This window comes from Solanum stenotomum, chromosome 6 (assembly GCF_019186545.1).
Source record: "Solanum stenotomum isolate F172 chromosome 6, ASM1918654v1, whole genome shotgun sequence".
Classification (NCBI taxonomy): domain Eukaryota; kingdom Viridiplantae; phylum Streptophyta; class Magnoliopsida; order Solanales; family Solanaceae; genus Solanum; species Solanum stenotomum.
This window is the reverse complement of record NC_064287.1, coordinates 3,427,960-3,488,907: the sequence shown is the minus strand read 5'-3', so window position 1 is coordinate 3,488,907 and position 60,948 is coordinate 3,427,960. Positions and strand designations below refer to the sequence as shown.

At 32.3% G+C, this 60,948-nt stretch overlaps 3 protein-coding genes across 4 annotated transcripts; all 3 read left to right on the top strand.

Moving 5' to 3' along the window:
* The first annotated feature begins 858 nt into the window (after positions 1 to 858).
* On the top strand, positions 859 to 8,362 carry LOC125867088 (ubiquitin-conjugating enzyme E2 10-like). Of its 2 annotated transcripts, none has more exons than XM_049547507.1 (5): positions 859 to 1,060; positions 1,160 to 1,251; positions 6,346 to 6,473; positions 7,485 to 7,589; positions 8,043 to 8,362. In XM_049547507.1, the coding sequence occupies exons 2-5, from the start codon at positions 1,182 to 1,184 to the stop codon at positions 8,184 to 8,186; spliced, it is 447 nt and encodes a 148-aa protein (XP_049403464.1). In that variant the 5' UTR covers positions 859 to 1,060; positions 1,160 to 1,181; the 3' UTR covers positions 8,187 to 8,362. The 2 variants fall into 2 exon arrangements, with proteins under 2 accessions (XP_049403464.1, XP_049403466.1); XM_049547509.1 differs by having other exon boundaries at positions 967 to 1,060; positions 1,166 to 1,251.
* A 185-nt stretch (positions 8,363 to 8,547) lies between these two features.
* Positions 8,548 to 11,453, top strand: LOC125867308 (uncharacterized). Its single transcript, XM_049547751.1, has 3 exons — positions 8,548 to 8,661; positions 9,945 to 10,169; positions 10,753 to 11,453. The coding sequence occupies exons 1-3, from the start codon at positions 8,548 to 8,550 to the stop codon at positions 11,182 to 11,184; spliced, it is 771 nt and encodes a 256-aa protein (XP_049403708.1). The 3' UTR covers positions 11,185 to 11,453.
* An 11,937-nt stretch (positions 11,454 to 23,390) lies between these two features.
* LOC125867307 (uncharacterized) lies at positions 23,391 to 23,873 on the top strand. The gene has a single exon (XM_049547750.1). It carries the CDS (start codon positions 23,391 to 23,393, stop codon positions 23,871 to 23,873), a length of 483 nt encoding a protein of 160 aa, XP_049403707.1.
* The last annotated feature ends 37,075 nt before the right edge of the window (positions 23,874 to 60,948 follow it).

Sequence of the window (60,948 nt, the reverse complement as noted above, 5' to 3'; positions counted from 1 at the left end):
CCCAAAATATCAAATCTCAAGTCACGATTGAGTCGAGGTCAAAAATCGAGTTTTGGATCAAGATCAGGGTTAGGTCTCGAGTCCTGCATTATGGTTAGATTGGATCTTGAGTTTGGATCGAGTCTTACAATCAATTATTTTAAAAACCTGACCTTTAATAGTTGACGATTCAACATAAAAAAGATTGAGAAAATGCAAATCGACCTCTCGAGATCCTTTTCTTTAAAAAAAATAGTTTTTTCCCCGCAAAAATCAATCTCTAGAGGTTGGTTTGCAATTTAAAAAATATTAAAAATCCAACCTCAGTAGGATTAGGTGAGATATGTCAAAATTACATTTGAAATTAAAATTATACTTTGTTTGATAAAAAATAGAAGTTTATGCACTTTGGAATGAAAGAAATCAAAGGGTGTTTGAACGAAAAGCTATAGAGCCTGATCAGATTGTAAGAAGAGTAGCTTATATTTGCAATGTTAGAGCTACCCCAAGAGTTATGCCCCTTATATAAACATGGTTATTGTAAAAAGGAGATATTGTAATGCATTGAGTTAGAGGTGTAATGTGGTTGCTGGATAGACTAAGATGACTGAGTTGGACAACTATTTTGTAATGCTTTCACAGGTGATTAATAAAAACGTTAGTTACCTAAAAAAAAACATGTGATAAACTTATACTTTCAACTAAACAGAATAAAATTTATTTTTGAATATCACACCTTATTCTTTCTAACTTGATATCATTCTATCTCACCACTGACATAAAATAAATTAATTTAACAATTATAATTTCGAAATAACTTTGTTCGCGAACCCCTAAAAATATGTAAATTATGGATAACACTGAAGTGTGGGGCCATGAGAAGCGCCCCAAAATCCCAATCACACAGTACTTCCGGTGGGGCTCAAACTAGGGGCAGCCAGAACCATTGAATATAATAAAGAAAAAAAAACGAAGTAAACAGCTGCAAATAAAAAGAAAAAAAAAGTGATATATTCCTCAACCCAATTTCATCTACTAGTTTCGTGTAAAGATTCAGCAGCTTTTCCGATTTTCTGATCAGGTAATTCATGCCTTTATCTGTATATGTTTATCAGGATTTCTTGTTGTTTTGTGTTGAATTTTGATTTTTTAATTTTTTTTTTTTTTTGGGTGAGATTAGATTCAGATTTGTTTGGATTTTGATGGCTTCGAAACGAATATTGAAGGAGCTGAAGGATCTCCAGAAAGATCCTCCTACTTCATGCAGCGCTGGTGTGTATCCTTTCTTTCCTCTTGTTCTAATTTGTCATTTGACTTTTCTTTTATGCTCATATATTTGTGTTAAGTTTTGATTTTTACCTTGTTTGGTGGTTGATCCATGGTTTAGAAACTCAAATTTCAATTTTTTTTTACTTTGGTTGAGATGATTTTTTGTTTGATTTTAGGGTTATGATTTGCTTGATTATTCTAATGGTTCATTGTGAAGTCAAAGATATATAGCTAGATTTGATGACTGGTCAAATGTGTAGCTTGATTTGTTATTTGTGAGTAATGTTTGTCCCGCCTTGCACAGCTGGATTAATTCACATACAGAGTAACTCTGGTGAAACATGGGTTTGCTATGTTTTGTTCAGTACAATTTTAACTTTGGTGGGTTCGAATGCTAGACTCTCGTGGTCCATTCCAACTTCATTGTGCAATTTTGCGTATACTGATTTGAAACTATGTTAGCTCTTTGACTAAAATGTTGTTCTTTGACAATTATCACTTCATTCATTTCCCTCTATTGTGCATAGCACAAATGGCATTTGCATTGAATATCCGCTTAAGTCTTCTGTGATGCGCAAAATAGAGGATTCAAACGTTGGAGCCTTAACTTTTTAAGTTTTAATTGATTTCCAATTGCAATGGAGATGTTTCTGACATAAAATCCTGTGGGAGTATAATGAGTCATGACTCAAGCACAAATGAGAGGGAATTTTTGTTGGGATATATATATTATTAACTATGTGTTTAGATATAATATTTATTATAAAATAATTGGTTATTTAATTTTAATAAATCATGACTGTCCTTTACTTGTATAGTATTTCCCTCAGCTCCGAGGTATTTTTCCCTCAGATAAATCAGGTCACCTTTTTAACCTGCCCACCCCGACCCACTAAATAATTAAACTCCAAAGCTTCATTGTTCATCAATGGTGGATATGATTTCACCACTCAAATCTTGTCCCATCAACTTGTTTTTCTTCAGATTCATTTCATATGTATCTTAGGAATAACCTCCAAACTAAAACCCAAATCTGTTATTGCGATAGGGTAAGAGTTGTCCCAACAATGCTTGTTTATTGCACTAGAGAACTTCAAAGGGCTAGTTTTAACCCAAGAGCCATTGAAAATTGGCTTAAAACTGAGAGTTTCAGAAATTGTGAAAGGCGAAAAGGGTAATACATCATTAAGGTCTATAAGGGCTTTTAAGTTTAAATCACAAGGAAATGTGGCCTAAAAGGCGCTAATGAAGAAAATGTAAAAGTAAAAGATATGTATGAAATGCAAGAAATAACAATAAAACACGAACAATAATTATTTGGATTAAAGTATTTATGTCAAATCAAGCATGTAGACCCAGTGTTCTTAAAGGCGAGCGCCTTTCGCCTTTGGCGACGAGGCGTGGCGTGGCGAGGGGTCTGCGCCTATTTCCGGCGAGGTGTGGCGAGGTCAAAAAGGCGAGCCAAGGCGACTCGGTGACGTGGAATGGCGATGCAATAGGCGTCGCCGTTTTGATTTTTTTTAAAAAAGTCTGAATTTTAATAATTAAAAGCCAAATTAGGGTTTTTTTGGGTATTTTTTCAAACTTGGTGTCGCGACTACTCCTTCTCATTTCGCGACTGGAAACTTGAAATCAATACCTCGACTGGAATTAGAGATCGCGACGACTGCTGCTGCTGCTAGTTCGACTGAAAACTTGAAGTCGCGAGTCGCGACTGCTGCTGCTGCGAGTTCTCTCTTCTCTTACGTGAGTCGTGACTTTTCTCTTCTCTTCTTTTCTCGAATCAATCTCTCTTCTCTTCTTTTGCTCTGTTTTTAGTACTCTCTCAGTCCCTCTGTTTTTTATTGTGAAGTCTAATTTCTGAAGAACTGAAGCCACTGCCCACTGCCTACATTTTAAAATAAAATAAAATATTTGACTTATTTATACTCATTAACCTAAATCTCTTATCTTGTTAGGGTTATGCTTTTGAATTGAAATATTTGCTAATATATGTTATTGTTATTGAGATTTTGGATATTTATATATGCAATTAAATATTTTTAATTTTTGGTATTAATTGGCGCCGCGATTCAAAAAGGCGAGTGCCTCGCTGAGTGGCGAGGAAGGCCCTTGTCGCCTTTTGTTGCCTCTTGCCGTCCAAAACACTTTTAAAATTTGAAAAAGGGACAAATATACTGTTATGTTGTGAATTGATCTAGTGGATGCCCAGTGGCCCACTTCCACTCTAGCAAGCATGACTACCCAAGTAACTACATAGTTGAGGTTTATAAATAGCCATATATAATAGATGGAATATTACATTCTATAAAGGCAAATAAAAGTTACTACTTCTTGCTTGTATTTTATAACAAATTCTTGATTTGTCAAAAATAAATGAATGTAGTAGCACATACCTTAATAAGACTTACCTTTGGCGGGGATATAATAATTGGTTAGAGCCTCATGCAATATATGAATGTGGCGCATACCTTAATAAGACTTAACTTTGGCGGAGATAAAATATTTGGTTAGAGCCTCGTGTTGGTAACATGTTATAAAATAAAAAATAAAAAATAGCAAGTGCAGGGAGAAAAATAAAAGAAGTAGTAACTTTTCTTTTCCTTTTTTTGAGTGTATTATTCTATATATTATACATGGCTATTTATAAGCCTCAGAATGTATAGTAACTTGGAGAGTCATGCTTGCTACGGTGGAGATGGGCATCCACTTAATCTATTCACAGCACTTTCAGGATGTCCATGTGGAAAAATTTCTAGTGATAGAAAAACTTTACACAGTTATTCATAATATACCTTTCTTGCTGCCTCATTAAAAATCTTACGAGGAAAATCCAATAGGATAAAAACTTTGGTTGAGGGAAAAAGAGTGCATCACGCATTTTACTCCTCCGATGAAATCATCACTTAATGTCTTGAAGACGGCACATTCCAATCTTGTGTATCAGCTTGTCAAATATTGAAGTTGACTATGCCTTAGTGAAAATATCTGCTAAATTATCACTTGTGCAAACTTGTTGAACATCTAAAAGTACAAGAGCATTTCCAGTGTTATAGTTTTGGTGTACATACAAGTGGGCTTCAATGATCAGTGAGTGACGTACTGGCTCTCGTTTTTAGAATATTTTCTGGATAAGAGCTTTTTGTTGTGCGGACTGTGGAGGAGCATAATATTGCACAATGCACTCTCTGATTTCCATAGAGAATAGAAAAGTTGTTTGAAGTGATTTCATTTTGTCTATATGTAGGTGTGTAGTTACTCTTCCAATATTCATATCTTTTTTGATAAGTAGTATTTTCTTATAGAAATATATTATAGTTATTTTTACAAACTACAACTAAATACTTGCATAAAGAGAAGAATCCTATCACAAAAAGTTTTATACATGTCTGGATTTTGTCTAATGGGTTCTCATACAGAGCTTATGCAGGTGACCGGATTAATTTTTAAAATGATTAGACTTATTGGTTATATGGCTCGTCATGTCATTCTTCACATTTTTTTGTGATGGTTTTTCTAATGTCATTATGTCCAAACCTTTGACTTCTTTTTAGAATCATGTTATTTGCACTGAATCCTTACAGAGATGTTTACTTTGTCTACATTGTCATGGTAGTCATGTGCTAATTATAATCCTTCTAGTCTGTCTGTAGTGTGATGCTTTTCAGCTTCCATGTTGTCTTCCCCATGGAAATAATTATGTGTTTTACATTCCATGACATTCATAATTTTTTTGTAGTTATCTTATGATACAATTCTATACATGCCTCAGAAATGCACGTCTTATGAGCTTAGTTATATACTTAGAGGCTGTTTATTGAAAGGAAAAAGAGATTTAATCTTCGCATTAAACTCGGTACTCTATAGACATAGTTTGGTTTCTTTTTTGTTTTTTCACTAGGAACCCAAGGGTGTGGCCTAGAGTTCATTTAAGTGGATTGAGAACCATGCGTCTCAGGTTTAATTCCTAGCCGGAGGAAAAAAGCACTAGGTGATTTTTTCAATCTGTCCAAGCTTTGGTGATAGAGTTAACTGATACCTGTGCTGGTGGGTGCCCGTGGAATTAGTCGAGGTGTGCGAAAGTTGGCCTAGACACTAGATTATGAAAGAAAATATGAATATTAGTAATATAAGATTAAAAAATGACAAATTTCCATCCCACTCTTCATATTTTTTTTCCTTTTCCTTGGAAATATCCAACAAGATAAAACCTCAACTTACTCCCTGCATATTTTGTCTTTGAACCAAACGGCGTCTTAGTGAATCAAACTCCCTTGTTGTATTATGGTGTTATAACTTATACTCCCTTCGTTCCATATTAGTTGATCATCTTACTAAAAATAATTGTCCCATATTAGTTGTCCACCTTACTAAATCAAGAAAGCATTAATTAAATTTTTTCCTATATTACCCTTGCAACTAATTCATTTTGAAAGTGTTCACATTTTTTTGTAAAATTTTCAAGAAGTTTTTTTAAGGGGTGAATTAGTAAACACTATCTTCTTATTTATGATTTCTTAACATGCGTGTAAAAAGGTAAGTGTTCAACTAACATGGGACATGGGGAGTAGTATGGTAACTATGTTACCTTTTTAAGGATAGACATAGTTTGGTTTCTTTTTTGGTTTTTTCACTAGGCACCCAAGGGTGTGGCCTAGAGTTCATTAAAGTGGATTGAGAACCATGAGTCTCAGATTTAATTCCTAGCCGGAGGAAAAAAACACTAGGTGATTTTAAGGTTGCAATGATTGGCCCTTAACAGTTTACCTGGTCATCAAAACAAAAGTTGTAGCTATCTTACCTTTAAAAAGAGGATCTCTAGCTTATTTTTACGACTGGAGGATTATATATAAACATGATAGTGAATGTGCATGCATTTCTTTTAATTAGCTTCTGTGTACAATATGATCCATGCTTGACTATCTTGATACATGATATACATCGGGATTTGACACTACTAGTTTGAATTATTGTGAGAGGGCATTTTCACTATTCTTCATCAAGATGTTGCGCACATATTCCTACATCTGTAAGATGTACATGCTATGTTATTCTTTGGCATCGACTTCCTAACAACTTTATATCATGTGTTAACAGGTCCTGTTGGAGAGGACATGTTTCACTGGCAGGCTACAATAATGGGCCCCTCTGATAGCCCTTATGCTGGGGGTGTTTTTTTGGTCACTATCCATTTTCCTCCGGATTATCCATTCAAACCTCCTAAGGTATCTTACAGTTGCAAATTACTTTGAATTAATGATGTCTCTGCTGGTGACTATTCTATTTGCAGATGCCTTCTTATTTGGTTTTGCATATTGGAACCTAGTTTTCTTGTTTTTTTGACTGTTTTCTATTAGAGTATTTTTAATGATGTTCATATAGATCTCCTAGTAATGAGCTTGTAGTTGTGGTGCATACTTTTGAGGCATTGCGATCAAGAAGAGAAGTTGATTTTTGCTGTTAACTGATCATGTGTGAGTAGTGGAGCCTTCTCTGGCTTTATTTTCTATGCTTGTTTGTTAGACTGTCACCTTGCATGAGAAACAAATTTTCAAGATTTTAGTCTAACGCAGAGATAAAAGTACGAGTATGTTTTTTGAATGGTTGGTGTTATGCTACTTATATCAGCATGTCACACAATGTTTGTCTTTGTACCTTTTGGTCCAGACAAGGTGATTATGGAGGAATTACGATTTCATCTCCCAATTTTTATTTTTAATAGTGCCTTGGACTATCCATACTTTTACATCATTTATAGAAAGAATGAATAGGATTCTCTTTGGGGGAGGGTTGAGAGTTCAGATTCTTTAGAATCAAGTTGATCAGTCTGGTTCAAAACACGGATTTCTTGCAGAAAAAAATTCTCGACTAGACTTCAAATGTGCGGATTTGCTGATCCATGATCAATATCAACTAGGCTAGGTGGATCTACATGACTCATGTATGTTTTATACACACGTACTGATACTCACACACAAGAAAGAAAAAGGAAAAAGAAATACATAGATCTATTTGGAGCAAGTGGTTATTGAGGATTCAGATAGCGACCACACTAGTCTATATAGAGGCATGGTTGTTGATAGGACTATTTGGAAACTTTTCATGTCCAACAAACTGTTTCTCTTGTAAACCTTTAGTTGGTGAACCTGAGTATGTAAATTCATGTGCATCAGTTTATAAATTGCAGTTTCCCTCTAGACTTTATTGTGTGACGTTTATTCGTTAAATCCTTGCAGGTTGCTTTTAGGACAAAAGTTTTCCATCCAAATATCAATAGTAATGGGAGTATATGCTTGGACATACTGAAGGAGCAGTGGAGCCCTGCCTTAACTATTTCCAAGGTCCTTTCTTACCGTTATCTGCTGAGAAATAATACAAGCTATGAAAACATACCTATTCCGAGGCTTGGAACCTTCATGATATAAGTGCCTTTTCAAATCAATTTTGATTCATTAGCTAATTGTGTATAATCTGAAGGATCGACGCTTTAAAAAGGGAAAGATCATTTAATTGGGCATCATAGATAATAGGTGACCTAATATTATTCCTTAATAGCTTTAGGGAGCAATGATGAAAACATTTTAACAGTGTCCTTCGTAAAACACTTTGATTTCGGTTGCATAGGATAAGATCTTGTCCCCGGTTCTCTGCTAGTAGCATCATTTGTTTTTTCTGAAATTATGAATTCTGTTAAATGGCTTTCCAAGACCGTTCAAAACTGGTTTGTGTTTCGCGAAGCATGTTGTGTTATTTATGTTTCTTAAGGTGGGAAAGGATTCTGGATTACATTTCAGGTTTTGCTTTCAATTTGCTCACTTTTGACGGACCCAAACCCTGACGACCCCTTGGTTCCTGAGATTGCTCACATGTACAAGACAGACAAGTCCAAATACGAAGGAACCGCCAGGAGTTGGACCCAGAAGTATGCCATGGGTTAAAACATTTAACTTTATGATGGCTTGAATTGATATAAACAAAAACAAATTTCAAATGTTTTATCTTCTCTATTCTCCATTAACTATGTGTAGAATAGCATTAGGCGTTGCTCCTCTACAGGAAGAACGATGATGCTTTGAATTTCTTTATGTATGAATGCTAATATTTGAATTTTGAACATGTGTGGGAAGCGTATTTATCTGGTTTTGGATTGTTTCTTTTGGTTCGACTATCTATTTATGTAAATATTTCCATACTTCAAAAGCCTTTTTTGTAAATTCTATCGTGTTTATTATTACGGATAACTATAGTTCAGCCTGGATATAATTGCTTCCCTCCATTTTTTTGAGTGTATTCGGTGATATGTCCGAGTTAGTTTGTGTGCATCTACAACCAAAGTTTCAGCAGAAATCACCTAGCTTGTCTTTGTTGGAATTCAAACCTAGGTTCTCTTATTACTATGGTCCGATTCTTCGGGTACTTAACCATCTAGCGTTGGGGTTTTATGCATTGCCCGACTTATCTCTTCTTTGTATCGTTCCAATTATTTCGGATGTCTCCGAAAGGACCATTGTTTACATGATTGAATGTCTAGGAGTATTAGTGTTGTTGATCCTTTGCTTGGATCCTGAGCTTGCTGACAGTTAAAAAGTGAGTGAAAAGAGATGAAAATCAAATTCTTTATCTGATAAGTTGTCAAAGAATCCACTTTTTTTCCTTACCAACGTGAGTCACATTTGGCAATGATTTCTATTTTCTTTTTCTCGTTGCTAATTCTGCAACTACAATCCAAACTTCTATTTATTTTCTTTTTGTAATATACTAAAGTATATAATGTGAAACTGCGATAAAGAAAAAACAGCAATCAAGCCTAGTATATCAACGTAACTTTAGTTAATTAAGACGTTAGCAAACTTGTCGATGATGAAGATTCATATAATTGGTTTCGACTCACTTGAAATTGAGACGTAGTTATTTAGTTATTTTTCTCTTATGAATTTATAATTTGTAAATATTAAATAAGTTTTTAAAATAAAGATTAGTTTGAGCCAAAACTATTGCATATGTAAATGACAAAGATAGACCCACGATTTGAAGCTTATAAATTCAAAATTTTAGTCATTTAAAATTATTTAGTTTTAAATTAATAATTTGTACATGCATATTTGATAAATTTCATAATACAAAAGTAAATTTTGGATTAAAACTACTGAGTTCAGCGGAATCCATACCCCTGTCCCTTTGCAAAATATTGAGTAGGAATACGAGAACTTGTGGGACAGTGAACAGCTAAAGGTTTCAGCAGCAGACAAAACTTGCTATGAAAGGATTACCACATGCAAAAAAAGAAGAAGAAGACAACAATGTGACTCTCTCCGTTTCAATTTGTTTGTCCTATTTTAACTTGACACAAAGTTGAATAAAATTTTAAAAACTTTTGAATTTCGTAATCTTAAATTAAAGATATGTCAAATGTATTGTACTTTAATTATATGGTTTTAATGAAAAGTTAAAATTAAGAAAGTAAGACAACCAAATTGAGACGGAGAAAATACAAAATGATTAGGCTAAAGTACACCAAATCCAGACCACTAAAGTAAGAACAGAGCTATACCTTACATTCCAAGTGATCTCTAAAATTTCCCAAACAAAAAACAAAACATGAAATAAACAGAATTTTAAAAAGCAAAGGCAAGGAAGCTTTTTCAAGTATAAAATAAATTGATTGATACTGCATTTGTACTATATGATATATAAAGATGAATAATACTTATAAAGATTTGCATAATCTTAGTGAGAGAACAGAGGTTTTATATGATGAGATTAGTGATAGAATTCGTCGCGAAGAAATTAATTTCTGTACACACTGTGCTGAACATGGTCGTTATTGCGGAATTGAAGAACTCACAATGGAAGATAAGGAGAAATTGATTGGCATTCAAGACTCATTAAAGGATCTTCAGAACATGCTCCAGTTCTACCAGGTTTTACTAATTAGTTCCTTTCGTTTTTAAATTTTTGTTTATTTATTCTAAATGAATGAGCGACATAATCAATTTCTAACGATTTATGATTTTAGCTGAGATGGTCATACACGACTCAATATATAAGTCTTCATGGGTTTGAGTCTTATAGCAATCACCAATTTATCAAAATGAATGTTCTCATGTTATGGGACGGCGCTAGAAGGTTAGGTATATGTTAAGTCGAACACAATAGTCTTAGTTTTAACTCTATATTCATATTAAGAAATCCACTTAATATATACAAAAGTTAAACTCAAAACCTAGTTATTAACACCTGATGTCACTATCCTAGAATATAGAACCTATAAAATTAAAATTTTAGCTCCATCTCTGCCTAACCATAAACAAATTTTAATTCCATGTAAAACATTATGTTAAATATGCAAGTAAAAAATGTATATTCACTATCTATTTACATGAGCTATCTTTTAGTAAGTAAATACTATCAACTTTGGGACAAATAGATAGACACTGCTTGCGTAAAATCCTGCATGCGCCACTATGGTATGGTAACCAATTAATTTTTACTTGTGCAACGCAGGCATTAGAGTCTCGGCAGCAGAGACATCGCAATGGCGCGCTTGTCCGTTTGGAAGCAAGTAGAATGGTACTGATAGACAAATTAAATAAGGATCCAACATGGGGAAATAAACTAGAAGTGATTGACGAACTAAAAGAATATTTTGGCAAAGGAATTAAAGATGCATTGTCATTTTCTGAGAATTTGGCAAAAACAGAACAGAAACAGAGTAAAGATGAGAAAGAAAAGAAGAAAAGTTCAAGTTTTTTGGTCATTTGCATAAAAAGTTTATTTAATCCATGGAATTGGTATCGTACGACAAGAATTGCTGCGATAGCATTGATCGTTAACATTTACAGGAATAGAATGCAAGATAAGAACAAGATGTCTGTTCCAAGATTGAAAATTGGTTATTCAGATAGCCAATTAGCTGTTACATATGGAAAGGGATAACCATGCGTGTAAAGTAAGAGTCAGACCATAAGGATCTATTGTACACAGTCTTATCCTGCATTCTACAATACATTATTTCCACAGTTCAAACCTGTGACCTCTTGATCACATGACAACAACTAACAACTGTAGTAGCTACGCCAACGCTTCCTTTCAAGGAAAGGGAACAATTTCAATAAAAAATTTAGATTGAATACATAGTAGTGTATTAATGTATATAGTTTCATTTGTTTAAAATTAAGGATGAAATAGCCTTGTGTTATTTGTAATGAGCATGATTCCAATTTATTTGTGTAAGGCATATATATTATAGGTATATTAGTATAAAGTATACACTATCTGCATTTTGCGTACATATTTTGTAAACTACATGACCCAAAGGTGTTGGGCGGCAATTTTCTCTAAAGGAGAACTGTTATGAATCAACCCCAACCCGATGTAGATACTTGCTAAAATGTTACACAAGCAGCTAAAGTAGCTATTGGGTCGAGAAAAGGTAATAGGACCAGAAGGTCTTCACAAAGGTTGATTTGTGATTCAGACCCAGTTAGCAACGAGTTAAAAATGAATGGGGATCAGAAAGAAAGGGTTATGCATATTGTGATTATGCTTAGGCAAAAATTATGCTTCTCATCCCCAATTCTATCTATATCCTCTCATCCATTCTTCTCCTATCGGTTACTCTTATCTTATTTTTGTCTATCAAAATAGACAAATAAGTTTTCAACTATATATAGTTTGAGATGAAACCAATAGAAATGCCCTGTTCGCTTGTAAAGATATATATATATATATATTCGTGACTTGTAACATCACATCTTGTTAATGTTACGAGAACAATTTTGAGTGTAGCAGCTCAAAATGCCAAGAATCAACTAGAGGCCGATGCAATCTATGTAAAACGGGTTTAACTAAACTTAACACTTTGGACACGAGACACAATATATATAGGCATAATACATAAACATAACATTTAACTTGACTTCAACTGATAACTATGCCCTCCAACTTTGGGAGTGCACAATTAGACACTTAAACTTGTATAAAATTGAACAAGTAGACACGTATCCTACATGACATAATACATATATATCATGAAATAAAATCTTAAACTCATAATATCAAAAGTACAACGAGTACGTTAATACTAAGAAATTAATAGGTCCAAAGAAAAGCTCCCATGGCAAACTTCCTCTTATGGTTTACATCACCATGAATTGGAAGTCCATATTGAGTAAGCAAACAATCCACCTTCCATTCTGCCATACTCTCATACTCAGCCTTTGTATATTTTGGGTAATGCAATGGCATTTGAAATCCAATCCCCCCACAATCATTTGATCGTGCCATCGACTCCATACTTCTGCATGACACTTTGTTATTTTCGATCCCAACACATCGTGCTCCAACATTTGATCGTGCCATCGACTCCACACCAACACCACTCATTTTTTTCCCTCTCTCTTTCTATAATTACAATTATAATATATGCTTTGGAAATATAAGATTAATAATGTTTTGTGTATTTATAGAGGGATTGGAGAGATAGAGTTCATTAAGCAAATTAAATTATGGCATTTTCAAGGTAGGTATGTGGTATTATTGTTATTTTAGTGGTGTATTTTGATATTAACGAAGGATTTTATGTTGTTTCTCTATGTGATTTATGTTGATGAATACAATGAATATGAAAACCAACTTGCCAAATGTTAATTCCCTCTCTTATAGTAAATAGTGTTTCTTATTACTTGTTTATTTTAAGAAATCAAAAGAGGTTTATATCATTAAGAAATCGTATTATTCTTAGCATTAAATAAATATATAAAAAATAGTCATAGTCAAACATTAAATTTTAAAATATTATTAATAAATTAAAATTAATTTAGCAAAATACACCATCATAAAAACTTTCTTATTTGTTTATTATTTTGAAAACTTTGTCAAACACCAATATCTTCTAAGATTATTTTTTGGAATTTTCCTTTAGTGAGTATCTCGAGTTTATTTTTGCACGTCATTTGTTTGCTCTTAATGTAGGTCTGAATTTAAATGGTTCAGACATTAAGACATTAAGTGCATTTGCTTTTTTTAGTTTTTACTTAAAAATCTCTTGATGGGTCTGAATGGATCAGGCATGTGACATAGTCTTATTTTCATTTAGACTTTTTTTTATAGACACTTTATTTTCGTAAAAAAATAAAAAAATTCAAGTCTCTCATTTTCCAATTTAATTGGTTATCTAAATTATTTCCCTTAAAATTTTAATTTTTGTTTTTGTTGCTTGTTTATCAAGAATTGATAAAAATTATTGGTTTTTTTAAATTTGATTAAAGTGAAAAGCAATTTCATAAATATTTATTTGATTAAAGTGCAAAGCAACTCCAAAAATTTTGAAATCAAATGATGATGCATTTATAACTTTGTTAAAATAATTTGAATGTATCATGTTCATTATTTATTCAGATGTTTAAAAACAAACAATCATAATCATTTAGTATTCAGATTTACAGATAAGATCTTAATCATTCAGATGTGTATTCAGATTTAGATGTCTTAATTTTAATAAAAACAGATGAGGTCTAAGATCTCTTACAGTTATCCACACAATGCAGTTTGATTTCCAGAAGATCCTGATTACACCTTCCTTTTTTTTCTTTTTTTCTTTTGGCTTTGTTTTTTGTGACAATTTCATATATGTACAATAAACTGATTAATTTCTAATAAAAGTAGTCATATTCTTTTTACATAAAAATAATACAAAAGAAAAAAACCGGCAAGGTTTAGCCACACAAGAACCGTGTCTAAATGGAAACAAACTGCGGGTGAAGCTGCATTTTTATAGTGAGTCTTGCTATTATATACACGGCTTTTCAAGGTATTCCTCGTATGAAAAAATGAATACAACGTAATGAAGCAAATTTCTACCTCTTTCATACATGTGACAAAAAAAATTCAATAAAAATAATTGTTGTACATGTAATATATCAATATTGTATAAATAAGGGTAAATCACATAAATATGCTATATTAAAAAAATATTTACCATTTATGTCAATATAATTTTTCTAACTAAATATAACAATTTTTTTGCAATTAAGAAAAATGTACCGCCACTTGCCTCTTTCTCAGCCCTTTTTCCTCTTCCTCTTTATTTTTTAATTCTTCTTCATCTTTCTTTTCTCTATAATTATTATCTTCCAACTCTNAATATTATATATATAGTGTATAATCATGTATATATGGTGCATATCTAAATGTATATACATCCATATGCATTGTTTATACAACACATATACATTATATAAGTAGATTATGTAATTTATCAATATCAAATAATTGTGTATATATGACATATATTGTATGTATCAATATTGTACGATAAAAAAGATCACATATACATGTAAGGTATTGGTCATGTATATATGATGTATAATTATGTATCAATGATATATATAATAATACCATCTTTAGACGATGGAAACTCTTTTCGGTCATCCTCCAATTCAGTCACAACAATTACACACTATTGATGAGGTGAAATCCCTTTGTAAGCTTTTAAATGTTCTTTATGTGTAGACTGTAGACACATTTTAATTTTTAGTTTATGATTTCAACGTAAGGATTTCGAGGTTATTTTGACATAAATAAAGTATTTAATTTATTTTTCACCCTGATTTATTTTACAGTAGGACCAATTGGAAAGATGTGTGCTTAGATCATATTGCACGTAATTTTTATGTTTCACATCCATACTCAATCGATCGATGTCAGTTGGTTATGTTGGAATTCGTGATCAACAAAGAATTAGTTATGAGACATGTAACACAAGTCATTTTGGTTCAATATTAGCATGATAAATCGAGGAGTTTGTTACGTTTTGAAGTACTTCACATTATGATATCCCATATTTTGAGCTCATAAGGTGACATACAATTTAAAAGTTATAATATACATATAAATATGCGCGCGCACACACGTGTTGTTGAAGTAGGAGATTGTTAGAACTTTTTATGATCTTACACATATATTGTATTATGAATAATTATATCTCGATTGCTTTCAGCCAAAGGTTGACCCAAATTGAAAGCGATCTTCAGAAGTTTAAAGTTAATGGGTCTAAATGACACCTCATAAACTATGAAGTCTTATGCGTAAGTACCCGTTTGTAATTTCTAGTTCAAAGAAGGGCAAAACAAAAAAAATTAATTTTATGCTATTATAATTATAGGGTTTTGGTCCAAATCAGACATAGTGTTTTCTCGATATTTTTATTTTTAGGAAAAGAGGGCGGCTCACATCTTGGTTAAGAAGATCGAAAATCACAAGACGGAGAATTGGTAACCCTCATGATTACAGGCACACTTTCCTAATTAATTTTACGTTCTTGATAATTTGACATGATAATTCTTGAGTAAAAGAAAATGGTTTTCGTCTATTAATATCTTGTGCCAACAAAAAATGATATACAAACTTATTAGGGCTAAAGTACACCAAATCTACACCACTAAAGTAGGAATAGAGGTCTACCTTAAATTCCAATTGATCTCAAAATTTCCCAACAAAAAAGAAATTAGAAGAAAACATTAAATGAAGAGAATCTGGATCATTAAAAAACAAGGCAAGAAAGCTTTACAAGTAAAAAAAAAAAAGAATTGACTGATGGAGCATTTGTGCTTTGTGGAATTGCAGACCTCACATTAGAAGATAAATATAAATTTTACAATTTACTAATTAGTTTTACTATTTACTAATTAGTTTCTTTCCTTTTTAGTGATTTCATTTTTAATTTTTTTATTTATTCTAAATGAATGAGTGGTAGCAGTGTTGATGACACAATCAATTACTAAATAAATAAAAGTGTTTGATTTTTCTATTAATTTAAGATTTTAGTTAGAAAAAAAATAGATACCTTAGCTTTTTTTATTAAAAAAATTAATATATTTTTTATGAAGTTTATTCTTCTAACTCTTTGAAATGAAGTTGTTAAAATAAAATTTAAATTTGGGATAATAATTATAAAAAAATATTTTTTTTCTTAAACTAATAAGTGATAGTTTAGAGATGAAACTCACACTCTCAATAGAATAGGTATCAAACTAAAAAATAAAATAAAATTTAAGTGTATTTTTGACACTTAGCTTATCTCAAATATATGGTAGGTTTTTTTTTTATTATTATTTCCTTTAAAAAAAACTCTCCTAATTATACGTGTAATACAATTGAGATTAGAGATCCTCCTAATTTTCATAGGAAAAGAAACCATGTTCTTGAAGTAATCAAACTCTAACATTATTGCCTCGTAACACACTTTTTTAGGTGTTTTTATATAGTTAGGGAATACTTAATACCAATCAAAATTTTAATTGATAAAAAAGGGAAAAAAAACAAATATACTTCCAAACTATTGAAAATAGTATGCAGATATCCTCCGTCATACTTTTGGGACATTGGTGCCCCTGCCGTCCAAAAACTAGAGCATATATACCCTTTATACTAACAAACATACACGCATCATAATCTTATCCATCGATCCGACATTTATTAAATATCTGATCGACAGATAAGATTGTGCCATGTGTCCCTATTTAGTGTTCTATTAGAGTGAAGTCCAATATGCTCTAGTTTTTTGACGACAGGGGCACCAAAAGTATGACGGAGGGTATCTGCATATCATTTACGATAATTCGGAGATATATTTGTCCCTTTTTCCTAAAAAAAATATATTTCAAGTATTATAAAATTATTCTGTTAACCCTACAATTTAACAAAGTGTAAGATCAGTTTTTGCACTCATGGCCTCCATTACTTTTTGCAATTTGCATAGCTACAACAACAATAGTAGTAATGCATTATTACCAGATGACATCCTTCACCTAATCCTCTCTTCTCTCAATCTCAGATACAGAGCAATTGCTTCCCGGGTTTGTAAAAATTGGCATGACATTATATCATCGTGCAACATCAACGACAACGTATTACAAGAACAATTTGTTTCTACCCGCACATTCTGTGCATACTGCTGCTCTCGAATTGTTCATCGAAGAATCTGCTCTCACAGCCTCTACCCTATAGTTGTCAAGTTTGCTTCAGACAACACCAATTTCACGGAAGTATATTTGATTGCTGCTGTTACCTCATTAGCATTGTCCCCTGCAATTTTTCAATCAAGAGTATTGTTAACAGTTTTATGTTTAAAAAACTGCAAATTTGAGGATGAAACATTTGATGATATTAAAGAGTTGCCTCTAATGAAAGAGATTTATTTTGTTTCCATTCAAATCTCTCCCACAAATTTCGTAAAACTTATCAACAATTGTCCTTCTATTACTGAGTTAACCTTGATCAATTGCTACTATGAACTTGGCGTATTTCCCATCTTATTGCCTGATGATTTGAATCAACTTAAAAAGGTTCATTTGAGTGGTAATGGAATTGGGCCAATTGAAATAAAAACTCAAAATTTACGAGAGTTTTACTTGTTAAGATCATCAATATTAACAGTGAAACTTGATTTAAGTGCTTGTACTAAGCTACATGTCCTGAAAATCGATTGTGAGTATATTCCCATCGGATTTCCCAATGATATTTCCTCAGCATTCCCCTGTCTTAAATCCTTGTTTCTTCGTTCGTGTAAAGGATTGAAAAAATTCAAAATTTCTAGTCCTGAATTGGAGAATTTGACCTTAAGTAACATGGTTGATTTGAATGATGCTGTCATTGTTACTCCCAATTTACGTTCATTCAAGTTAATAGATATTAAAAAAGTTCCAAACTCGTGTCCAATCATTGGTTCGAGCTTAATGGAAGTCGAGATTGGATTTAAGTATGTTACTTCGGTTAGTAGGTTGGTTCAGTACTTGAGAGCTTTTGCTCGAACTTTAGGTGAAAATTTGACCTTCTCTCTAACAACTGATGCAACTGAATCAAAGGTAAGTACATCAAATTGACAACTTATTAAATTCGGGCCAAGTGTTGATCTAGTTTGTACATTTTTCCATTCAATAGCCGTTTAATTTTGAAAATTCGATCAGGAGGACAGACTTTGTTCAGACAATATTCGGAGCAACATTCAACCACTTCAAATCAAGCAAATTGATTTGTTAATACTCTTATCAATGGTACCAAGTTATAAATTTCTAATTGATGAATTATTTAGTTACTTCCATCCGCGAACTTTGCTAGTGAGAGTGAAATCAGATGCACTAAAGTATAACTTTATACAGGTATTCCACAATCTTATGACTTTAATCTTTCACCTTAATATTTTCTTATTTTCACTTGTATTTCTCTGTTTTTTCCCTCTCATTGTACTGATAATGTAATGTATTTGTAGGTCTTATTAGATCAACTGAAAGGCTGGGAAAGGGAATTGAAAAGCGTTAAACGTTATAAATATAGTAATTACATGTGTTGGCGTTATTTCTTGAAAGGTTTCAAGATTGTTGAATCAACTACAAGACGACGTGTTAATCAGATTAGCTTGGAGTTCCAATGGTAATTGACTTATAATGCACATCTTGTGTTTCTGTTTAACAATGCATTATACAACTTGCTTACAATATGAATATTGTTTTCACAGTATTAGATTCTACTCTATTAACTCCTTGTTATATGTGTACTTATGAAGCCTCTTAATGCTATAATTTCAGGCGCCTCAAATAGAGAAGCCTCGTCATGCTTTATTTTTCATCGGCCCTAAGCATTGAAGCAGGCGTTTCTACGACTCTACCACTCTGTCAATTCTGTTCCACTTAATCCCTCTTTCATGGCCATATGAATCCAATTTTCATTTCATTCGGGAAAAAACTTTTTTTTATCAACAATGTCTTTGTCATTTGATCCAATGACATTCGGCTAGATAGGAACAAATTTGATAAATACTGATAAAGCCTTTTTTATGTTTATATCTTCTTCTTAGGAGCCTGTGATCTTCTTTTCTATGTTTTGTTATTTTACACTATAGTTTCATTAGGAATATTAACTTGGGAAAAAAAATACATAAATTGGTCTCCTGAACTTGTCCGACACTTTCATTTTGACACATTAACTAGGACTAGTACCGTTTGAATGTTGTTGAAAATGTACCTATTGAACACAATTTTGATAGGGAGAGAAGTTCAGGCCGGAGTGACCATTTTTCACACGCTCAAATTTGTTTGAAAGAAAAATATTTTTTCATGTTAGTGTCGGGTGTCCACAAGAGACCCTATAGACAAATTGAGGTGTCTAGATGCTATGTAGGGAATTGGGTAGATGTCGTAGATTTATTATTTCACCATGGTTAAGTAATATATATTCTCATTTAATTTCAGTAGGTATTTGCATTTTTTTCATCATGAATATTTGTTCAAGACACCTCATGAAATCTACTCCATTTCAGTATCATATTTGTTTTCCTAATGAGTTAAACGGTAAAAAACACATTTAAACTATCAACTTTTCATGACTTTTATACCTTTATATCCATTGTTCTGTTTACATAACTAATTGTCACCTTTTCAAGAGTTACATATCTCAATTATCACTTCCTCAGACCTCGATGTTGCATTTCCCTTTTCCTGTCTTTTGTTCAAGCTAATACTGGAAGTGCAAGAGGGAGTGGGGTGTGTGTGTGGGGGGGGGGGTGAAATACTCTTTTGTTTTTCTTAGTCGATTAGCTATTTCCAACAGTTGACTGTCTTAACAAACAACACAATTCAAAAGCTATTTTGAGAGTGCAAAAAATAAATATGACAAAAATGTTTTTAGGCCGCATAATACATAAATGTGCCCTTCAACTTGGTTTTAGCTGGCTTCTATGCCCTCCAACTTTGAGTGTGTATAAGTAGACACTTAAACTTGTATAAAATTAAACAAATAGACACATTCGTCTTACGTGACATCATAAATAGCAAATTTGTATCCTACGTGGCATTCTATGTGTATTATGTCACGTAGGACGCGTATGTTTTACTTTTTTTTTTCTTTCATTGTACTTATTTTGTGAATTTGTAGGTCCTATTGGATGAACTAGAAGGTCGAGATATCATATGGGTGTCGTCTTATTTAAGGATATTAGTTTTAGTAAAAAATTGCAACCTTTTAAATGTTCTTTATGTGTAGATACATTTTAATTTTCAGTTTATGATTTCAATTAAGGATTCTGAGGTTATTTAGATAGAAATAAAGTATATAATTTATTTTTTCACACTGACTTATTTTACAGTAGTACCAATTGGAAAGAGGCGTGCTTAGATCATATTGCTCATAATTTTATGTTCGCATTCATACTTTGATCGACCGTTGTCATTTGGTTATGTTGGTATTCGTGATCAACAAAGATTTCGTTATGATAAATGTAACAAAAGTCATTGTGGTCCAATATTGACATGATGAATCCAGGAGATTGTTACATTTTAAAGTACTTTATATTATGATATTTCATATTTTGAGCTCACAAGGTGACATACGGTTATAAAGTTATTTATACGTCTATATGTGTAGTTCAAGTAGGAGATTGTTAGAAGTCTTTATGAACTTGCACATTAAAAGGTTGACCCAAATTGATAGTGATCTTCTGAAGTTTAAAGTTAATGCGTCTAAAAGACACCTCATAAACTATGAAGTCTTATGTGTAAATATTCATTTGTAGTTTCTAATTTAATGATGGGCTAAATAAAAAATACAAAATTTCAAGCATCAACATTCTATTACTTGATGCTTCTCTAATCCTGTTAGATTAACAATACACTCATTTACCATTCAAGACACAAAACATCAGCTATATGGGCATAAAATTATCAGATATTTGTTGAATGTTACACATATATCATTGGTGAATAGGTTGATCAGAGAGTTTTTTTTTTGTGATGTTCTAAAAGAGGAATATCTCAAAATAGATAAGTCCAATAAACAATCACATATTGATATATATTAGATCCAATATATGAGTCACTACATACTATTGCAAATATATATTTATTTACTTTATTTAGAATTTTCAAATTTGAGTTGAAGATGGAGTTGTATTTGATTATAATTTTAGCAAATAATATTTGTTTGTTTGAATTTGTGAAATAATAACAATTTATTTTCAAATTTGAAATAAGTTACCTAAATCTACATAAAGTATTTGACCATATGGTATTAACAAGTCACGTTATACATTTTTATTTATTCCAAAATCTCTTTTTCTACCTTTATTTAAATCAACTAATTTCTGGACACGTGCGTTGCACATTTATTTCATTTCAATTAGTACAAACTATTTAAAATAAATTTGTTATAGTGAAGCATACCTGTAGAATGAGTAACACAAAATCTAAATGCAAAATCATTACTCCCTCCCTTTCATATTAGATGTACATCTAACTAAAAATATTTGTATCATATTACTTAATCACTTACTAAATCAGAATATAATTAATTAACTTTTTCCTATTTTACCCTACAATCAATATGGCCTTTGGAAGTTTAAACAAACTTTGAAGATCCCAATCATTTCTTTTTTCAAGAGGCTAATTAATATGAAAAGGGACAAAATAGTAAAATTGATTAATCTATTAATGATTTCTTAATTATCATGTAAAATAAAAAGTGTCTATCTAATATGAAACGGGGAAATAGATATATCTTTGAACATGTAAAGTTGAACATCTATATTTAGGTAAGTACAATGTGTGATGAGATTAATTTTCATGGTATTAGGTCCAAATATATGATATGATTGTAATCTCATTTATTACTTTCTAATAGATGATATTCTTAATGTATGTTTTATTTCATTATGACATTTCCCAAAAGTTTTAGTATGCGTGTAATTTCTAATACACAATATGCACGTGCATTGCACATATAATTATTGGTGAATTATTAAAAAGTTTACGTAAGCCTAGCCAATAAAATAAAATAGAGAATAAAATAAAATTCATTAAAAGGAGGATGATTGGTGGTATTTGAAATTCCAGAAGAGAACATCAATGGATCTCTATGATTCACTGATTTGGGAATTTATAAAATTGTAAAAGTGGAAATTAATTAAATTGTTGAGACAATTTTTATTTTTCCAATTAACTTGATTGTTAAATTTCAAGACTATTTTTAAAATTTTCTTCCAATTTTGTCTTTCATTAGTTAGTATTGAAATTAGTTATTAATTAATGTTTAGTTATTTTACTCATAAATTTGATAATAATTAATAAAGGTAAAAATTGAAAGTTATGTCTAATATATGTCTTAATCCTCTTTACTTAAAGAATGTGAAACACCTCAACAATTCAATTAATATGAAATGAAGGGAGTATAAGAAGATGAATAGTCTTCTAGAGTGTTGAATATGTTGCAATGGCTAGAAAATTAATTCACCGTTTGTTAATACATGATTAATTGTTGTAAAACTTCAATTTTTCCAAACATAAGATCAGGGGAAAAATTGATAGGATAATTTTCTTAATTAATGATATTATATTTAAATATATTTTTTTAATATTTTGATTTAGTGTAGGGGTAAAATGGTAATTCAACTTTGCACTTTGGAGCTTCCAACTTTATATATAACCAATCAATTTATAACCAAAATGGGACCAAATTATCTAGATTTACTTGACATAATTTCACTATATGGTATTAATAATCCAATTTTGCACTTTGGAGCTTCTCACTTTTAATAATATATATGATTAACTATGGCATGTAAATATTGACTAGGCGTAAATATCTTGTGCAGGTAAACTTTTACCCCTTTATTTAAAGCAGTTAACTATGACGTGTATTTAAAGAAAATATGTAAAAATCTTTCCTAGACCAAATTGTTTTAATAAATTTATTAACAAAAATGGACCAAATTATCCAGATTTACTTCACATAATTTTATATATGGTATTAATAATTTAAATTTGCACTTTGGAGCTTTCCAATTTTAATAATATATAAGTAACTATGGCATGTACATATTGACTAGGCGTAAATATTTTGTGCATGTATTCTTTATCCCTTTATTTAAAGCAGTATGGCATGTACATATTGACTAAGTGTATTTTAAGAAAATATGTAAAAATCTTTCCTAGACCAAATTGTTTTAATAGATTTATAACCAAAATCGGACCAAATTATCTAGATTTACTTGACTTAATTTTACTATATAGTATTAATAAATGTCATTATGTCTCTATAAATACATTTCAATGTCCCACTTCTATTTTCACAATTAGTTCTTCTCTAAACCAAACATGGCCATACGTTTAAGTGAAAAGTTAGCTACTTTATCCAATGAAGCACAAGAGTTGTTTATCATGTATGGTATAGCTGTGTTGTTGATTTTTTTTAGTAGACGAACCATTCCTAGAGTTTTGTCAAACGAAACAACGGTTGATACATTGGAGGATCTAGCAAAAGAGATTAGAAAACTTGAGAAAGAACTTGTGGAGAAGAAAATGGAACTCACGTTCAACCAATTTATCAAGGGAAAGGTTAAATTAAATGAACTTGATGCTACGAAAAAAAAAAGTTTATTGGAAATGTCTTCTCGTATACGAGCTAAACTTAATGAAAGAAAAAAACAACTTCAACAACAATTTCTGATTTCTAAAACTCCGTCATTTCTCTCTAATTCTGAGTCGACAACTGAGACTGATGTAGATATAAGTGACAATTTTCATGCAGGAGGCACATCAACAAGTTTGGAGGGTGGAAGCGATGGTGATGATAAATGATTAAACTAGTACTTTATTGTTCTACCTATTTTTCAATAACAATATTCCCTACTTTTATTTTGTTGCATATCATTTATTAGGTCATGTTGTTTTAATGGTATGTGAAACTTGCTATGTTAGTGGAAAAAATATATTAATGTTATTCGATCAACCTTGATATATGTGTAGTATTTGGGGATCTATTGAATCACATTTCAATTATAGTCTACTTCTTATTACATTATAACATTTAGTTTTATTTAGTATATATAATGAGTATTTTCAAGTTTAAATTCATTGTGTATACATTGAGTTGTTTGTTATTTAATTAATATTGAAGAATAGTACAAAGAAACAGATACATTTGTTAGTTACACTTGCAGATTTTACAATGAAAATTTAATATGTATGATTCTTATGTCTAAAAGACACCTCATAAACTATGAAGTCTTATGTGTAAATATTCATTTGTAATTTCTAGTTTAATGATGGGCTAAATAAAAAATACAATATTTATGCTATTATAAGCATAGGGTTTTGGTCCCCGAATCAGACATAGGGTTTTGTATTTTTCTTGTCATCTAACCAGATGTGCTTTGCACGTGTATTCCACGTTTAATTGTTTAGATGTCATATGAACATGTGAAGAGAACACTACATTTTATCTTTTAGAATCATTTTTTGTTTATTAGTTTTTATTTTGTAAGTTATAACATAACATAGGACATTTATGTTGTTGGCTCTCATATTTGACTTCTCGATTGACTGTGTACATAAATCAAAGATAGTTATATGACTGTCCGTAGTTAATTGAGAAATATTTTCTTTTTTTATTGGAAAAATAAAAAATTAAAATTAAAGAATATGTTCTATCTGTGAAATCATATATATAATCACATGTTTATCTTCCACCCAACAAAGATATAGTTCATATACTTGTAAACGATTTTCAATTTACTCAACCAAGCATGATTTGTCAAAGAAAATATAACAACACCGTATTATCACATATATAGGGGCGGCATAATAATATGAAAAATTATTGGTCAAAAGTTAATATAAGGAAAGTTGAAAGATAGAAATAATTAATGTAATAAGTATGAAATTTATAATATCATAACTAGGAATGTAAAAGAGTGAGAGGAACATTTGCAATAATTAGTAATAACTAAGAGAATTTATAATGTTATAACTAAATAATTAATGTGCAATAACTGAGTTTCTAATAAATTTTATACTGACATATATTCACATATGATTCATATATATTCACATATTTTCACATTTGTTGTGAGTTTTTTTCTAAAAAAAAACTCGGAACATTTTAAAATAATATATTTTAAATTTAGAAGATCCTGTTAACTTGATAATACATTTGTGACATATATAATACTTTAAATTAAATACAAATACCTACCCATTTATAAATATATATATTTGCATTAATGAAAAATATTTATCTCAAAAAAATTAGCTATTAAATAAATAATAAAAATTAAACTAATACAAACATCAACTAGAGTTATTACAAATCATATGAACTTTTCATCGTCTAAAATACTGAAATATTAAAAAATATTAAATAAGTAAAACAAAAAGGCAATGTTTACATAGTAATAACTATTTTGAAGCAAACATCCTGACAATCTAAATCACATAAGTAGCATTGATAAATAAAATCATTCTTATGTCTTAAGCATGAAAAATAAATTGTGACAATTCTCTAAATTTTGGAAAAAACATATTTAGAAGTATATATGTACATCACAAGAGAAATTGTTAAAAAAATTAAATGGATTTAGACTACATCATGTTAACTTCATATATTGGAACTGTAACACCCCAGAAAATTTTTGAGCTAAGACTCGAACCGTTCTTCGTAGTGAGATTTTTTGCAAGGAATTTAAAATTTCTTGAGTATATGGTCACTAGATGTAGCATCTTGAGTTCCAAGAAGAACTGAAGAGAAAAGCATTCAAGTCATTCCTAGTTTTTCTTAAGTTTTGGGTCAAATTCAAATGACCATAACTCCTAGTACATGATGAGTTAGGCGAGCTACTAGATATAAAATTAAATCCCTTCAAGCCCTCTTTACAACGCCACCGAGTTTGCTAAATTCCAAGCTTTGAGTAAAAAGTTATGATGGATTTACTAACGTCGCGCAAATCTGGCAGCAACTCCGTGATAGCTCCGCGACGCGGAGCCAACACGGACCTCACTGCCTGGTGAAAGATCTTTCCGACTCCCATCTCATTTTAATTATTTCTTTAGGGGTATTTTAGTCCTAAAAACCCTTAGGAGGTCATCTAAATTGCCCTAAACGAATAGAAAATCAGTTTTCACAAATCAAAACCCTCTCATTCACTCCAAAGATTCTACGCTCAAGAAAATCAAGAAACGCTAAGGCTAGGTTCATCTTTCAAGATTTTCCTTCAAGTTGCTTCAAGAAGATGATTCTTTCAGTAAGCTTCCAGAAGATGATTCTTTCAGTAAGCTTCCACAGTGTTGGGTTTATTCAGCCACACGCCAATCATGTTAATTTCAGCGTTAAATTCGTTCTAGAAATTTGAAGCTTTGATGTTCTTGTTATGTATTCATGAAATTGCTTTCGTTCTTGAATTGGGCTGAGATTGAGGAGTTCTTGAGGTTATTGTGTCGATTTATAGAGTTGTTAGAGTTAGATTCTTGTGTTCTTGTGCTGGGTTTTTAAATCTAAAGAGAGATTGAGAAAAAGAATCGAAGTTAAGCGAATTGGGCTTAGGAAACGATGAAGAAAATTTCGTCGATCGAAATTTGGAACCCCCTCCGCGTCGTGCAACCACTTCTCAGATTTGGAAATTTTTGTTTCGCGTCACGGAGATGACACAGAGTGTTCTGCCTCATAAGCCGTTTTCGAAACCAAAATTTAAAAGCCTCTCCGCATCGCGGACCCACTCTCAAATATTGGTTTTCAGTCTTTTCTCATATTTAGCTATCTAAAATCATTCTTAAACATCATGAGATCTTTCCTATCACAAATCACAACCTTGAATCCATAATTCAAGTTCAAGGTAGAGTTAAGAGTTAAGTTTTTGAGAATTCTTTCGAACATTCTAAGAAAGTCCTTTAAGTCCTTTTGAGGAGTCTTCTACAATTTCTAATAACTTGTTTCAAGACTCGAGCAAGTGAGTACGAGTGAGGAGAATGTATTCATGAGTCAACACTATCACCTAGATTCTTCATCTCATGAACCATGCCTCTTGAATTCATAATTCACATTCAAGAGAGAGTTAAGAGTAGATTGTGAATTCTTTGAGATCAACTATCGATTCGAACTAAGTTATGAGGAAGTAATTTAGAGAATGAGAAGAGTCCTATACATGAGTTCCATGTTATTATGTAGATCATCGAGTCGAGTTGTTTCATGTCCATAACTCCGCATGAACGTCGTAAGTTGAGTATCCTTCAGAGAAGTGGTATCTTAAAGTTCTAAGCCTTTAAGTGTTGAGTTCCTAATCTCTTTTGAGAAGTATCTTTGAGTCATTGAGTTGAATATTTCATTATCATAATTCCGCATGAACATTATAAGTCGAACAGTCTTGAGATGAGAAGTATCTTTGAGTCATTGAGTTGAGTAGTTCATGCTCATAATTCCACATGAACTCTGAGTTGAGCATTCTTGAAATGAGTAGTATTAGTGAAGTTCTTGAGTTCCAAGTATTGAGTTCTATCTATGGTTATTGAAAACCTTGCATTGAGTCGATCAAGTCCATAATTTGGCATGAACCATATTTTAAAAAGTCTTTTACAAATGTTTTAATTTTGTTTTAAGACTTAAGTTTTGAGTTCAGTAAAGAGTAAAGTTGAAGTTCATTTCTTCAAAAGTATAGGGGGGCTATGTATTCACAAAAGAGTTTAAAATGTTTTCACATTTAAATAAGAACGGAAAACTGAGATTTTCAATAAAGGGCCTTTGGGCTAATTTTCAATTAAAGAATAAATGTTTTCACAATAAAGCAAGAGGGGAAACCTTGATTTCCAAGATAACCTTTGAGCTAAGTTTTTGAGCAATTATCTCAAATCATAGAAAGAGTTTTGTTTTTACAAACATATGAGCTAAGTATATTTTGAGAGTAGTATTAAGCACCGATATGGGGATGCGAGTTCAAATAACTCAAGTCTCCATAAACCATGTAGCCATCATGGGTAGTAAAAGATCATATATGTTAGATGACTTCTTAAGATGCTTTTAGCATAGACTAGTGGATCCACTTAGTAGTTCAGGTTCTATACCGATGGCAAGGTATAGGAAGGTCATTGACAGCGTGAGGTAAAACGTTGTACCATCACTTAGGCTCATAGTGGTGGTTGTCAGTTAGAGAAACTCCCACAAAAGTTACTGTATTCTTATATACACAGTTAATTGTATTTTTACATACATTTCAGAGTTATGTTGTATCCTTACATACACACAGAGTTGGCAATATGTTTTTAAACAGTTTGTTTCTTTATATTGCACTTGTTTTAAATTGCTTTATATTGAAATGAGTTCAGTCATATTGAGTTGAGTATCCAGAGTTGAGTACTCATAGTCGAATAACATATCTTTGAGTTGAGTAAGTTTGAGTAGTTTTGAGTATCCTTGAGTATTCCTTGAGTTGAGTACGTTTGAGAAAAGGTAAGTATGTTTCCTTTTTATCAAGTTTCAAGCTTATGTTTATGTTTTAGAATTCCCCTTACATGCTCGTACATTCCACGTACTGAGCCATTTGGCCTGCATCTTTTCATGATGCAAACACATGCATTCAGGATCATCAACAAAAGCTTCATTGATACATCCGGGAGTTCGAGTTAGCTATGATGAGCCTCCTTGTTTCCGGAGGATTTCAATTACTTTTAAGTTTAGTCAGAATGTCGTGGGTCTTGTCCCGACTTCCATCTGTATCAGTTAGAGGCTTCATAGATAGTCAGTATAGTTGAGAAGTCTGTATTATTCATTTATTTTATTAAATATTTTAAAGACTTAAGTTGCCTATTTTATGATGAGTTGAATATATTATTTTTATTCTAAATTGTTCATTTGAGTTAAAGTTTTGAAAAGTTGAGTTTATTGAATTTTATTCAGTTTTAAGCTTTGTATGCTTGAATCAGTTTTCCGCTTATAGTCAGCCAGGATGAGGGTTCGCTTGGGGACCAGCAATGGTTCTCGAGTGTCTGCCACGTCCAGGGTGGTGGCTCGGGTCGTGACAGGAACATTACTGATGTATATATTAAGTAAAAAAATAATTATTATATCATCAAAATTATTTTCCGCAATTATTCAAGGTTATGGAATATACCCTTTCATAACCTTCTTAGGATAGAACGACTTACTTCATCAGAATAATGGTACCTCATATTCCGCTAAACTTTGAACTCATTAATGACAATAAATCACACAAAAAAAAAAATTCAAATGCAAGAAGAAGAAGAGTAGAAAATTAAAATAAATTGTTGAAAAATGAGAGGAAGCCCTTCTATTTATAGTCATCAACTGGTAGTATGAACAAATGTTTTTGTGTCTTATCTGAAAAGTCATGACATTTCCAAGAAGTCACAACCCTTTGGAAAAGTCACAACTCTTTGGAAAAGCCACAACTCATCAAAAAATTACAATCTTTTAAAAAAAGTCACAACTTATCGAAAATGACACAATTTAACGAAAATGTCACAACTTATCGAAAAAGTCACAACTCATCGAACAAGTCACAATTAGGGATATTATAGTAATTTAACATTCAAGTAAAGAGTTGATGCTTTTAAGCAGTGGCGGATTCTAGAATTTTAAGGTTGTGGGTGCTTGAGTCAAAAATATAAAAAAAACATGATAAAAGTGAGATTTGAACTCGGGTTGAGCAACACAAAAAGAGCCTTAAGCACCCACCCAAAAGCCAATGGACTAGTTAGATCATTTGGTCATTGGGTGCTCTATGTTAATTTTATACAAATACTTCTTAATTTCTACATAGATATGTATATATATATTTCGAGACGAGGTTAATGGGTGCTCGAGCACCCGGAGGACAGGATGTGGGTCCGCCCCTGCTTTTAAGGTAATATAGATATATATTGTCAGAGCAGACATAAGGCGGCTCAAGCACACTAGTAACCTAAAGAGAAAATAAAATGGATGCCTTAGGTTTTTTTTTATTAAATTAATATAATTTTTATGAAGTCTATTCTTCTAACTCTTTGAAATGCTAAGTTGTTAATAATTTTCTTATAATTGTTTTATTCTAAAAATATCTTTTCACTTGATAATATGACTGGTTCTTTAAATGTTTCTTGACATATAGAATTTAGATGTGTCAAACTTCTAATATTTCTTTCCTTTTATATGGAAAGTTCACTTTTCTACAAATACTCAATGTTTTAAAAAAAAAAACAAACTATAACCTATTATTATTTAAAACGAAGTAGGCCCTCAAATATGGAAGCAAAGATACCTACCTTTTTCTTAAGGGAAATTTTTCAAAATGTCAATATTTTGACATTTAATAGGATCCAATGTCAACACTTTCAATATTTAGTAAAAATGTCAAAATTTTAATTTATTATGTATCTTATTTAAGTTTTTATTATTTTTTTTTAATTGAAAGAATACAAATGTTAAATAATAAAAAGGAGAAATTTAGGGAAGAGAATTTTTAAAAAAAGAAACAATTGCTTAAAAGTCTCAGCAGTTACAAAATTTCAAAAGTAAATACTAATCGATCTTCTCCATAGCTGATGAGTTCTATCATCATCGATTTTCAATGTATTTTGATTGATTTTTTTTTTGTTTTTCTGTTTGTTGAGAATTATTTTAACGAAACAGTACAACAAAATCATTGACAAACAACTGTGGAGAAGAATTTTTTTACTGGGAGTTCGATCAAATTGGTTGAATACAAATTGGACCAGGTAATAGTTAATTGCTTCATCCTTAATCTTTTTCTAAGTGATTATAAAATTTTGATATGAAAGTTCGTAAGTAGTTGTAAACTTTATCTTTTTTCATTGTAAATTGTATGTACTATGAACAACGTAAGAAAAATTAGTTTTGGTGGATTTGATTACGAAAAATGTTAATGGATTGTTTGAATATTTTTTGATCGGCCGTTTATTTTTAATGGTTCAATATTTGTTTTGTATACATATATGTTGGCAGACTTCATTGAAATATGCATAATACAGTTTTGTTCAAATTTGTTTTTAATTAGTTTTGTACTATGAACAACGCTCCAAAAATTAGTTTTGCTGGATTTATTTAATTTTTTGTGGTTATCGATTACGAAAAATGTTAATGGATTGTTTGAAGATTTTTTTATCAGCCGTTTGTTTTTAATGTTTCAATATTTGTTTTGTATACATATATGTTGGCAGACTTCATTGAAATATGCATAATACAGTTTTGTTCAAATTTGTTTTAAATGTTTCAATATTTGTTTTTTACTTGATGCAAGGACTATTGTAAATACATACATTTTTAACTTGGATACAAAAAACAATTAACATCTATAATTATGTATTTGTTAATGACTTGGGTATTTTATTTTATTTTAGTTTGAATACAAAGAAAATATGGGGAGTATTAGTTTTATAATTATGAATTCTGGGAGATGGAACGAAGAAAATTGCTACGTTGATTACACAATAGAGGCAATTATAATGAAAGAATATGCAACATTTAAAGATTTAGTTGATGAAGTTGCTAAGCAGATTGGTGTTGATTTGAGATATAACTGTTTGAAGCTTAAATATAAAATAGAAGGTAGCAATGCACCTTTGGAGATACGCAACGAGATGGGCGTGAGAGTATATGTGTCATTGAAGAAAGAAAATAAGGAATTGGCAAAGTATCCCATATGTGTAACTGTGTTTGTGAAGGATTGTGAATTGACTGATAGAAATCTATATGAAGAGGGTGTTGACATGTCTGGTATAGATGAAGGAGATACTATTGATACACAAGCATTAGTTCTTAGTGCACCATTAGTGAGCAATGCGATAAATAATGAAATTATCTCAAATATCAATCAAACGGAAGTAATGGAAGATCAAGTATACAAGGACAAAGGTACTTTAAAGGCCGTGATGAGGAAATATGCCATTGACCATAGATTTCAGTGGCAGACAGACAGATCAAGTGAAATAAGGTACTTATATTAATATAATTTTATGATAGTATACTTTAATAATTATTCCATCTAATAGCATGTTGTAATGTAATCTGTTTATTTTTTTGTTAATGTTTTGAGCAGTTATACACTTGTTTGTGTCTCTGATAATTATGGGTGGATAATGAAGTCATCCAATATCAATAAATTGGGAATGTTTAGAATTAGAATGTTTGTGGATGAGCATACATGTCCATTGAAAGATAAGGTGTATAGTCAGCGACAAGCAACAAGCAGTCTTGTTGGAGGGATAATAAAGCCCAAACTGGTGGGTCACAAAAGAAAGTTAACACCAAAGGATATACAAGTTGATATTAAAATGGACCTCGGAGTAGATGTATCCTACTCTGTGGCATGGAAGGCTAAAGAAAAGGCTATAAATGCATTAAGGGGGGCACCGTCTGATTCATATAGTAAATTCCAGTTACTTATATATATTGGATAAAACCTATCCTGGATCGCATATAAAGATGAAGAAGACAAATGAAAATTAATTTTTATATCTCTTTATCTCTCTCTTTCAGTTCATAAAAGGTTTTGAGAGTTGTAGGCCGATTGTTGTAGTTGATGGTAGCCATCTAAGGGGGACTTATAATGGAACATTTGTGTCAGCGAGCACTCTAGAAGGAGCAGGTAACTAGTTTACAATTGTATTTTTCTTCTTGAATGAGTATTGTATTCTTCTATTAAAAAAATACAATTTTTTGTATCTTCTCTATTAAATTATAATTTATTTTTAGGTAATATATTGCCACTAGCATACGGTCTTGTTGATTCGAAAAATGATGCATCCTGGACCTGGTTCTTTGAACAGTTTAGAGAAGCTCATGGTTTAAAGGACAATATGTGTGTTGTATTCGATAGGAACAAGAGTATTGTAAATTCAGTTTCGAGGGTATATAATGGAGTACCACATTATGCTTGCACATGGCATCTGTGGAAAAATGTGAAGACACTATACAAAAAGTCACACGACAGTCTCTCTGAAGTGTATTATGCCATGGCAAAGGCATACAGACATTCTGATTTTGATGATTTGATGAAAAAGGTTGAACAGGTTGATATTAGAGTAAAAAATTATTTGGAGTTGGCTGGTTATGAAAAATGGGCGAGGGTATATGCAACAGTTAATTGAGGCTCTGTTATGACATCGAACACAGTTGAATGCATAAATGCATGTCTGGTTGTAGCAAGGGAATTGCCGATATATGATTTTCTTGAGGAAGTTAGACAGATGTTTGGTCGATGGAATTTCACAAATCATACATCTGCTTCAAATACATTCACGACACTTTGTGGTAAAGCTCAAGAAATGCTCGCTGAAAATGAAGAACGATCAGTACGTATGACGGTATGTTGTGTTTTTTCATTTTATTTTGTATTTCATTCATAAATCTATATCCTTTTAATAGTTGTATCATGCAATTTCATTTGATTTTGTTTAACAGGTAGTTGCAACAAGTAATTATGTGCACAATGTTCATCATGAAGGATCAACATTTATTGTTTGCCTGGAAAGGAAAACTTGTACATGTAGGAGATTTCAGATGGATGAAATACCATGTTCGCATGCTTGGGCTGTTTTAAAGAAGAAATTTCTTGATCCTTGTAACACCCCAGAAAATTTTTGAACTAAGACTCGAACCGTTCTTCGTAGTGAGTGAGATTTTACCAAGGAGTTTAAAATATCTTAAGTGTTAAGGTCACTAGATGTAGCACCTTGAGTTTCAAAAAGAATTAAATTGGAAATAGCAAAATCTGAAATTTTGCAAGTTATGCTTAAGTATGAGTTTTGGGTCGACTTCAAACAACCATAATTCCTAGCTCAGGATGAATTAGGTGTGCTACCAGATACCGTAGCGAAGATCTTTGAATTATCTTTCCAACGCCGCAGAGTTTGCTATGTTTCGAGGTCGGATGAGTGAGATATGGCCTTTTGAAGATAGGCTGTCCAGTTAAGGAAGGTTAGCCGAAAATAGAGAAGGGTATTTTGGTCTTTTCCTTACCCAACCAGATTTAATTCGTGTTTAGTAATATTTTAGGGGTCTAATCTGATTAGGTTCAGTTTTATAATCCTAGTTTACGCCTAGGGTTTTAGTTGAGAGTTCAAGAAGAGAAAAGAAGAAGAGAAAAGAGGAGAAAAGAGGAGAAAGAGGAGAGGATCAAAGCATTCGTCGAGAGTCTTGCGTTTTGTTGCGGATTTTCGCCATGGGTTAATCTCTAAGAGGTATGTAAGCTTCCATAGTGTTGGGTTCTTTCACCCACACGCCAATCATGATTTATTCAGCGTAATTTCGTTCTTGAAATTTAAAGATTAGAGTTCTTGATGAGTTCTTGATAAGTGTTCTTGAAGTTTCATTAAGTTTTGAAGTAAGATTCTGCTTAGGTCAACTTTAAACGACCATATCTCTTAGAATATTAAGAGTTACGTGAGTTATAACCTATCCAATTAAAGGTAATTGAATCTACTTTCCAACCCCACCAGTTTCACGTCAATCCAATATATGAGTAAAAAGTTATGACTGTTTTAGTAACCTATACAGTGCTGTTACGAATTAGCCGACGGGAAAATATTAAAAAGAGTCATTTTTGTCTTTTTACCTCCAAGAAACCATAAATGAAATTATTGACTAATAAAAGGCTCAAAATAATCAGATTTTCATCTTCACTAATGAAAATCAGATTTCTTGGCCATAGAGATTTCAAGAAACTAATTCAAAAATCTCAAGAAAGGTCTTCTTGATTGTTTACCTTCAAGCTAGGGTTTCAAGGCTTCTAATCAACTTCTTCAAGATTCTTCAAGAATCTTGTTCTTCTAGGTATGTAAGGCTATCATAGTGTTGGACTAGTTCGTCCTCACGCCCTACATCTACTTTCAGATCAGTAAAAGAGTAATCTAGGATACTTTCCCTAAATTTGAGTATTCTTGAGATAAGTTGATTTTGAGTTCTTGAATTCATGTTTCTTTTAAAAGTTCTATTCCTAATTATCGAATAGCTATATTGTTATTGAGATCCTTCATATCATAAATCATAACTCTTGAATTCATAATTCAAATTCAAGAGAGAGTTAAGAGTAGAGTTCAAGGAAGCCTTCAAGTTCAATTGTGAATCCTTTGAGATCAACTATTGATTTGAACTAAGTTTTGAGGAAGTAAGTCAGAGAATGAGAAGAGTCACATACATGAGTTTCATAATGTTATGTAGACCTACGAGTCAAGTCGTTCATGCCCATAAATTCCGCATGAACTCCAGAAGTTGAGTATCTTTGAGAGGAGTAGTATCTTCAAGTTCTAAGTCTTGAGTATTGAGTTCCTAATACCCTTTGAGATTATATTTCTAAGCATGGGACTATTACATGTTACCCATAAAGTCTTTGAGTTGAATTGTTCATGCCCATAATTCCGCATGAATCCTATAAGTCGAGCAGTCTTGAGAAGAGAAGTATCTTTGAGTCTTTGAGTTGAGTCGTTCATGCTTATAATTCCGCACGAACCCTCTGAGTTGAGCATTCTTGAAATTAGTAATATCATTGAAGTTCTTGAGTTCCAAGTATTTGAGTTCTATCTATGGTTATTGAAAACCTTGCATTGAGTAGTTCATGTCCATAATTCGGTATGAACCATATTTTAAGAAGTCTTTTACAAACGTTTTAACTTTGTTTTAAGACTTAAGTTTTGAGTTCAGTAAAGAGTAAAGAGTAAAGTTTGAAGTCTTTTTCTTCAAAAGTATATGGGGACTAAGTATTCCCAAAGAGTTTATAAATGTTTTCACATTTAAATAAGAACGGAAACTGAGATTTCCAAAGGGCCTTCGGGCTAGTTTTCAGAAAAGAGTAATAGCTTTCTAAATGAAGCAAGCAGGGAAACTGAGATTTCCAAGATAGCCTTTGAGCTAAGTTTTTGAGCAATTATCTCAAATCAGCAGAAAGAAGTATGTTTTTAAAACATAAGAGCTAGTATATTTTTGGGAGTAGTATTGAGCACCGATATGGGGGAGAGTTTAGACAACTCACAGCCTCCATAAACCATGTAGCCACCATGGGTAGAAAAGGGTCATACTTTTTAGATGAACCTTTTTCGAAATAGACTAGTGGATCCATTAGGCAGTTCAGGTCCTATACCTTTGGCCGGGTATAGGATGCGCTGGCAGCGTGAGGTAGATCGCTGTATCATCACTATAGCTCTTATGTGATGGTTGTCGGTTAGAGAAACTCCCACAGAAGTTATTGTATTTTTATATACATCAGTTTATTGTATTTTTATATACATTTCAGAGTTATGTTGTATCCTTGCATACACACAGATTTCACAGCATGTTTTTAAACAGTTTGTTTCTTTATATTGCACTTGTTTTAAATTGCTTTATATTGAAATGAGTTCAGTCATATTGAGTTGAGTATTCAAAGTTGAGTATCCAGAGTTGAGTATCCAGAGTCGAATATCATATCTTTGAGTCGAATATCATATCCTTGAGTTGAGTATCTAATCTCTGAGTTGAGTATCTTATCCTTGAGTACTTCTGAGTTGAGTAAGTTTGAGTAGTTTGGAGTATTCCTTGAGTTGAGTAAGATTGAAAAGAGGCAAGTATGTTTCCTTTTTATCAAGTTTCAAGCTTATGTTTATGTTTTAGAATTCCCCTTACATGCTCGTACATTCCACGTACTGAGCCATTTGGCCTGCATCTTTTCATGATGCAGACACAGGTATTCAGGATCATCAACAGGAGCTTCGTTGATACATCCGAGAGTTCGAGTTAGCTATGGTGAGCCTCATTGCTTCCGGAGGATTCCATTTACTTTCAGTTGTTAGGAGGTCGTGGGTATTGTCCAGACTTCCATCATTGTCATTTAGAGGCTTCATAGATAGACAGTAGAGTTTTAGAAGTCTTCATTTATTTTGTTAAATGTTTTAAAGACTAAAGTTGCCTTTTTATGGCGAGTTGTATATATTTTATTATACATAGTTTTCTTTGGACTTAAAGTTTGTATTTAAGTCTTATGAACTTTTATTTCAGTTTTTAAGCTTTGTATGCTTGAATCAGTTTTCCGCTTGTAGTCAGCCAGGATGAGGGTTCGCTTGGGGACCAGCAATGGTCTTCGAGTGCCGGCCACGTCCAGGGTGTAGGCTCGGGTCGTGACAATCCTGAACCGTATTGTTCTGACCTTTATAAACCAAATACATTACTTGTTACATACAACAATCCAATTATTCCATTACATAATCGAATCGATTGGAATGTACCTGGATATATAGAGAATGAAGTAGTGAGGCCACCAAAATTCAAAAAACTACCGGGTAGACCACCAAAAAAAGCTTCGTGATAAATCTTACAGTGAGCTATATGGGAAGAAGTACAAGAATTCTTGTAGTACCTATGGTTGTAAGGGGCATAATAGGCGGTCATGCAGGAATGGACCACGCACTGAATAGTTATATATTTTTGTATTTTTTCCTTAAAAGTGTTGGATGGTTTTGTTTGTCTGATGTTTTTATAGTCTTTAATAAATATTATATTTCGAATTGTATCCATATGTCAATTTGTATTGTCATTTATTATGCATTCGTTTAAATATATTACTTCAAATTGACCTTGTGTAATTGACTTGCTTTTTTGGAAGTAATAGTGGATACAACTATATTGATCAATACGAAATACAAAATTGTTCAAGTTCATTATATGTAAAATGAATACAATTATGTATTCAGATGTCAGTTTGTATTGTCATTTATTATGTATTCGTTTAAATATATTACTTCAAATTGACTTTGTGTAATTGACTTGCTTTACTGAAAGTAACAGAGGTTACAACTATATCTATCAAGACGAAATACAAAATTGTTCAAGTTCATTATATCTAAAATAAATACAAAAATTAAACTAACATATTGTGGCAACACAAATTGTATATTGATCAATACGAAATACAAAACTGTTCGAGTTCATTATATGTAAAATGAATACAAAAATTAAACTAACATATTGTGGCAACACAAATTGTATATTGATAAATACGAAATACAAAACTGTTCAAGTTCATTAATTGTAAAATGAATACAATTATGTATTCAGATGTCAGTTTGTATCGTCATTTATTATGTATTCGTTTAAATATATTACTTCAAATTGACCTTGTGTAATTGACTTGATTTTTTGAAAGTAACAGAGGATACAACTATATTGATCAATACGAAATACAAAATTGTTCGAGTTCATTATATGTAAAATGAATACAATTATGTATTCAGAAGTAAGTTTGTATCGTCATTTATTATGTATTCGTTTAAATATATTACTTCAAATTGACCTTGTGTAATTGACTTGGTTTTTTGAAAGTAACAAAGGATACAACTATATTGATCAAGACGAAATACAAAACTGTTCAAGTTCATTATATCTAAAATAAATACAAAAAGTAAACTAACATATCGTGGCAACACAAATTGTATCCGTATTTGAGAGGTCGGCAACCTATCTTTGTATTTGAAATCATAATCATTTGTATTTAAATACTCTATTGAGAAAGTAACTTATAGAGCACACAACACATCTAAAACTAATGAATACAAACAATCAAATAATAAGGAATGAATACAAAATGAACTAGCATCACTAATTGTTTAAAAGGAATACAAATTAACAAGTTAATATGTATCTTACTTGATTGGATACAAACTAATTGTTTAATAGTATTCTTAAAGATTTACTTTATAAAACCTCTGTAGAAATTTAATTCATGCCACCTGTTTATATAATGACAGTAAAAAACAATGTGATATTCTTCATGCTGCTTTGCTTTTAGCTTTTGCTATTAACAAAGCTAACAAGAATATCCCCAAAATACATAAACAAAATAAAATTGGGAATACAAAATACATACTTACAGACGTGCACATTGACCATAAACATTTACAATTCTAATCAATATCAATACACATACTAAATGTATTTTGAATACCAAAAAAAAAAAGATAAAACTGCATTCTAAAATAAAATGATTGCAAAAAATTGTTCTTTAACAACTTCAACTCAACATGCAAAAATAATTAAATACCTCTTCGACAACTATTCGATCTTCGTCGTCTTTTTCAAGATCACCACGAGCAGACGAATATTCTACATTTCCGTTCTGAATTTGAGGAAGGTTTTGCACACCGATTGGGTCCTCTAAATGTTCTGATCGTCTCTCTTCCCTCATTTTAGCAGCGGATCCTACATTATCCGCTATTTCTTGAGTAATAAATAGATTAAAGGATGGAAAATCGCTAGCAATTTGTTGATTAAGATGGATACCTCTAGTAAGCCTCTTGGATTCAACCATTGGAGAATGAATCCTAACCGAAATTTCAACAACAAACAACAATTTTTAAAGATTTAAACAAAAACAAAATCAGAAAAGAAATCTAAAAATAGGATAAAAGATTAATACCTTAATCAAAGGGATTGTTGTTGATTTAATTTCTGAAAAAAACAACCAAAATTTACGGAAGAGATATATGGGCAACTTGAATGTTGGAGGATAATCTGAAAAAATAAAGATGAGAGAGAGAATTTTTTTTTTAATAAGTGAGAGAATTAAGAATCTGAAAAAGATAATTATGAGAGAGAGAAATATTTTTTTTTTAAATAAGAGAGAGAATTATGAATCTGAATAGATAAATATGAGAGAGAGAATTTTTTTTAAAATAGGATAGATAATTAATTGAAAACGTGTAATTGTCAATGGGAGATAAAGTAGGAAGAAAATTAGGATACATAAAGTTTTTTAAAATAATGACATTTTTGACATTATTACTAATATTTATAAAGTATGGATATTTTTACTAATTAAGTTATTTTTTTTGACTAGTTTACTAATTTTTCCTTTTCTTAAGGCTTTAGAGTCGGCCTGTGTTTGAGTCTCATAGAGATCACATACATATTACCGAAATGAATGTTCTTGTGTTAATCAAATGAGCGGAGCTATAAGGTAAGATACACGTTAAGTCGAACTAGTAATCTTGGTTTTAACTATGTATTTGTATTAAGAAATTCATCGAATATGTGTAAACAATTTAACTTAGATCCCACTAACTAAGGTTAAGATAGAAGGTTAGTAGGTAGTTTCGTATTTTCTAGTTCCCCTATCAGTATTGTTATTATTATTCTCATATTTTCTTATTTTTCAATTTTTGTGTTACCGTTGTTTTCTTTACTTTAGTTATCGTACATTTTTTTTTGTTGTTATTTGTTTTTTTGAAGTGTTTCAGCATGACTTCTTCACTGTTATGTTTATTTTACTTGATTTTTGAATTTGTCTTTATTTGAGCCAAGAGTTGATAAAAAACAACCTCTTAAAATCGTGTGTGCATCACTGCCTGCATAAATGGTAATCAAATAACTTTTACTTCTTCAATACAGACTTTAGAGTCTAGGCAGTAGAGATGTTACAATGGCGCAATCGATTTACTTGACATAATTTCACTATATGGTATTTATAATTCAACTTTGCCCTTTGGAGCTTCTCACTTTTGGCTAATAATAGAGTTTTAGGCTAAAATCATCCCTCAAGTATGACTTAAACGTAAAGTACAGCCTTGTGTTACATAAGTAAACAAAAAACATCCTTGCACTATCCAAAAAGTTGCAAGATTTATCCTTTTGTCTATTTTTTGTAAGAAACTCACGCCACTAACAAAAAAAATGTGCCAAGTCGAATGAATATATGTACACATGATTAAGCTAGTCAAGTTGGGTGATTTTTCTAATTTTTTAGAAATTGAGGATTTAAATCATATTCAGACAATATATTCAAATTCTAAATATTATTTGTAAAAAGTATGGCCAAATACAACTCCAACTTCAAAAATTTCAAATAAAGTAATTTTTATTTTATTTTCATAATTAAACGGCTACGTAATATCACTAAATTTCCAGCATTTCTGTACATTCTATAAAATGTGAATTGCATTGTAATAACGTACATACGTACTAAATATTTTATTAAAGAAAATCTCTAAATAGTTGGGTATAATATTTTTAAAATGAATTTTTTACATAATTTTTCTAAACATCGGAACCTACTATGTAATATTTCAAGAATTATGTATTGTTGCAAGTTAATTTACTTGATGATGCAAAAAACATATAAACAAACAACATACAAAATTTAAATTCTGAGAATGAAAGATTTGTTTCCTATCAATATCCTTATTATTTTTAGGTAACTTTGATCTTCTTGTCGTGGCTAAGACATGACCAAATTAAAAAAGTATATTTTTATTAGTTCGATCAAATTCTTAACAAAAATAGACTGAAGGATGATTCTTGTTATTTTTTCGATAATATAAGGATGTTTTTGCTCACTTATATAATATAAGGACATACATTAGATTTGAGTTATAATTGAGGGATGGTTTTAGCCAAAAACTAAATAATAATATATATGATTAACTATGGCATGTAAATATTGACTAGGCGTAAATATCTTGTACATGTAAACTTTTAGCCCTTTATTTAAAGCTATTAACTATGGCGTGTATTTATTGACTATGAGTATTTTAAGAAAATATGTAAAAATCTTTCCTAGACCAAATTGTTCTAATAAATTTATTAACAAAAATGGACCAAATTATCCAGATTTACTTCACATAATTTTAATATATGATATTAATAATCCAAATTTGCACTTTGGAGCTTTTCAATTTTAATAATATATAATTAACTATGGCATGTACAAATTGACTAGGCATAAATATTTTGTGCAGGTAAACTTTTATCCCTTTATTTAAAACAGTTAACTCATGGCATGTACATATCGACTAGGTGTATTTTAAGAAAATATGTAAAAGTCTTTCCTAGACCAAATTGTTCTAATAGATTTATAACCAAATACGGACCAAATTATCTAGATTTACTTGCCTTAATTTTACTATATAGTATTAATAAATCTCATTATGTCTCTATAAATACATTTCAATGTCCTACTTCTATTTTCACAATTAGTTCTTCTCTAAACCAAACATGGCCATACGTTTAAGTGAAAAGTTAGCTGTTTTATCCAACGAAGCACAAGAGTTGTTTATCATGTATGGTATAGCTGTGGTGTTGATTTTTTTTAGTAGAAGAACCATTCCTAGAGTTGGCCAAACGAAACAACGGTTGATACATTGGAGGATTTAGCAAAAGAGATTAGAAAGCTTGAGCAAGAACTTGAGGAGAAGAAAATGGAACTCACGTTCAACCAATTTATCGAGGGAAAGGTTAATTTAAATGAACTTGATGCTACGAAAACTAAAAGTTTGTTGGAAATGTTTTCTCGTATACGAGCTAAACTTGATGAAAGAAAAAGACAACTTCAACAACAATCTCTGATTTTTAAGACTCCGCCATTTCTCTCTAATTCTGAGTCGACAACTGAGACTGATGTAGATCAAAGTGACAATTTTCATGCAGGAGGCACATCAACAAGTTTGGAGGGTGGAAGCGATGGTGATGATAAATAATTAAACTAGTACTTTATTGTTCTACCTATTTTTCAATAACAATATTCCCTACTTTTATTTTGTTGCATATCATTTATTAGGTCATGTTGTTTTAATGGTATGTGAAACTTGCTATGTTAGTGGAAAAAATATATTATTGTTATTCGATCAACCTTGATATATGTGTAGTATTTGGGGATCTATTGAATCACATTTCAATTATATTCTACTCTTATCTTATCACATTATAAAATTTAGTTTTATTTAGTATAATGAGTATTTTCAAGTTTAAATTCATTGTGTATACATTGAGTAGTTTGTTATTTAATTATTATTGAAGAATAACACAAAGAAAAAGATACATTTGTTAGTTACACTTGCAGAATTTACAATGAAAATTCAATATCTATGATTCTTATGTCTAAAAGACACCTCATAAACTATGAAGTCTTATGTGTAAATATTCATTTGTAATTTCTAGTTTTATGATGGGCTAAATAAAAAATACAAAATTTATGCTATTATAAGTATAGGATTTTGGTCCCCGAATCAGACATAGGGTTTTCTTGATATTGTGATCATAACCAAAAAATGAATTGACTGATGGAGCATTTGTGCTTTGTGGAATTGCATACCTCACAATGGAAGATAAAGAGAAATTGATTGTAATCCAAGACTTATTGAAGGATCTTCAGAACATGCTCTACTTCTATCAGGTTTTACTATATACTAATTAGTTTAATATTCTATATATATTGTCAGAGCAGACATAAGGCAGCTCAAGCACACTAGTAACCTAAAGAGAAAATAAAATGGATGCCTTAGGTTTTTTTATTAAATTAAATTAATATAGTTTGTATTAAGTCTATTCTTCTAACTCTTTGAAATGCTAAGTTGTTAATAATAATCTTATAATTGTTTTATTCTAAAATATCTTTTCACTTGATAATATAACCGGTTCATTAAATATTTCTTGAGATATTACTATATATTAGAAGAGTCTAGGATTTACTACCATTGTTCCAATAAAATCATTACAAATGTCCAATATTTACTATATAAAATATATAAGTGGCCCCCACCACCTTCCACTTAAATAATACATATTATATATTATTAATTACTATACTATAAATCACTACTAATATCCAATATATTTATCAAACTATTTAAGTGGCCCCCACCACCTTCCACTTAAATACTACATATTATATATTAATTACTATACTATAAATGACTTAAATACTCCATATTATCTATTACAATAATTAACAATTATTTCACACTTTAAAATTCTATCAATGCCATATAAATTAGGATAAAAAACCTAAGATATAATATTTAAATATATTTAAAAATAATATAAGTAATACTATACATTACAATAATTAATAGCTTAATTATTTAAAACTTATATAAAAAATTTAATTGACTCTCTAGATTCTATTGGTACCACATAAAATGGATTATATAATAAACATATATTGTTTGAAATTGACGAAAAAGAAACAATAAATCACAATAATTAATAAAAAAAATAGTCCACTCCAAAAAATCTATCAATTAACAACATATATTGTTTGAAATTGACGAAAAAGAAACTATAAATTACAATAATTAACAAAATAAATCTCTCGACTCCAACAAATCTATCAATTAATGCCACATAAATTGGGACATGGCAAATAACATATATTATTAAAAAATTAGGTTCAAAATGTACTAAAAAATACAATAATTAACAACTTAATATATTAAAGAGACATATAAAAAAGGGTTAATATTTGAAATTCTGCATCTGCCACATAAATTAGAACAAAGAGAGTAATAAATATTATTTTCAAAATTATGTTAAAAAAAAGTACTACAAATCACAATAGCTAACAATTTAAAATATTTTTAAAATCATATAAAAATTTCAATAACTTCTCAAATTCCATAATATGACATAAATTAAAAAAAAAGTGTTATAAATCATAATAAATAGTACAATATTTAAACTACTTTAAAAGCATTATAAATTGTAATAAATAATACAACAATTTAAATTACTTAAAATTTAACGACTTAAATTTTTTTTTAAAATGTATTAAAATTTTGGTTAATTGTCAAAACTTTACATGTGCCACATAAATTGGGACATGGACAGTCACACATATTTTTTTAAAAAAATTACATTAAAAGTATTCTATCAATTAACAACATATATTGTTTGAAATTGACGAAAAAGAAACTATAAATTACAATAATTAACAAAATAAATCTCTCGACTCCAACAAATCTATCAATTAATGCCACATAAATTGGGACATGGCAAATAACATATATTATTAAAAAATTAGGTTCAAAATGTACTATAAAATACAATAATTAACAACTTAATATATTAAAGAGACATATAAAAAAGGGTTAATATTTGAAATTCTGCATCTGCCACATAAATTAGAACAAATAGAGTAATAAATATTATTTTCAAAATTATGTTAAAAAAAAGTACTACAAATCACAATAGCTAACAATTTAAAATATTTTTAAAATCATATAAAAATTTCAATAACTTCTCAAATTCCATAATATGACATAAATTTTAAAAAAAAGTGTTATAAATCATAATAAATAGTACAATATTTAAACTACTTTAAAAGCATTATAAATTGTAATAAATAATACAACAATTTAAATTACTTAAAATTTAACGACTTAAAAATATTTTTTTAAATGTATTAAAATTTTGGTTAATTGTCAAAACTTTACATGTGCCACATAAATTGGGACATGGACAGTCACACATATTTTTTTAAAAAAATTACATTAAAAGTATTCTATCAATTAACAACATATATTGTTTGAAATTGACGAAAAAGAAACTATAAATTACAATAATTAACAAAATAAATCTCTCGACTCCAACAAATCTATCAATTAATGCCACATAAATTGGGACATGGCAAAAACATATATTATTAAAAAATTAGGTTCAAAATGTACTATAAAATACAATAATTAACAACTTAATATATTAAAGAGACATATAAAAAATGGTTAATATGTGAAATTCTGCGTGTGCCATATAAATTAGAACAAACAGAGTAATAAATATTATTTTCAAAATTATGTTAAAAAAAAGTACTGCAAATCACAATAGCTAAAAATTTAAAATATTTTTAAAATCATATAAAAATTTCAATAACTTCTCAAATTCCATAATATGATATAAATTAAAATAAAAAAATGATATATATTGGGCCCCGTGCTGGCACGGGGTCCTATATCTAGTAGTATTTAGATGTGTCAAACTTCTAATATTTCTTTCCTTTTATATGGAAAGTTCACTTTTCTACAAATACTCAATGTTTTTTTTATTTTTATTTTTTAAAAAAAACCTATAACCTATTATTATTTAAAACAAAGTAGGCCCTCAAATTTGGAAGCAAAGATACCTACCAAAATGAATGCTCTTGTGTTAATCAAATGAGCGGAGCTATAAGGTTAAAAACATGTTAATTCGAACTGGTAATGTTGGTTTTAACTATATATTTGTATTAAAAAATTCATCGAATATGTGTAAAAAATTTAACTTAGAACCCATTTACTAAGGTTAAGATAGAAGGTTAGTAGGTAGTTCCGTATTTTCCAGTTCCCCTATTAGTATTGTTATTATTATTCTCATATTTTCTTCGATTTTAGTGTTACCGTTGTTTTCTTTACTTTAGTTATTGTACATTTTTTTTGTTGTTAGTTGTTTTTTGAAGTGTTTCAGCATGACTTCTTCACTTTTATGTTTATTGTACTTGATTTTTGAATTTGTCTTTATTTGAGCCAAGAGTTGATCAGAAACAACCTCTGAAGATCGTGTGTGCATCGTTGCCAGAGGCGTATCCAAGATTTCGGCTAGATAGGTGCACGATTACGAAGAAATGTATCTTAAATATAAATTTGATCATTTGACTTTTAGGTTCTAAATATGAACCACTAAATTTTAAAAACTATAGATTCAGAATATATAATACTATTAGTTTTAAATTTTAATAGACACAATTGATTTAATTATATAAAAAATTTATAGTGCTTAATTTTCTAGGAATTTTCAATGTAAGACACTTGAAAATTTTGAAAGATTAAAGGCAAAAATACAAAAAAAAATTAGTTGAAACGTCAAAAGTGTCACCGATAACCACTTGGAGTGGTGTTACTCAAAAAGACAAGATAGATATAAGATTTAAATTTCTATCCTTAGTTAGAGAGGTGCACCTAATCATCGTATTATTATATGATACTTTGAACATGAGTTCACATATTTATATTTAAATATTTAAAAAAAAATATAACAGTACTATATATGATTTAGAGAGGGGAGCATGGGTTCACGTGAACCCACGGCACCCCCTCTACATACGCCTCTGAATTCGCTGCCTGCATAAATGGTAACCAATTCATTTTTACTTCTTCAATACAGAGTTTAGAGTCTAGGCAGCAGAGACATTACAATGGCGCAATAGTAATGTCTATACACGTGACTAAGCCATAATATACCCTCTTCTCTAGACCAATGAAATGCTTGATTTTGGATGTTGTCCCGAATTTTAAAAAATACACTTTAACTATGCGAGCGTCCTATTACCCCACAAAAATATAAAATACCTTTATAAATAGACTAGTTTAACCCATTTTCTCCCTTAATGTTTGTATTCACGCAGATGACGTGCGTGAAAGTATAATTTTTCTTCCAAAAACTAATTAAAAAGCGTCACGTTTAAGTTCTTTTCTCTATTAATTAATTACTTCATTTTTAAATACACCATCTTCCCCAAAATTTTAAAAGAGCCGTTGGTTGAAGGTTATAAAAAAACTCAGCATTCTGTCCAATGAAATCATCCCAAAAGGTAAGAATTTGATTTAATTTCCAGTTCAAAAAGTTAAGTTGAAGTCGTTCAAGGTTTAATTTCTTTTAAATTTAGAAATCAAGATATTTTTTGTGATTAGGTTTTGAGGAAAAATATTCTTATAATGTCAAATGCAATCTTGAATCGTATTTGTAATGATGAGAACTCGCTATTCGAAGGAACTAGGAAGAGTTAAAAACTGGAAATAGTCATTTTTTAGGAAGAACATTGAAATCTGGAAAATTTGTGAAGTATGTTAAGTTGAGTTTATGGTCAACTTCAAACGACCATAACTCCTAGCTCAGGATAAGTTAGGTGTGTTTCCAGATATCGTAGGAAATATCTTGAAATAATCTTTCCAACGCCGCCGAGTTTGTGAGATTCCGAGTTTGTATGAGTGAGATATGCCCATTGGAAGTTGGGTTGTTCGATTAAGGAAAGTCCAATCCGGATTTTAGAAGGGTAGTTTGGTCTTTTCCATACCTAACTTAATTAATTCATATTTGGTAATATTTTTAAGGTCTAAACCGATAGGATTCAGTTTACGCTTTTGGAAAAATAGAGTTAGGGTTTTTGGAGAAAGAACGGAAGGGGAGAAGAAAGGAGAAAAGAGCCAAGATCATCGTTCGTAAGGATTTAGCTTGTGGATTTCATCAAGGGGAGATCCCTACGAGGTATGTGAGATCACATAGCGTTGGGTTAGTTCACCCACGCACCAATCATGATTCCATTCAACGAAATTATATAGTTTTGAAAGTAAATCCTATGAGTTCTTGATGATAATTCGATTGAAATCTTGTGGGTTCTAGTTGTTGAAGTTTCTTGAGTTTGATTCATGATTTTAGGTGTGATTTCGAGTAGAATATGATGTATTTTGATGGTATAGTTGATTCTAAGTGTTTAGGGGGAAATAACCAAGTGAAATTAGAGGGTTTAGAGTTGAAAACCAAAGAAGAAAATTCGGGATTTTCTGGGGAAGGGGTTGGGGCACCGCGTCTCTCAGCGCGCCTCAAAACAGTCTCTGAATGTTGGGCTCTGGGGTGCCGCACCAGCCAGAGTGCCCCAACTTGGTCTCTGAATTCCAAGGGCTGGCGCCCCGCGCCTCTCAGAGTGCCAGGGACGCCAGTTCTTCCCATTCTTCTCCCATCTTCCCATACTAGTTCCTTAGCAACGTACCTAGGTTTTCTACTTGATTCCAACACTCTAAGGTACATCTAAACATCATGAAATCATCCATAAATATGAGATCACGAACCTTGAATCGCTAATTCAATTCAAGGAAAGTTAAGAGTCAAGTCTAGAAGTTAAGAAGCAAGTCAATAGATGTTCATAAAGTTTTCAAAAGTCTTTCGCAAATGTTTTAACTTTGTCTTAAGACTTAAGTTTCAAGTTGACTAAAGAGTTAAGAGTTAAGTTCATTTCTTCAAAGATTATACGGGAACTAAGTATTCCCAAAAGTTAGAAATGTTTTCACATTTGAGCAAGAAAGGGAACACCGATTCTAAGAGAGCTTTTAAGCTAAGTTTTGAGTAATTATCTCAAACCAAAGAAAGAAGTTTTGTTCTAAAAACATATGACCTAAGCATATTTTGGGAGTAGTATTGAGCACCGATATGGGGATGCGAGTTCATAATAACTCAAGTCTCCATAAACCATGTAGCCATCATGGGTAGTAAATGATCATACTTTTTATATGAATCCTTAAGTACTTTTTAGCATATACTAGTGGATCCACTTAGTTAAGGCATTCTATATGACGACAAAGTATAGGAAAATTCTGGCAGCGTGGGTAAGACGATGTATCACCACTTAGGCTCATAGTGGTAGTTGTCGGTTATAGAAACTCCCACAGAAACTATATTACATTATTATATGAGTAAAGTTAAGTTTGTTTTTACATTTTTCTTTAATGAACTAAGTTGTTTTCCACTGTTTTACAAGCTTTCCATATATTGCATGTGTTTTATTGCTTTATACTAAGTTAAGTTATTCATGAGTTGAGTAAAGCCAAGGTAAGTGTTTCTTTCAGATTCCTTTCAAGCTTATGTTATGTTTTGCATTCCACTCGCATATTCATACATTCAATGTACTGATGCCCGTTGGCCTGCATCTTTTTATGATGCAGACACAGGTAACTAGGATCATCACCCAATGCCTCGTTGATCCAATTGAGCACTCAAAGTCAGTTGGTGAGCCTCATTGCATTCCAGAGGATTCCTTGTACTTTGCTTTCAGTATTTCATTGTTAGGATGATCGGGGGTCTTGGCCCGACATCCCTCTTTGTTTTAGAGGCTTCTTAGACAGATGGTTATAGTTCTTTAGTCTTATTCATTTCAGTTGTATACGGTTAAGACTTGTGTTGCCATTTTGGCTAAGCTTAATATTGCTTTAAGACATTGCATGAGTTTCCCTTTTGAGACTGTTTCTTATGTTTAAGTCTTCCGCTGAGTAAGTAAGTCAGGCCAAGGGTTCGTTTGGGGCCAACAATGGTTCTTGAGTGCTAGTCCCGCCCAGGGTGTAGGCTCGGGGCTTGACAAACTTGGTATCAAAGCACAGAGTTCAAGAGCCCTAGGGAGTCTATGAAGTCGTGTCAGTAGAGTCCTAGTTATCGGTGTGAAGTGCGCCACATCTATAATTAGGAGGCTGTGACACTTAGGAAAATTTCCCACTTCTTTCTTACTCATTTCGTGCGTTAAAGTTTGATCTCTAAAATGTTTCCTTCTAATTCGTACTTGCGTGTGTTTTCAGATAATCATGACTCCACGAATAGTTGTCAAAGGTCGTCTTGCTAGGCGTAATGTTGAGGAGCAAGAGTTATCAAATGCACCTGAAGTGCAACCTCAAGGGGAAGTCACTAACACTGAGTTTAGAGAAGCAATAAGGATGCTAAGTCAAGCTGTGACTAATCATGTTAGGCAAAAAAGAGGGGCTCAACAAGAAGAGGCTGACACTTCGAGGATTCGTGAGTTCTTGAGGATGAACCTTCTAAGCTTCACTGGTTCAAGCACTACTGAGGATCCATAGAACTTTATTGAGGAGCTGAAGAGGGTATTTGATGTTATGCACGTTGCCGATGTTGAGTGAGTAGAACTAGCTGCATATTAATTGAAGGATGTTGTTAGGACTTGGTTCGATCAATGGAAGAAGAACCGAGATGAAGATGCATCACCTGCGAGTTGGGCTTGTTTTGAGGAGGCCTTCTTGGGGGGTTTCTTCCCCCGAGAGCTGAAAGAGGCTAAGGTATAAGAATTTATTACCCTAAAGCAAGAGTCACTAAGTGTTCATGAGTTTAGGTTGAAGTTCACCCAACTATCCCGTTATGCTCTAGAGATGGTTGCAGATATGAGGGGTAGAATGAGTCTTTTTGTTCCTGGGTTGTCCCATCTGTTAAGCAAAGAGGGCAGGATAGCTATGCTAATTAGGGACATGTATATAGCGAGGTTGATGACTTATGTGCAGCAAGTTGAAGAAGAAAAACTGAGGGACATGGAAGAGTTTAGAAACAAGAAGGCTAAGACAAGGAGTGAATCCGGGCAGCAGAAAAGTAATGTGAACCGTTCGTCCTTTCAGCAAAAGCAAAAGGGCCCTGCTCCATCATCTGTTAGTGCACCTGCACCCAAAAACAAAAGTGAGTATAATAGCTAGAATTCCCAACACTTAAAAGCTAGACCTGCAGAGTCTCAGGGTAGTGTGGTACAAAGAGGTAACTGGGCTCCTACATGTGCTAGGTGTGGTAGAACCCACCCATGTAAGTGTCGTGATGGCCATTCAGGTTGTTTCAAGTGTGGACAAGAGGGTCACTTTATGAAAGAGTTCCCTAAGAACATGCATAGTGGAAATCAGGGCAATAGAGCCCAATCTTCATCAGTTGCTCCACCAGACAGGGCTGCACCTCGAGGAACTACATCCGGTACTGGCAGAGGAACAAACCACCTTTATGCGATCACTAGTCGCCAAGAGCAAGAGAACTCTCCAGATGTCGTCACTGGTATGACTAAAGTCTTTACTCTTGATGTTTATGCTTTGCTAGACCCAAGAGCAAGTTTATCTTTTGTGACTCCTTATGTTGCAAATAGTTTTGATGTTCTTCCTGATAAACTTTGTGAATCCTTTTGTGTTTCTACACCTGTTGGGGAGTGTATTTTAGCTGAGCGAGTATATTGTGATTGTGTCATTTCCATTAATCACAAGGACACCATGACTGATTTAATTGAGTTAGACATGGTAGACTTCGACGTCATTCTAGGTATGGACTGGCTTAATGCCTGTTATGCCTCTATGGATAGTAGAACTCTAGTTGTTAAGTTCCAAATTCCTAATGAGCTAGTCTTAGAGCGGAAACGTAGTTCAGCAGTGCCTAAGGGTCGTTTCATTTCGTACCTTAAGGCAAGAAAGTTAGTTTCCAAGGGGTGTGTCTATCATTTATTCCGAGTTAATGACTCTAGTGTTGAGATACCTCATATTCAGTCAGTTTCAGTACTAAAAGAGTTCCCAGAAGTCTTTTCTGATGATCTTCTCGGAGTCCCTCCTGAGAGAGAAATAGACTTCGGTATAGACATTCTTCCAGTTACTCATCCTATGTCTATTCCACCATATAGAATGACACCATCAGAGTTGAAAGAGCTTAAAAAATAGTTGAAAGATCTGCTAGATAAGGGTTTCATTCGACCAATTGTCACACCTTAGGGCGCTCCGATCTTATTTGTGAGGAAGAAAGATAGTTTCCTTAGGATGTGTATAGATTACCGCCAATTGAATAAGGTACCATCAAGAATAAGTATCCTCTTTTGAGAATTGATGATCTTTTCGATCAGCTTTAGGGTGCTACTTGTTTCTCTAAAATAGACCTCGGATCTGGCTACCATCAGTTAAGACTAAGGGAATGCGATATTCCAAAGACAGCTTTCAAAACCCATTATGGTCATTTGAGTTCCTGGTCATATCCTTTGGTTTGACCAATGCGCCTGCAACATTCATGGACCTTATGAACATAGTATTCAAACCTTATTTAGATATGTTTGTTATCGTCTTCATTGATGACATACTAATCTATTCGAGGAATGAAGAAGATCATGCTAGTCATCTCATAATAGTTCTCTAGACTCTAAAAGTTAGAGAGTTTTATGCCAAGTTCTCTAAGTGTGAGTTTTGGCTTGAGTCTGTGGCATTCTTAGGCCAGATTGTGTCTGGAGAGGGAATTAAAGTTGATACTCAGAAAATTGAGGCAGTGCATAATTGGCCTAGACCTACATCTTCAACCGACATTAGGAGTTTCATGGGTTTGGCTGGCTATTATAGAAGGTTTGTAGAGGGGTTCTCATCCATTTCGTCTCCTTTGACCAAGTTGACTCAGAAAACAGTGAAGTTTCAATGGTATGAACCTTGTGAGAAAAGCTTTCAGGAATTGAAAAAAAGGTTGACTACTGCCCCATTATTAACTTTACCAGAGGGTAATCAAGATTTTGTGGTGTATTGTGATGTATCTAGAGTTAGTTTGGGTTGCGTATTAATGCAGAATGACAAGGTTATAACTTATGCCTCAGAGAATTGAAAGTTCATGAGAAGAATTACCCAACCCATGACTTAGAGTTGGTTGATGTAGTATTTACTTTGAAGATATGGCGTCATTTTTTGTATGGTGGTCATGTAGATGTATTCACTGATCACAAGAGTCTTCAATATGTGTTTACTCAGAAAGAGCTTAATCTCAGACAAATGAGTTGGTTAGATTTACTCAAGGATTATGACATGAGTATTCTTTACCACCCAGGTAAGGCTAATGTTGTTGTTGATGCCTTGAGCAGGTTTTCCATGGGTAGTACCGCCCATTTTGAGGAAGATAAGAAAAAACTTGCAAGAGATGTGCATAGACTTGCACGCTTTGGAGTTCGATTGATGGATTCCATAGAAGGAAGAGTAGTGGTGATGAATGAGACTGAATCTTCATTAGTGTCAAAAGTGAAAGAAAATCAAGACCAAGATCCTATTTTGCTTGAATTGAAGGAAAATGTTCATAAGCAAAAAATATTAGCTTTTGAATAAGGGGAGATGACGTATTGAGATATCAAGGTAGTTTGTGTGTACCAATGGTGGATGGACTCCAAGAGAGGATCATGGAGGAAGCTCATAGCTCCAGATATTCCATTCATCCGGGTTCCACAAAGATGTATCGCGATTTGAGAGAAGTCTATTGGTGGAGTAGTATAAAGAAGGGCATTGCAGAATTTGTTGTTAAGTGTTCGAATTGCCAACAAGTTAAAGTAGAGCATCAAAGTCCCGATGGTTTGGCCCAGAATATAGAACTTCCGGAATGGAAGTGGGAGATGATTAATATGGACTTCATCACAGGTTTACCAAGGTCTCGTAGGCAGCACGACTCTATTTGGGTGATTGTCGATAGAATGACAAAATCATCCCACTTTTTGTTGGTAAAGACTACCCATTCAGCAGAGGATTATGCCAAGTTGTATCTTCAAGAGGTGGTTAGACTTCATGGAGTTCCGGTCTCCATTATTTAAGACAGAGGTGCACAATTTACTGCACAGTTTTGGAAGTCATTCAAAAAAGGCTTGGGTTTAAAGGTGAACTTAAGTAGTACCTTTTATCCTCAGACAGATGGGCAAGCAGAACACACTATTCAGACCTTAGAACACATGTTGAGGGCCTGTGTGATTGATTTCAAAGGTAGTTGGGATGATCACCTACCCCTTATTGAATTTTCTTACAACAATAATTACCACTCTAGCATCCAAATGGCTCCTTATGAAGCTCTTTATGGGAGAATATGTAGATCTCCTATTGGATGGTTTGATGTTGGTGAAGAAGGATTGATAGGACCAGACTTAGTTCATCAAGCTATGGAGAAGGTGGAGGTTATTCAAAAGAGATTGAAAATGATGCATAGTCATCAAAAATCCTACACTGATGTTAGGAGAAGGGATTTAGAGTTTGAAGTAGATAATTGGGTGTATTTGAAAGTTTCACCCATGAAAGGTGTTATGAGATAGGTAAGAAGGGGAAGCTTAGTCCCCGGTATATTGACCCTTACAGAATATTGAAAAGGGTAGGTAATGTAGCTTATGAGTTGGAGCTACCACAAGAGTTAATTGCAATTCATCCGATATTTCACATCTCTATGTTGAAGAAGTGCATGGGCAATCCTTCCTTGATTATACCAACCGAAAATATTGGGATCAAGGAAAGCTTGTCTTATGAGGAGATTCTTGTTCAGATTCTAGATCGCCAAGTTCGCAAGTTGAGAACAAAAGAGGTAGCATCAGTCAAAGTTCTTTGGAGGAATTAGTTTGTTGAGGAAGCTATTTGGGAAGCTGAGGAGGACATGAAGAAGAGATATCCACATCTCTTTGAATCCGGAGAAGTTCCAAATTAAGGTACTAATCCTTTTCTTGGTATTTAATTATAAGTTGGCATGCTGTTTTTGCATTTGCTTGTTGGGTGTTTGAACTGAATGATTGATGTTACACCATTAGCCTAGTAAGAGTAGTCTCATTCGAGGATGAATATTCCCAAGGGGGAGATATTGTAACATCTCGCTATTCGAAAGAACTAGGAAGAGTTAAAAACTGGAAATAGTCATTTTTTAGAAAGAATATTGAAATCTGGAAAATTTGTGAAGTATGTTAAGTTGAGTTTTCGGACAGCTTCAAATGACCATAACTCCTAGATCAGGATGAGTTAGGTGTGTTTCCAGATATCGTAGGAAATATCTTGGAATAATCTTTCCAACGTCGCCGANATGTTAAGTTGAGTTTTTGGACAACTTCAAATGACCATAACTCCTAGATCAGGATGAGTTAGGTGTGTTTCCAGATATCGTAGGAAATATCTTGGAATAATCTTTCCAACGTCGCCGAGTTTGCGTGATTCCGAGTTCGTATGAGTGAGATATGCCCATTGGAAGTTGGATTGTTTGATTAAGGAAAGTCCAATCCAGATTTTGGATGGCTAGTTTGGTCTTTTCCATGCCTAACTTAATTAATTCATTTTTCGTAATATTTTTAAGGTATAAACTGATAGGATTCAGTTTACGCTTTTGGAAAAATAGAGTTAGGATTTTTGGATAAGAAAGGACAAAAGTACCAAGATCATCGTTCGTAAGGATTTAGCTTGTGGATTTCGTCAAGGGGTGATCCCTACGAGGTATATGAGATCAATAGTGTTGGGTTAGTTCACTCACGCGCCAATCATGATTCAATTCACCGAAGTTATATAGTTTTGAAAGTAAATCCTATGAGTTCTTGATGATAATTCAATTGAAATCTTGTGGGTTCTTGTTGTTGAAGTTTCTTGAGTTTGATTGATGATTTTAGGTGTGATTTTGAGTAGAATATGATGTATTTTGATGGTATAGTTGATTTTAAGTGTTTGGGGAAAGAACCAAGTGAAATTAGAGGGTTTAAAGTTGAAAAATGAAGAAGAAAATTCGGTGTTTTCGGGGGAAAGGGCAGGGGAGCCGCGCCTCTCAGCGCGCCCAAAACACTCTCTTAATGTTGGGCTCTGTGGTGCCGTACCAGCCAGAGTGCCCCAACTTGGTCTCTGAATTTCAAGGGCTGGCGCCCCGCACCTCTCAGAGTGCCAGAGACGCCAGTTCTTCCCATTCTTCCCCCCATCTTTCTGTACTACTTCCTTAGCAACGTACCTATGTTTTCTAGCTGATTCCAACACTCTAAGGTACGTTTAAACATCATGAAATCATCCATAAATATGAGATCATGAACCTTGAATCGATAATTCAATTCAAGGAAAGTTAAGAGTCAAGTCTAGAAGTTATGAAACAAGTTAAGAGAAGCGCATAAAGTTTGCAAAAGTCTTTCACAAACGTTTTAACTTTGTCTTAAGACTTAAGTTTCAAGTTGACTAAAGAGTTAAGAGTTAAGTTCATTTCTTCAAAGATTATACGGGAAGTAAGTATTCTCAAAAGTTAGAAATATTTTCACATTTCAGCAAGAAAGGGAACACCGATTCCAAGAGAGCTTTTAAGCTAAGTTTTGAGTAATTATCTCAAACCAAATAAAGGAGTTTTGTTCTAAAAACATATGAGCTAAGCATATTTTGGGAGTAGTATTGAGCACCGATATGGGGATGCAATTTCATAATAACTCAAGTCTCCATAAACCATGTAGGTATCATGGGTAGTAATGGATCATACTTTTTAGATGAATCCTTAAGTGATTTTTAGTATAGACTAGTGAATCCACTTAGTTAAGGCGTTCTATATGATGGAAAGGTGTAGGACAGTTCTGGCAGCGTGGACAAGACGCTGTATCACCACTTAGGCTCATAGTGGTGGTTGTCGGTTATAGAAATTACCACATAAATTATATTACTTTATTATATGAGTAAAGTTAAGTTTGCTATTGAATTTTTCTTTAACGAACTAAGTTGTTTTCCACTGTTTTACAAGATCTCTATATATTGCATGTGTTTTATTGCTTTCTATTGAGTTATGTTATTCATGAGTTGAGTAAAGCCAAGGTAAGTGTTGCTTTCAGATTTCTTTCAAGCTTATGTTATGTTTAGCATTCCACTCGTATACTTGTACATTCAATGTGCTGATGCCAGTTGGCCTGTATCTTCTTATGATGTAGATACAGGTAACCAGGATCATCACCCAGTGCCTCGTTGATCCAGTTGAGTTCTTAGAGTCATTTGGTGAACCTCCTTGCATTCTGGAGGACTCATTTTACTTTGCTTTCAGTATTTCATTGTTAGGATGATTGGGGTCTTGTCCCGACATCCCTCTTTGTTTTAGAGGCTTCTTAGACAAATAGTTATAGTTCTTTAGTCTTATTCATTTCAGTTGTATACGGTTAAGACTTGTGTTGTCATTTTGGCTAAGCTTAATATTGCTTTAAGACATTGCATGAGTTTCCCTTTTGAGACTGTTTCTTATGTTTAAGTCTTCCGATGAGTAAGTAAGCCAGACCAAGGGTTCGCTTGGAGCTAACAATGGTTCTTGAGTGCCAGTCCCGCCCAGAGTGTAGGCTCGAGGCTTGACAAGAATGATCTGATGTTGCGTGTGAAAATGCTATGCTTACGTGGAGACCTACTTCCAATGCAAACTTCGTGGTCGGAAGACAATCCAGCTCGAATATTGGTATTGAAAGTAAGTCTCCATGTTTGCATGGCATTTTCACATGCAACATCAGATCATTCTCGTTATTACAAATACGATTCAATATTGTATTCGACATTAAAATAATATTTTCTCTCAAAATCTAATAAAAAAAGATATCTTGATATCTCAATTTTTTTTAAAAGAAATTAAACATTGAAAGACTTCAAATTAACTTTTTGAACTGGAAATTAAACTGAATTCTTACCTTTTGGGGCTGATTTCATTTGAGAGAGTGCTGGTTTTTTTTTAAAGCTTTCAACCAATGACTCTTTTGAAATTTTTGGGAAGATGGTGTATTTAAAGATGAAATATTTAACTAATAGAGAACATAGTTGAAACATGACGCTTTTCTATTGGTATTTGGAAGCAAAATTATACCTTTACACGCGTCACCTACGTGAAAACATACATAGGGCGAAAATGGTCTCATTACAAAGATATTTTATATTTTTTTGAAGTAATAGTATGTCTGCATATTTAAGTTGCATTTTTGAAAATTTGAGACAACTTCTTGTGTCACTTTATGTCTTTTCTCATTTTAATAAATGACAACCATATAAAGCGTTACTAACTTCACTATAATGAGACACAACATGAATGGTGGCCGTATAAAGGGTCATGAGTAGCCGTACTAAGGGTTTCTAATATTGTCATAACGAGGCACAAAAGATTTGGTGGTCATATCGGAGTCACGAGTAACCGGGGAGAGTTGGTAAAATAGCCACCTTAAAGACTTAAATGTGACATTAAGTCACAAGTCTTGAATAATTTGTGGTATACCCACTATTAATGGCATCATCCACATGCCCTAATTGGCACATACAAAAGACCTCACTAAGTTTCCATATCTCCACTTTAGTCCCCCCTACTTTTCCAACTAATTTGGAATACTATATATCTATTTGCATTTGTTAAAAATTATATTAAAAAAAAATAAAAAAGCTAAACGGGAAAGAAGAGCAGCTCATTTTTGCTGCGTCAAAACTGTTGATTTCGGCGAGTTTTCCTGCCAAAATATCCATTTTCAAGGTAAAATCATAATCATCTCCTACTCCATTTTCATTTTAACTCCATTTTCTTTCAAAAACCAAGCTTCAAAATGATTTTCCCACCATTTTAGAAATTCGAGAAATCTTCCCTAATCACTTGATAACTCATTAGTAGATACATTTGTTTAGTTTAAAAGCATTAAAAAATGTTTCGCCATTGCAGGAGCTGAATTTTGTACCCTGATCTCATCCAGTCATGTTTTTGTACGAATTTCGTACCTCATAGATCGTTAAAGACTGATATTGTAATCTAGTATCGATATTTGTAATCTATAATGACAGTATTTGAATTTATAGTTGCTGGTGGAGATTATATGAGAGTATGGGAGGAGACTCCCAAAAGCTGGAATCATAAATCTTTTAGTAAGACGACAGTGCCCATTGCATTGCGTCGCTATGGTTCATATGACGATATGATTGCAAGCGTAATTGAGGTCGGTGAGTTAACTTGCGATCCAAATGACTTGGTGATTAGCTATCAAATGAATGGGAGGGGAAAAATACATCCCACATTAATAAAAAATGATCGGCACGTTAGCTTGTACATGTTAGATATTGGTATTGATGGCTCTAGGCCTACATTGAGGATATACGTCAATGCGAGGCCTCCAATTGAACCAACAAATTCATTTAACGATGACAATGATTCTATTGGAAATGAAATATTGGGTGATCATTCAAATGAGAGTTTGGGTGATCATTCAATGAATATACATGATGATCCAACTAATGTGGAAAATCTGCCAGTATATGCAGAAGATCCCAAACGCGAATGTTGTGAAGAAATGTAGGGAGAACATGAATTGAGATCACAATCCAACCATTCCTTCTCCAATGAAACTAATTTATGCATAAATCAAACTTTCTGTAACAAGATTGAGTTGCAATTGTTATTAGCTGAAGCGGCGGCAAAAAAGTCTTTTGATTTTGCTACTTTGAGGAGTTGTACTAAATATTTAACGGTGAAATGTGTATCTCACAACTGTGCATGGATATTGTGGGCGAGGAAATATGAGTGTTCGGATAGATTTCGTATCTACAAGTACATTGGCGAGCATAGTTGTGGCATTGAACATACCAACAGTAGCCATAGAAATATCTTAATCAAAGTCATTGCTTCACTTTTTGTAAATATGTATCGTGATGGCAAGGGTCCAAATAATAAAGAGATTCAAAAGGCTATGTTTAATTCATTTCGTTGTAGTCCAAGCTATTTGAAATGTTGGAAGAGAGGTGTGGTTGCCAAGGAAATGGTCTGAGGGATAGCTTAGAACATATATTCATGCTTACCGATTTTTTCCTACATGTTCGAGACACTTAATGTTGGTTCTACCTATTGTATTATCACGCCCCGAGCCTACACCTTGGGCGGGACTATCACTTGAGAACCATTGTTGTCCCCAAGCGAACCCTTGGCCTGACTTACTTACTCAGTGAAGGACTTTAAGCATTAAGAAAAGAACTCAAATGCAAGATAACTTAACTGTCTCAAACTAAACTCATAATGTTTAAGAAATAAACATTTAACTTAGCCAAAGTGGCAACTCAAAATTGAACATAAGTCAATAACAAGAAAAAGACAAATGAACTAACTGACTGTCTATCTATGAAGCCTCTAATAACTGAGATGGATGTCGGGACAATACCCACAACATCCTATTGAACTAAATACTGAAAAGCAATAAAAAGGGATCCTCCGTAAAGCAATGAGGCTCACCACAAGACTTTGAGTGCTCAATTGGATCAACGAGGCACCGGATGCTGATCCTTATTAGCTGCGTCTACAACATAATAAGATGCAGGCCAACTGACATCAATATATTGAATGTACGAGTATGCGAGTTGGAATGCTAAACATAACTTAAGCTTGAAAAGAATCTGAAAGAAACACTTACCTTGACTTTACTCAGCTCCTGGATAACTTAACTCACCATAAAGCAATTAAACACATGCAATATATAGAAAGCCTTTAAAATAGTAGAAAACAACTTAGTTCATTAAATAAAATGCAATAACAAACTCAACTTTACTCATATAATAAAGTAGTATAGTTTCTGTGGGAGTTTCTCTAATCGACAACCACCTAAGTGGTGATACAACGTCTTGCCCACGCTGCCAGAACTGTCCTATACTTTGCTGTCATATAGAACACTTAACTAAGTGGAACCACTAGCTTATGCTAAAAGCATCTTAATGAGTCATCTAAAAAGTATGATCCTTTACTACCCATGATGGCTACATGGTTTATGGAGACGTGAGTTATCTAAACTCAAGCTTGTCCATATATCGGTGCTCAATACTACTCCTAAAATATACTTTAGCTCATATGTTTGTAAAAACAAAACTTTTTCTTTGGTTTGAGATAATTACTCAAAAACTAAGCTAA

What these genes read in the sequence shown, in the direction of transcription:
- LOC125867088 (XM_049547507.1), top strand. Translation starts at nt 1,182, where the DNA reads ATGGCTTCGAAACGAATATTGAAGGAGCTGAAGGATCTCCAGAAAGAT. An exon ending in ATCCATTCAAACCTCCTAAG is followed by an intron (nt 6,474 to 7,484) that starts GTATCTTACAGT and finishes AAATCCTTGCAG; the next exon opens with GTTGCTTTTAGGACAAAAGT. An exon ending in CTGCCTTAACTATTTCCAAG is followed by an intron (nt 7,590 to 8,042) that starts GTCCTTTCTTAC and finishes ATTACATTTCAG; the next exon opens with GTTTTGCTTTCAATTTGCTC.
- LOC125867308 (XM_049547751.1), top strand. Translation starts at nt 8,548, where the DNA reads ATGTCCGAGTTAGTTTGTGTGCATCTACAACCAAAGTTTCAGCAGAAA. An exon ending in ACTATGGTCCGATTCTTCGG is followed by an intron (nt 8,662 to 9,944) that starts GTACTTAACCAT and finishes TGATATATAAAG; the next exon opens with ATGAATAATACTTATAAAGA. An exon ending in ACATGCTCCAGTTCTACCAG is followed by an intron (nt 10,170 to 10,752) that starts GTTTTACTAATT and finishes TGTGCAACGCAG; the next exon opens with GCATTAGAGTCTCGGCAGCA.
- LOC125867307 (XM_049547750.1), top strand. Translation starts at nt 23,391, where the DNA reads ATGGCCATACGTTTAAGTGAAAAGTTAGCTACTTTATCCAATGAAGCA.